The 72,089-nt window shown below is 40.1% G+C and overlaps 2 protein-coding genes across 3 annotated transcripts in view; one reads left to right on the top strand and one right to left on the bottom strand.

The window, feature by feature from the left end:
• Window positions 1–22,992: 22,992 nt before the first annotated feature.
• MAP3K7CL (MAP3K7 C-terminal like) lies at window positions 22,993–54,253 on the bottom strand. 2 transcript variants are annotated; one of them, XM_014938039.1, is made up of 6 exons: window positions 53,888–54,253; window positions 51,595–51,739; window positions 50,967–51,075; window positions 42,228–42,286; window positions 32,583–32,698; window positions 22,993–24,181 (listed from the first exon to the last, which is right to left on the bottom strand). In XM_014938039.1, exons 3-6 carry the CDS (start codon window positions 51,034–51,036, stop codon window positions 24,001–24,003), a joined length of 426 nt encoding a protein of 141 aa, XP_014793525.1. In that variant the 5' UTR covers window positions 51,037–51,075; window positions 51,595–51,739; window positions 53,888–54,253; the 3' UTR covers window positions 22,993–24,000. The 2 variants fall into 2 exon arrangements, with proteins under 2 accessions (XP_014793525.1, XP_014793526.1); XM_014938040.1 differs by lacking the exon at window positions 51,595–51,739 and having other exon boundaries at window positions 53,888–54,192.
• A 17,438-nt stretch (window positions 54,254–71,691) lies between these two features.
• The window catches only part of CCT8 (chaperonin containing TCP1, subunit 8 (theta)), a 17,891-nt gene continuing 17,493 nt past the window's right edge, over window positions 71,692–72,089 (top strand). The window contains exon 1 of the mRNA XM_014938234.1: window positions 71,692–71,818. Coding sequence (XP_014793720.1) covers window positions 71,759–71,818 — 60 coding nt within the window. The 5' untranslated portion in view covers window positions 71,692–71,758. The remainder of the gene's footprint in view (window positions 71,819–72,089) is intronic.

Raw genomic sequence — 72,089 nt, forward strand, 5'->3', positions numbered from 1 at the left:
GACTTGCATATTCTGAATCTAAGTTTCTACAGTTGCTCTTTATGTTTTCTGTGTCTTGTAGTTCGCATGCTCTTACGCGTGTTTGTAATTCCCAATCCCCTAGTACTTGGATATGAAGAAAGCAACTTTAAGACAACTGTGTAGATGGTAGAAATTGAGTTGCAGAAATACAGGATCTTCTCAATGTTTAAGCATAAGCAGAAGACTTAAAATACCTACCACTAGACCAAAAGGTTTTGTTTTTTTCTGGACTTAAGGTTTTTGTGGGGAAGAGAGAGGAACAGAAGAGAGAATAAATAAAAAGAAATAAATCAAAAGAAAAGAAGCTCTTACTTGGCTTGAAGATTGGCTACCAAATCTTGGACTGCGCCCACCAAGAAGGGATCTTCATCTCTTGTTCTCGATCCTAGGAATGACGCAATGCTACTTCCCACACAATAGGGAATGAAATTATGGCGTAATAGTTTTCTTCTCGCTCATAGTCAGACTGATGAACTGAAAAAGTACTTTTCTTATTGAAATCAGGCACAGCTAGAGAGAGGAAAAATAAAAAAGTCCATTTTTTTTCCTAAAAAGGAGAAGTAAAACCAGCGAAAAAGAGATCTGGGAGCTAAGCTGAAAAACAAGGAAGTACGTCTTCCTGCAGATGAATAATGAATGTTTTAAAGATAAAACAATATAAAAGCTGAGATGATAAATGCTCACAGAATTAGTGAGCATGATAACAAATGTAATTACAAGAAAAGAAAGAAAAAAGGTCCTTGGTTTTTGAAATAGAATTTTTTTTTTTTTTTGCTGATACATTGAAGACAATGGGATTTTAAGTCCTGTTGTGTCAAAAGCTGTTATTTCCCTACCAAGCCTGTCTATAGCTGTCTCTTTGCTAGTGTAGTTTACTGCTTCTGGCACGCTAGTTGCACCAGCCTCAGCCAGCACTGGTTTGTGGTTTGATTTTACTGAGCTCTGACTAGTCTATGTGTGTGTAATGACCCAGAGAGATGCGAGTGGTCTGATCTCTGGAGGTTAGTTATGTTGACTACAGAGCACAGCCTAAAATAAGGAATGTTTAGGCCATCTTTAATGTTGTGTGTGATCCTTTCTACCCTTGCCCTCTCTTCCTATGCTGAAGCTGGTTTCATACCATTGAAACCTGGCTAATAAATTCTCCAGAGGTAAATTGCAACATATCCCAACACTAAAGGTGAGATTCATCTCGCCTATCTTTATCCATCTAAAATTTAGCTGTCTGGTCTGAGCTACTTATCTGGGCTTCCGCGCAGTCAATGGAACTAGATAGGCATCTCCACGGGGTAATTTTTCCCTTCCTATGGTAGGTATCTGAGACAGGTGTGATGAAACTCCTTTTGGAGATGCCTGTCTCACGTCTTTGCCTGTGGTGGGAATGTGGATAGCTGGGTAAGGCTGGAGACATAACTCTCAGAGGACTGTGCATTAATTGAACCTGTGCCTCTGAACTTATTTCCTGCAAAATGCTGGGGTCAGAATCCTCTAGAGCAAAAGTGCCGTGGAGTCATTGAGAAAAATAGGTGCTAAAGGTCCATCTTCATCATGAAATGTCTTGGTTTTTTCTGGCTTACAGAAAAAAGACCAGGACACTTATCTGAGTATCAGAAGAAGGTTTCTGTCTGGGGCCCCTTACCTATGCTGCAGCAGACTGATTAGGCAAACATAACGAACCCAGAATTTCTGGTTGTAAGCCAAAGTAGTGTACAGATCATGGCAGTAAATCAGGCATAAAAGACCCACTTCTGTCCTAGATGCAGCAGGCTTCCATGCTTAGATTGAATGCACTGCATATGTGGAGTGGGTCCGATGCTTTCCTGGAAGCAGTGGCCAGTGTCACAAGCAGTAAATTACCTTCATGTACGTGCAGCAACTCCAGTGTTTCCCCGGAGCAGCAAATTTTCCGTACATACATACAACAGCTGTATTGCACATCTGCAAGGCGTGCATGCGGTGATGGCAAATGGAGCGGGGAAAGATCCCAACCCTGACTGGTCTGGTCTCTCTGGAACAACTCATTGAGCTCATGGCCCGCTTCTGGTGTGCAACTGAGCTCATTGACACCGTGAGCTGTGTCAGGAGTCACCTGCTGGAAACTGCCACCCTGGCTGCACGGGGCAGAGGCTGAAGACCCCACTGTACACACATTCACACCAAATGTGACTTCTGTAAGTGTCGTATAGAAGACTAGTCCATTTACAAACCAAACCACTCCCTTCTGTGAACTTGCAAACACAAAAGTTGTTTCTTTAATCTACACATAGATAACGTTTCCTAACTGTATATCGAGCTATCAAGGAGCTACTATAGTATGTGGTGTATTAAAGTGGCTGAAATCTCAGGGCTATGTCAATATGTACAAGCAGAAAATCTGACTCTTATTTTAAAATGGTTTTTAAAGTCTTCAAATGCATTCTTTTAGAATTTATTTCCATACTGTCTTTTGCTGTATGTGTGTGGTACTGTTTTAATTCTTAGCAACACGCATGCTTATTTTTCATGGTTTCTTGCTTACAAAAGTCTTTTGTTCATTCTGGGAAAGCATACTGTTAATCACAGGAAAAGTTTTAAATTCCCTGTTTATACAAAAAGAGGAAAAACCGATTTTCATGTAGAAGTAAATCCTGTTCTAGTAAACTGTCTTTTAAAGTGCCATTATAAAACTGATTATCTTAAATCTGAAGCTAGTTTGGTCAAAATTCTCATCAAAACGTCTTAAAATGAAAGCTGGCCTTTTAGTTAAAGCTGGGGTTTTTTGCCCAGGTATTATTTTTAAAACCAGCAACCTTAAATTCAACAGTGATATTTCATTGGGAAAAAGGTAAATTTTTTTCTCAAAATAGTGATAATTTCTTTTTCTTCTGTGAGAGGGGTTATAAACCATGTGTAAACAATGGCAAAGAGGTGGGAAACAGATTTAAAAGTCTCTAGCTGTGGAAAATAAGAGGTCTGCTTAGATAGGCTGAGGGGGGTGTATGAAAAGACCAAAGAATAAGAATTGCAGCAGGACAGCTAAAAAAGCCCCATCCAGGTACTTAGCTTAAAAGAGGAGAACAATTGATTTATTCATGAGAAATTGATTTGCTTTCCTGGAAACCTGGAGTAAAACTGGTAATGGCTGTAATTTTGTCAGATGGCAATGCCTGATCTGAGGGATCTGGGAAAAGACCAGCAATGTTGAGGAGGTGAGGTGAAATTACTGCAGTCAGACTGTCCAGACCAAGCAGTATCACACAGTGGCTCTTTTGAAGCCTGTATGTGGGAAAGCCAGCAAATGTCATCTGGGGATCGATGAGTGTTTGCAGTCTCAAGTAATGCTGTGGGATCGCAGCTGTGTGGGCTTTAGATGAATTAGCTCCCTGCAGCACAAAACCACTAAGCCTGAAACCAGCAGAAGCTTAGCTTTCAGCCAGCTGTAGATCTACAAGCGGATTCATGGAAGGACCGAGGTTTTGGGAAGATGGAGGAAGATCTGGTGAATCACCTCATGATTGGGAAGCAGAGGATGTGCATTCACAGAACCACAAACTAAATGCATAGCAAGCCCCTTCTCCTGTGAAAGGGTCATGCTGGGGAAGAGAAGTCATCTCTTCAGAAAATAGCCTTTGCTGTATTAGGGAAAGAAGAGAGCCCATTTGTTTTTTTTTAATTTATAGTATAGTCTGTTGACAGTCTTCTGAATTAGCAATTTAGGATGGCCCCTCTGCACACCCGTATTTAGGAGAACTAAGAGCTGATAGTGTGTTATTCCCATGTGCGTCTGGTTTGGGGCTCTTCTCTTGCTTTCACTCTAAACTACTCCAACTGAGGAGTCTGCTCGTTAGTGCTACATTATCAGGGCTATCTGGAGTACTGGTTTATTGCTTTTCTAATGAAATGCAAATCCTCCCCACCCCACCCTAGATGAAAACCCAGGGAATGTTCATTACATCTGTAGAAGGAGATATCCCAAGTTTTCTTAAATGACAAAAGTATTTGTGAGTGAGACCCTTGAAAGTAGGAAAGAAGTGGCTTCTCTCTCACACACATGCAGATTCATAAATCTCTGCAATACTTGAAACGTTGAAACTTTGGACCGATTCCCTAAGAGCTGTAGTCATACCCCTGAGAGGAGAAGGATGTTGAGTCATAGTGAAGAAAGGAAAGAAAAGCTGAATGTTTTTTCTATTACAATCATCCCAGAGGTCAGACGCAACCAAGACAGACAGATGAACAACAAAAACACTGGTTAAATGATTCAAAAGGCTAGGTTTTCTGGCATTAGACATAAACATTTCAAGCACTCTGAAAGAAAATATGGAAATGAATTGTAATTCCAATATATCTAAGCATATTTGCCTTTTGAGTCTAATGCCTGAAGAAGGATTAATTTTAAAATGTTTTGGTGGAAAGCTTCTGAAGGACTTACACTTAGGCTATACCAGGACCAGAATGGTGAACAATGAAATTGCACTGGCTTTTGGAGATGTCTTACAGTGGCATAAAGAAGAGACAACACATGATTTTTTTGCATCATGGTATAACATAATTTTTTAAAACTACCTAATCAAGCCACTGTTTTGCTTAAATAAGTTCCTCTTTTTATGATCACCCAGCTTGCTTTTGCTACGCAGGATGATTGCAAAAGGGAATGATGTATTTGAAGACCTGGCTAAGACTGGAAAGCATAGCAAAATTAGGAAATATTCAAATGCTCGGTTGGGTTTTGATTTCACAGCATAAGGTTCTTATTGTAACCTACTACTTCTGTGTTGGTCACACGATAACCTGCCAGGAAGACAGTTTGACTGTTCAACATATGAACTCTGCTCTTACAGCTTTCTGAAAAGGAGAATTATTTTTCTGAGGTTGCACATTTTCCCATTTGTCCTACCAGAGGGAAAAATTGATTCAGTGCCTGCTTCTGTTTAGAGCTGCACGTTAAATGCCCCAAACAGGAGCTGTTTGGTTTCTGGGACTCATTACCGAGTTGGAGTCTCAATTGAGAAACTGGAGCGATTGCTGGTTTGTTTGTCACTGCGGCGATCCAGTAAGAGGAGGGAGCCAATCTTCACCCATCTGCCGCGTCTATCTGGATTTCCTCCTGCTCTCAAGCAACTGGCCAGTCAGCTCATGGTGCGCCTGGGCGTGACTGCAAGCCCTGATGAGTCACGCTTTAAGTGCACAACTCATACCGAAAGGAAAATGAGGCCAATTTTAACTCTGCTTTTGATTTTATCTCTGGCTTAGTTCTGTGAAAGTCACAAAGAGCCCAAAACTGCTACACGCTGCAAAAGGGAACCCAGTGTAAATAAGACACAGGAGGAGGTACCATCATAAACATGCAAAAAAAAAAAAAAAAAGAAATATACCTGCAGTTCATTGTACTGGGTCTGACCGTGAGGGGGTCTCTTCTCAAAAAACAGGACATTAGGTGATGCAAAAACTTGGTCGTCTCTTGGCAGAGGATGAGAGTTGCTGAAAACAGCAAGTTGACAATTGGAAAGTGTACTTGCAAATCTGGAACTTGTTATAGAAATGATGGAACTGATTATATAGTGTCATTTCCTGATAACTTGGTTCTTTGTTAATTTTTTGTCTTATGAGGTGTTGGCTAGGATGCAACAGTCAGACAGTTTCCTACTGTTCCTGCTTTCCCTCTCCCTTCATTGGACAGCTGATAATCCACACCTGTGGAGACTAGTTCTGCCAGCATTGGAGGAGGCTCACAACCTTTTTTAGAAACGTTTTGGAGCTGGGTTTCTCATGGTGAAGGGTAGGAGCTTCTTGAAACCACTTTCAAAGTTTGTCTCGGGATCACACGTTTTTTTTCCCCCTTTACCTTCACAGAAAACACAGACTGGTTGAGGTTGGAAGGGAGCTCTGCAGGTTGTCTGGTCCAACCTCCCTGCTCAAGCAGGGCCACCTAGAGCCATTTGACCAGGACCATGTCTAGATGGCTTTTGAATATCTCCAAGGATGATGATTCCACAACCTCCCTGGGCAACCTGTGCCAGTGTTTGGTCACCCTCACAGTGAAAAACTGTTTCCTGATGTTCAGTTGGAGCCTCCCATGTTTCATTTTGTGCACATTGCCTGTCACTGGAAAGAACCTGTCTCCATCATCTTTATACCCTCCCCTCAGATATTTGTACCCATTGGTGAGATTCCCCCTCTTCCCTTAACAGGGATGAAATACTAAAGGAGGGTTGAAATAAGCCAAGTTGCCTAGTCAGGAACTAAGCTGACACATCTACTCAGCAAAAACCTTTGGTGCTGTTCTTGCTACTCTCGAATGATTACAACACTTTTTTGAGACTTGCTTTTTCTCAGGCAAGCGTGTAAATGTTGCACTTAATGACAGTGCAGGTCTTGGGTGTTTATTGGAGCCTGGATGCTGTTCCAGCCAGAGCTTGCCTGGCCTGGAAGCTTTTCAAAACACTCTGCAAAAACACATGAAGAAGTCCGTGAAGACTTATTTAGACATCCTGGGCCACACAGCAGCCTGCTGCTACCTTATGCCTTGTGCCAGATTCAACATCCAGACTGGACAAACCTATGTTAGGCTTGAGCATAGTCATCAAAACCAGCCTGTGAGTATGTTGGTGATAGTTTCTATTGCATATTTGTATCTTTCCTGAAATGAGCCCCTATTTCTTTTCTCACATAGGGTCTTCAGTCCCTGGGAGAGACCACTTGGGTTACATGTTGGCTGCTTTGCCTTTCAACAAGCATTCGGAGGGGTGAGGAAGAGGAGGGAAGGCAGAGGGAGTGAAGGCTGCCACTGTACCAGAAGGGTGGGAGAGAATCAAATTCTTGCGGGTACTTCTTTGCACACAAATTTAGTTCCTGATAAGGAGAATAGCAAACATGACCTTGAATTCCCTATAAGGTGTTTTCTGACTGCTGTTTAGCTTAGGAGATTGATTTTCTCATATTATTTCATATACCACTATGATCTCATTTCTCCTGCTGCTACTATTGGGGCTTCAAGCAGGAGCACTCAGCAGAGCAGTCTCCTATTGACTAACCTCTCAAAACATCCCAGGCCAGTTTAGGGTTTGTGAGTTGCTCACGGGGGTGATGTTCTCCAGGGTGTGTTGTACCTGTGCACAGTACCTACTTCTCCTCACTTCCCTCCACCTCAGAATGACTTGGGAAATTTTGAGATTCTGGGGTTCAGGTGGAGTTTTGCAAGTCACGGTCAACCTGTTTACGTCTCTGTGTGCAGCCACAGCAGAGCACAGTCATGTTTGGTCCTGATAAGATACAAACCTTGAGCTCTGAGTGCTCATTTGCACGGCTTCCCGCCATGTGAGAGCAAGTTACTGTCTAGGAAGATGCAAATGCCTTGTACGTTATGACAAGTGCTGTAAATCAGAAATTGTGGTCATGATCTCACACGAAGTCCCTCTAAGAAAGAACAAAATACCAATGTTGTAGATAAGTGCTTATGAATCACTGCCTGGTAAAAAGTGACACCACCTGTCACATTTCACGTACGGGCTCAGAAAATGGGGAGAACGTACTGAACTGAGGGAGCTAATGACTGTGTCGTACAGTGGTTATTATATGACATCAGGAGATACAATATACTGCACGTGCCTTTCAGGCTGAGAAATGTAGCTGAAACTGCACAGTTGAGAGTGCTGGGAGAAGAAATCTTGAAATGATAGTTTAAGTAACAAAAACATGCAATTTTTTGCATGCAGAGAGCAGAACACAGATATTTTTCTCTGTGAACTTAATAAATACATGCAGAAATTGCACATAGATACATGATAGTGACTATTGCTGTACTAATAGATTGTAAGGCGTAGGTAAGGATGAACATCTCAGGGGCGTTTTTAATAACGTTTCTGGAACAGAAGCATTCAGGAACGCAAATGAGCTGCCACTGCAGCTGGGAACGTAGGTTTGGGATTGGCATTTATAGCCTATGTAAGTAATGTTTATGCAAAATTACACAGCTCTAGGGTTGTGTGCTAAATACTGCAAAGAGAGCGTAAAAGGGAATATAGTATACGCTGAGTCTCTCATCTGCCAAGACATTTAATGGAGTACATGTCAGTAAGTGGAGGAGTAGTCCCACTAAGAATGAGCAAGCCTTTAGAAATCTATTCAAAACATACCCTGTTCTGTTGCATATCAGGAAATATCAGGGTGGGTTTTTTCTCCATCATTTTGATTTGTGTTATTTTAATACCACTTGGCAGTTTCATTGGTGGCACAGTATGATTTAGAAGACTGAAATAATGTAGCAGAATGGGAAGGAAACTTCCAAACACCTATCTTAAAAAAAAAAAAAAAAAAGTGTTATTTTAATACCACTTGGCAGTTTCATTGGTGGCACAGTATGATTTAGAAGACTGAAATAATGTAGCAGAATGGGAAGGAAACTTCCAAACACCTATCTAAAAAAAAAAAAAAAAAGGATATTTTGTATAAAAACAGTTTTGAGAAAATACTCTTGTGTATAATCAATTTTACTGGTTTTGGAAAATTACTTTTTTCCCCAGCTGGTCCCTGTAAGAGGCTTCTAAACCTGCTGTCAAAATGCATTCAGATCAGCTGAAATGTAAACTGGTACATAAATAAAACACAGTTTGAGGTTCTACCAGTTCTGTCTCTCATTGTGCAAATCTTGTCACTTTGAGAGAGGTCATGTGTCAGCACAGTCATGTTTATTCAGATTAGTGGCTGTTCTTCCACCAACGAGAAACTTATAACTGCTTTTATGTAGTTGGCAGTTGTATTTGTAAGGGCGCGATGACTAAGCTTCACATGTTTCTATTAATACAAAGTTGGCTGTCATTGATATCAATACCCGCTGTTGCATGAAGCAAGAAATGCTTTAGATAACCACTTAAAAGTTGGTAGAAACTTCTCAAATGCACGCTGCACTATAGATTTGGGTTTTAAAGTTCTCGGTTGTACAGTGCCAAGGAAGCCTTGCTTCTGTCGGAACATGAACAGCTTGTTTTTTCGTTGTTTGCCAATTGCAGTGGAAATGATGCAGCACAAAAAACTGCTGACTGAAGAGTCAGTTGTATTTTCTAGGTGCTTTCTGGTTGTGAAATAACAAATAATATAGATAATCACAAGTGGTGCAGTTGTTTGAAAACTTCTGCCAAGTTTTTATGCTGCTGATGCTGGTAATAATAGAGACACCTACCTTAGAAGCTACTTTTAAAGTCATATCTTGTTACTTTCAATATTAAATATAAAACTATGTTTAAATTAAAGGTCCCTTTTATCTTATTTGTCATGACATTCCTTAAATGACATTGTATCTTAACAGATATGTAAAGAATAATATTGTGTATTGTAGAGCATCTGTCCGCTGCTGCAGATGGCTGTGATTTACTAGAACAGGGGGACAACCAGAAGGATGTGAGTTAAGATGCACTGGTGCAAGGTGACACAACTCCACCAGTACTATAAGTCAGTGCACCCTGATGAACTATAACAAAGATGATGAGTCAGTCAAGAAAGACAGCATTTTCACCAGATGAGGCCTGTGATGGGGCTCTCCGGCAAGGAAACCACAATCCTACAGGCCCTTAGTCATAATCTGAAAGCCAGTGACCCCGTGAAGAGCTAAGCAGTCTCACACCCCAGGAACTTTCCAGTGGTTTGCACAGCCCAGCCTCGAGGGAATCTGTTGTGCCCGGTGTCTGTCCTTTGGGAGGGTCACTGTATTAGCTGGGGTCTGCACTTCTACCCAAGTTTACGTAGGACATTTAACTCCTGCCTAAATAATTTGCAAAGATGTTGACAAAAGCTGGCATTGAAAAATTAAAGAACAACTTTTTATTTGCAAGCATTGCTCTTTGGTGATGCTTCTGGGGAGCTAGAAGATGTAAAATACTAACTGGAGAAAAAGGGCAACATCACAAATCAAATAGCTACTGTGTTTTGAACACACTGCATTTGGTATAGCAGTTAAAACAGCAGTTGTGAGCTGGCGATAGAGTAGCACAACTGCAGATACTGGGCTGTGGAAGGAGTTTGGAAATACACCTAGGTATATCTGGGTATAAAAGTGCATCAGATAACCTAAAACTTTGTTCCACTTACATCCGAAATGTTAAAGCAAGCAGTATCTTCCTTGCTTCTCCTCCTGAACATGGCTCAGTTTGCTCCATCCTTCCCTGTTTGACCTGAGCATCCTCTCAGTGCCTCTGGTTATGCTTCTCAGCCATGCACAGGCTGGCTGACACCCGAGAAAGTGGGTGCCTCGTCCCTGCTTAAGTGCTCTGCTTGAATTCTGGGGTGCGGGAGTGCCAAGTGGCATTTCCAGTGTCCCCAGCCTGTGATCACAGTTCATCCGACGGCCACAGACAAGGCCTGGCCTCCTGCAAAATGGAGCACCTTGCCTTCTGACAGCCCCTTACCTTAGGGCTGCAAATTTTATCAAAAAATACAAACATAAAATTTGGGTGGGGAGCCCCAGTACCCCAATGTTAAGGCCCTGTTTCTGGTTTGCTCTCCCCCCCTGTTGCAAAATCTGCTGCACAGGGACCTACCTGCTTGCAACACGAGAGGATCAGCAGTCTGCCTCTGCATGTCTGCTTTGACCTATTCAACCTATTTTCTGGTGATGAGGACATTGTCTTTGAAGCTGACAAGGCTTTCCATGTCTTTCCTCTGAGCATTTTTTGAATGATTTTGGCAAAAATTACTAAGAAGTTACAGATAACAAAACTGCCATCACCAATTTTCATTAGTTCTTCTCATCCCCTTCTGTTCATTAGTTCTTCAGACATTAGCCTGTTTCTGTTAAACACCTACTCTCCTTAACAAATCACAAGGATTTTATTTTCATCCTTGTGCATTATTTTAAGCTTGTAATTGACAGGTTATAAAAATAGGCAGCAGGCCTTGAAAAATGTGAAAATTAGCTTGGATTAATCTGGGCTTGTTTGGATGCTGTCAAGGTTTCAAACAGCAGAATACAACATATCACCAACTATGCTAGCTGACTTCCAGATCCAAGATGTACTTAATTCATTGGCTTGGGTAGCCACCACAGTTGAGTAAGTATTGTAAAATACATACATTAAAAATTAAGTTTCCTCCAAAGGAAAAAAAAATGGTATTTGGGTAGATAGTGCCCTGGAAAATCCTTACAACAAAAGCATAAAATTTAACCACTGATGGAATGAAGCAGAATTAGTCAACCAAAATCTCCTCTGGAAAAGAATTTAGAAGTGCTGAGTAAAGCTGTATTTTTGGCTGTTGAATTTAAAGCCATGCTGCATAGAGGAACTGTTAGAGTACAAAATATGTTGCATTATCAGATAAAGGCAGGAAACAAACTTCTAGGAAAATGAGTTCCAGGCAGGAAAGGTGCCTCCAGACTATCAGTGCCAAAGCAGACTGACTAGAGATAGAGTCTTCTCACTGTCCTACGGGTGGTGAAAGAGAAATAAGTTTATCCTGGGAGAAAAGTTGTTGATGTTAAAAAAAAAAAAAAATTAGTAAAGAAGGGGCATAAAAGAGCATTGAGGAAAAAGAAATCAACTGGTCAGTACGAGGTTGGAAAGCAGAATAATTATAAAGAAGTAGTTTATTGCTAGAGACTCTTACAATCAGGGAAAAGCTGCCCATCAGGAAACTTAATTGACTGTTAATAAATTAAGACAGTTGTTATGTTGCTACTAATAACTTCAATTTTTTAATGTGGTTATTGAATTAATTTTTCTACAGAAACGGCCATTTGAAAGCAGGTTTAGGCAGTTCTAACAAAAGCCACAATGAAATGGTTGGATTCACAAAAGGAAATAAGGAACAAACGTTCTAGCAGAAAGAACTGGTAACAGAAAAGTTCAGTCCTGAAACTGTATATAAACAGCATTAAAATCAAACATTTTGGCTTCCTCAAAATGAACTGTTGGTTCATACCAATGATGCACGGCTAAACTGCTCACAGATTTTCCAGAAATAATTAGGCAGGAGGAAGCACAAAATTGGAGCTGACTTCACAGAGTGCGTAGCCCAGCTTTCAAGAAAATTAGTAACAAGATCCAGGAAGGAATCACCTGGAATAGCAACTGAAAAAAAAAATAGCAATCCAGATCAGCTTGTCAGCTGTTCAGAGTGAAGGATAAAGTGGGCTGCAGGTGGGGGCACGGCAAAGGATGCTGGAGAGCCCAGGCACTACCCCTGCTTGGAGTCCCCAGGAGTTCCTGCAGCAGTGGAGGTAAATCAGCAGATGTGTCCTGGGGTTTTAGGTGCTACAGACCGACTCTGGGAAAAAATGGAGTTAGAAATCACTGCATACTTTTCTTCCTGTCCACTGCACATGAAGGAAACAGTCCAAAACATCTTCCTAAGAAAGCCCCAAAACACCCACGTACATTGTCACAAGTTTTACAGTGCATATCTGTCTTCTTTCCAGATCTTTATTACTCTGCTAAGATAGAATAAAAAGTCTGTTCTTAAGTTGGGACATCATCAAAACCCTCTGAAGGTCGAAGAGTGCAGATGAGCAAACTTGTTTATAGAGTGTATTTCCCGTCTTTCTTAGCTCAAATCACCAAGTAATTTCTTTTTTCAGAATATTAAAAAAGCAGTGTCCTGTACTGGTCAGCTGTCTGTCTCCGGGATTTCCATTTAACAGGCTTCAGACCAGAAGCAGAGACAACATTTCTTTGGGATTTTTTAAACGTTTTTCTTTCACAGACTGCGTAAATACCAAATGAGCTTTTTCTACTTTGAAGAAGCTTCAGGCTGAACCCTGAAAAACTGAAGTTATTCTTGAATATAGTTGTCCATATAGTACAGACATTGTCCATTTGTATCTTGTACGTCTCCATTGAAGCACCACAGTAATATTTTTAAAAACTGTTTTTTTAACAGGAATGTTTCCGTTGTACTTTCTATCTCATTTTCCATTGTAATCTCCTCTTACTCTCAAGTACTCTAGAGCCTCTACGGAGCTGCAGGAGCATTTACTCTGCAGATTTGAAGTCTTTTTGGCTTCCTCATTGCCACCTGATGGTGCCTCTGGAGCCCTGGTGACAAACAGACATCTTTTGTGTCCTCTGAAGACCTCTCTGCCTTTTGCCAGTCACCTGAAAAGCATCAGGCAGGATGAGCCAGTCAAGGTGTGGAGCCATCCCTTTTGCTGCACTTTCCCCTGCAGAAGTTGGAGGTGGCTCCATAAGGAAGGGAAGCCACCCAAACCTGCTGCAGTGTGTGTGGCACACAGTGGGGCTTCATGGCAGACCCCTAAAATCAAGAGAGCAATGGCTGTAGCTGCCCAGACATACCATAGGGATCTCAAGTTCCCTTTCATGTATGCTCAGTTTGTTGCCATGCCATACCCACCTTCGTGTGTGTTGGCTGAATAGTTTGTTGAAGACAGAACAATTTCATGCTGATACTACTCGGAGTCTGAGTTTTAGGTACTTTTTGTGTCCGCGTAGCATGACTCAGAGCACCAGGAGTCTCAGTCTTAACTGAATTCCCAGAAAGCTAATACTTAGGTACAGAGAGCCAAGTTTTAAATGAATGAATGGTTCTTTTATACAGCTGTCGTATGCAGCAAAGAAGAGGCCCATGGAGAGCCAGCTGGTGGGTGACTGGACCTCAAGGTCCCTATACAGTCAGTGGAAGAGGAAAAGACCTCTATAGGAGGCACTTAGAGTCTAAACAAACACCTACTCCCTGCTGTTGACTTTGTTCCCAGAATGGCATCAGCCCCAGATAACGTGCAGTCTGAACTGGGGAACTTTCTGTGGTTATCCAAGTCCTTGTTAGATGTCTGAGGAGATCTTCATACAGTCTAAATTTTGAAAAGTGAAGTCTGGCTTGCTGTGATGTGTCAACTTTGATTTATTTCAAAAAATAAGATATTCAGAAAGCCCTATCACCCAGTCACTGAGTGTGAAGCCCTGAAAGACTACTGCGTGCTGCTTACCCAAACACTATTTAGTTTTGAAAACTTAAATTCTATAGTGAGCAACCTAAGCCCACTGTGGACTACTACTCTTCTTCTAACCTCATCCTTTAGCTGGCATTGACTCTTGTGACTAAAATGATACTTAGAAATATATTTAATTAATAATTAAATGGGTCTGGAAGTTTTTCTTTAGTTAAATAAAAGTCCTCAGTAATGCTCCAGTGAGGCTGAGACTAGCTGAAGATGATGTGTTTCATAAATCCTGTGCTTGCTTCAGACAGATATTAAGTAATTCTTACTCTACTCTTGAAATAGGAAACTGTGTCATCAGACAAAAAGCTCCAAATGCTTAAGATCATACTGAAATAATAATTTTGTTTGTTCAGCTGTACATATCATGATAGATCTGAGCTCACTGCCTATCTAACTCGGGAAGGGAAAGGGAAAGCTTTAGTTTTGATTGGTAGTGATTAGTGATAATAAAGCAAATCACAAAAGTAGCAATAAGTCCTAGCCAAATCTAAAGGCAAAGTCTTCTTGTGTCCTGGGTGCAGGTGTTTGATCATTTAGTACTTGAATATGACGTTTTCCTCCTTCACAATCTGCAATGACCAAAGGAAGGGTATTGAGAGCATGGGAGAATCAAATAGCGAGATAAGCAAAATAGTTTGTGGTCATATATGCCTTTCTGAAGTATGCATTTGCGGGGGAGAGCAGTCTGTGTGCTGAACAGTCACTGATGCACTGAAGCTCTTGGTTATGGAGTAAGTTCAGCTAGGAAATATTTCAGCTCTAAGTCTTTACTTACCACATGCAAACTGAGAACTTTGTATGCTTATTACACATCCAGATTTGAGCAGGCATTCATGTGGAGGGCAGAGAACACACCTCGAACCCAAGCACTCCTCCTCTGGTGAGTTCCTACATCAAAAGCAGTGGGGAGTCTCTCAGAGAAAAGAGGGCTGCAACCACAACTCTGAGAAGCATGTTATTTCTCTATCATCTCACCTTTGAAACAGCTGAGGGAGGGGTATGTGAAGGGAGAGGGAAAGAGGAATCAGACCAATCTGATGGAGACACCCATGACATTTTCATCCCAGTCCAATATTTCTGTTATATTTTTCCAAAGAAAAGTAAGCAAGAGGAATATTTCTAAAATTCTTTAACAGTACTATGCTGTTACCCATCTAGTTAAGAGCTATTTCTAGATGTGTTTTATAGTGCTTTGTAAATATTTGACATTTCTTCTGTGTTTGCTTGCTTTTTTTAAAAAAACACAACTTGTACAGTTCCATATAGTGACCCTACAGAGCCACTTCATAAGGGTTGGCATGGCTGCAGATATGCGAGTGGGAACAAATGTGCTTACCAGGAATGACAAAAGAGAATGTTTTCTTCCTTACTTTTGGCATCTTATGCCAGCATCTGGCTCGTTAGGCAGCTGCAACTGGACCTAGACCCAGCTCAAGGTGGCTGGAGCAAGATGCTTGAGTTTTGAACCTACCTCAGAGCACGAAGTGTGTCCTTGCTATGAGAAGTTGTGATGAAGCTCGATGACAGACAGCTCAACGGAAAGGCCCCGACGCAGCACGGTGTTTAAACACTCTTAAGCACATAATTAAATTGCAGCAAACTTTTAACGGTCAAGTTTCAAGCCGAGGTGCTGGTCTCTCTGGCCTCGATCCAGCAGAACACTTCAGTGCATGAATAAAACTTTACCACTGTGAATAGTCCTATTGGCAAATCAGTGGGAACTACTCGCTGCTTAAAGTTCAGTGTGTGTTCAGGAGATTTGTTTGATGTGGCCACTGTGCCCCACGGTAAGTGCCGTGTTGAACCAGGGCCTACATCCAGTTTACTATGTGCTGCCTTCTTGGCGTTGCTGATCACCTACCAGGCAGCCCTGCTCACTTAGATGTGGACACCCTCATTTCAGAAGCAATGCTAAGCACTTTTAAATGCCACTTTCTTATGATAGAAATTAATTCGGTGATGATTCCCTTTTGGACAATCATGTGGTGGTATATTTACATCGGAGCAGTCAAACTGTGAATTAAAAATCTCTTGAATAGAAATTACAGGATTAGGAGAGTATCATAAACATCTGAAAACACTGCACATACAGTCATACTCAGGAGATATTTGGCAAAATTTGGCAAACATTTGGCAAAAATGTTGTCCACTGCCTTTGGTAAAATCCTGCTTATGGGGTTTTTTTGTCTTCATGCCTCACCTTTAAATACAGTGTAGCTAGAATTTTGTCTCTTGCCAATTTTCCCCTAGTTAAAGGGGAATTCTGAAGCAGCCAAAGTAGAAACCCAAACTTATTTCTCCTATTTTTCCTTCCAAAACATTCTAAGAAGCCAAATTTTCCCAAAAGGTGGTTGTTCAAATAAACAAAGAGCCACCAGATTCATTGCTGGTAAAACAATCCTAATATTCCAGCACAACCACTTTGGGCTGTTGAAACTCGAACTGTGGCTGGAACATTGCCCATGCATTAGGGCACTCTTCCGAAGCCTAACACTTCCCCTGTTCAGATTACTTAACCTAAATACAAAGAGAAAAATAGGAAGATAACACTTGTGTTTTCTTTCAGAAATATATAACTCACAAATACCAGGCTGTATCAGATTTAAGGCATACTAAAATTTGCCAGCAAAAAGAGGTACTGTAGTCAGCTGTTCTGTAATGTGTTACTTAAAGCATATTTGATTTTTAGGTTTTGTACCATTAAATAAATACTTTTTACTTAAGGTGTCTGCAATTAGTTAGTACTGTCTAGTACTTTGAAAAAGTAAAGCCATATAGGCCAGATTTCCAGGCACATAAATCCAGCTGAACTCAACAAAAGTACTTTGGACAAATAAATGTATTATGATATAATTTGTAAGTATTATCAACTCTTTCAGCTTCTCTAGGATGCCAGAACTCATTTAATTGAAATGCTCGTGTTAGCTGTTGTCCAATGCGTTGTTGAATACTACACCTTTGTGCAAGTATCTCTAGTTAATCATAACAATATTGGATATCACTCTTTTGGTAGTTTCAGATACAATCAGATGGTGAGAAATTAGTATACCATCCTATACCTAGATATATAAAGGATTAGTAGCTATAAACACTTAAATAAACAAAACTCCACTTGGACAAACATAATTGTACATCCAAAACATTCATGAGGTATCTCTATTTGCTTCATAATAACTGTGATAGATGTCACATTACCCACCAGAGGGAGCTCATACAGTCTAATGTCAGGGTATCTTTCACAGACGTAAACTAATGAGAGCTATTTAAAAGGATATAAATAGATTTAAACACATTTTTAGCATAGCTGGATGTAATTTACATTAGTTGGGAACTGCGATGTGGAGGTTTTTTTCCTTGAAAGAATATGCCTTTTTTGAAATTATTTTAAAAATAAGTGCTCATATACTTCTTGGTGCAGATAACTTCACAAGGAGGTACTATTTTAAATGTGAGTAGTGGGCTTTTTTTTCCAATTAGACACACAACCAGGGAGTGAGGTTCCTAAATAATCCTAATATTTAGAACAGCATTGATAGGAGTATGTTTGAATGTGCCTCTGTCTTGCATGAATATTAACACTTGCCTCATATTTTCTTGTATTGACATCTAACCTATGATGTACTTGCAGAATAGGAATACAAAAGGGTCTGACCACAAGACAGTCAAGGTTTTTTAGCCAGTAATGTTTTTAAAGGATGCTTTTGCTTCTGACTACTCTTAAAAACTCAGAGTGGTTGACTTCTTTCAACCATCCAAGCACAGCAAAAGAGTGTAACAGGGACTAGATGATCTGAAAGGTCCCGTCCAACCTAGACAGTTCTATGATTCTATAAGAGTCAAAGGAACAAGCTGGGGAGAGAACTGTGATGAAATGGCTGTGGAGAAAGCCTGGAGGCACAGGGCAGTCTGGGTCGCGCACTGAGATGTGTCATACGCTTGTAGGAAAGTCACAAGACAGAAGTGGAAGTTTTTTGATCACTGAACGTCACATCGCTGTTCCCTCATGTGGGTAACTGGGGGTGCAGTTAATAAAAGCACCAGACTACTTCTGCAACAAAAGCAGCAAAAGCCCACTACTGGGGATGCATTTATTTCAGCATTAAAGCACTCTAGCTTCAGTGTAGCTTCAGTTTACTATACATAGACTATTTATCAAGACTATAATTTATTTATCTTTAATGCAAATACAGCAGTTGGCATGATATTGGGCTCAATGATCCTTATGGGTCCCTTCCAACTTGAGATATTCTAAGATTCTATGATTAGCAGGATAGAGTCATATACTGATACTGGTTATTCCTCTTTCTATAGAAGAACCATCTGCAACTCTGCAAGCATCTTTATCACAGTATAGCTCTGTTGATACTAGATGTATTCGACAAAAACATAACCTTAATGAAGTAAATATTCCAGTCTGAAGTGTTTCTGTAGACTAGGCTTGGAAAAGCCTTGGGAAACAACCAAACACAAGCTTTGTAACATTGAGCGGAGGACAACAGCCTATGCATCCCACTGGTGCAAGCCATAAAAAGCGAGAGAGCGAGCAGTTAAGGCCCACAGCTCGCTCGCCAGTTCCTCTTCCTAGCTGTAACTGCTTCATTTCTGTTACTCGCAGTTCTCATATCCCTTCGCTCATTCTGAGCACCCGAGGCACAGTACGGCATCTGGCTGCACACTTGTTACATCAGCACACACATCCTCCTTTCATTTCCCTAATTTCCCTACTAAAAACTTAATACAAAATTCCGAAAAGCAACTAAATCCGCCGACCACCTGCTCTCGTGTTTTCCTCAGCAGTTCCAAGAAAGCAAGCCCATCTCACAGCCCCCACCTGTGCCCGGCTGCCACCCACCAGCACCCAGTCACAAAACATTGTGGGGCTCTAAGGTTCGGCAACCATCTCAAGCAGATGGTGATCAGCAGCCCGCTTCACGGGATCACCACTCAGCTGGATCTGAGCTCTAGACCCATGTCGCTTACTGGGTAGAGGGTACAGATCCATGGGTTGTGGTCGGGGTGGGGGGAAGAAGAGGTGGGGGGTGGATTAAAGGAACTGAGGTTTAGAAGGAGGAACTGGTGATTGGTATGTAGAAAAGCTGAGTGACTCATATGCTAAATCTTGTGCTCCCTACAGTGTGAACCAGCAGACTGTGCAGTCTAGAAAGCCTGGGTCGAGGTTAACAGTAATTTTTGAATGATTGTCATCTTTCATTCACACGGGTTTGAGTAATGCATGACATTCCTTGTAAGGAGCGCTGAAGAACCTAGAGGTGACTGGCACTCTCCCAAGCAAGGTAGATTTTTTTTTTTTTCATTCTTATCAAATAATTGACAACTTTTGAATTTAAAATGTCAGCTGCACAGTTTTGGTGGGCATCTGAAGGACCGTCTCCATAACTCCCAGTGTAGCATTGCAAACCCAAGGGACTCAGTGCGGGGAGAGGGAAAGGCCGAGGTTGCCCATCCATCTCCACCTTGGTACCCTCCTTCACATGCACTGTGGGACAGCCGTGCAGTCCCAACGCCTGGCCTCGTCCCAGAGAAGCCCAGCAGGATGGACAACGGGGGGCCAGCTTCTCAGTACTTAATCCGTAACAGCCCTAGGCCTTCATTGCTGCACACCTTCCAGGCCTGTCGCGCAGACAGTCAACAGTTTCCCCGCAGGTTTTCCGAGGATGTTCATCACCACATTATCCGTGTGTCTCCATGCCAGGACACTCTGAACAGGCGGGAGGAGACCCCCCAGGGCTGTGGGTGCAGATGTCTGTTTGTGGGACTGGGTGGATGTGAGAGAAAAATCACGCCACCACCCAAGTTTTGTCAGCTCTCCTCACCACCCTGCCCCTCTTGCGACACCACCGCCTGGGTGGACCACGCTTCCTCTCCCTGCAACCTCCTCCTTTGAGCACCACGCGTCCTGACCCCTCCATGAGAAGAGAGGCAGGGCCCTGCGTGGAGCAAGCAAATAATTTCATGTGGGAAAAAACACCAAGTGACTCCATGAGTTAAGGCCGCGGCGAACTCGTTTCTGCAAGGTGGCCTGCGACTGGAGTTCAAGCAGCAAATGGCCACATGCCAGAGGTCCCCAACCACACAGCCCGAAGGAAGGCTGAAAAGACCCCCGTGTCCTACCCTTGCGTATTTGTACCCGTTCTGAACAACCTGCAACGCTCACAAAGGCCCCAGTGGCAACAAAGCCTCTGGAGGGAGGTGACACACTTCCAAAGATCATTAATTCACAAAACCAGTCAGAATAAAGATAATCCTGGAAGGGGAAACATTAAGAAAGAGCCACCAAACCCAAACCTGCAGGTCCTTATCTTCCAGGGCTTTCAAGTGTAAAATCACCCTGGCCTCTGGCTGTTTCAAGATGGCATGAGTCACATCCTTGCTAACTGGAATACTTAAATTGAGCTTGTTCAGCATTTGTTAGGATGGAAGGAAGTTACTTAGTAATCATAGGAAATGGAAAGCACAGGTTTTGTTTTTTTAAACCCATGTACTTCACTGTTTTCTTAAGTGTTCTGAAGCAAATGCATTTGTCATCGTAGTGGCATGCTTACTTGTGCTAACCCGAATAACCCGGGTAATAGCAAGAAATACACTTTATCAGTGTAACAGACTGTATCTACGTAGCTCTACGCGTTTGGCAACTTCTTCTGTCATCTGAGCCTTTCACATCTTTCCTTGCCTTCTGAGCAGTGGTGAATTGCCAGCAAGAGCCTCAGACCGCGCTGTTCTTCTGCTGAGTGCAACTGCAGTCATCACAGGTTATAGTCAGAGGTTTATAAAATCTAATGTTTTGTTGGCAGTTGAACGCAAAAGCTGAAACTGGCTTCTAAGTTCTTGGGTGAAATACGATGTAAAAACATCCTTGAAGTAATTGTATAAACCTCTTTTTTACAGCGCTATACTTAAAGTGGACCTAGCTAGCAGACCCATTTAAGGTCTTTCCTTAAATACCAGGAGGCAAATCACATTGTCTATTTGGAAAATAAAGCACAAATATGACAAACAAACATTTTCTTAAAAAACCTAATTTCAGCTATTAAGTTGGCAGAGCTATGCAGTTCAAACTAACATCTAGAGAAAAATTCAGCATGTCAAAATCACAAGTTTATTGAATATGAAAATGTTTATCATTATTTAAAAAAATCAAGAAATGGATGATAGATACAGCAGTTACCTCGCAGAAGGCTGTTCTAGACATTTTTACTCTTTGCAACACTTGAATAATTTTCTGGGTTCATAGACTCTTAGAACGGTTAGAGTTGGAAGGGACCTTAAAGATCGTCGAGTTCCAGCCCCCCTGCCATGGGCAGGGACACCTCCCACTAGACCAGGTTGCTCAAGGCCCCATCCAGCCTGGCCTTAAACACTTCCAGGGATGGGGCAGCCCACCTTCTCTGGGCAACCTGTTCCAGTGAAAAGAGTTATGTTGACTTTTCTGCATTTTAATTTCACTTGACTATGAATATTTTTGAAAAATTCCATTTCTCTACTCTTCTGTCTTTGAATCCCATTTCACCTGCTATTTTTTCTTTAAAATCTTGTTTTCATGAGGCACTTTAATTTTCCTTCCTTGGTGTTTCTGTATCATTTGGATTGTGATGCAATTTCTCTGAGTCACTATTCTCAGCCACATGAGCATCCATGCTGGCAGGCAAATGTAATGATAAAAAGCAGTTATTTTTTACTTTCACCATAACTAAAAGTAGGAGAAAAATTTGATTGCAAACAGCCACAGTCCAGATTAAATACAAATCTCTGACTTCAATTAATTTGGGATGCTTTAAGAGTTCCATCCAGGCCAGTAGCTGGACCACACCATGCATTTGTTATCTGTACACCTATAAACATGTTTTCTGAAGACTTCCACGCTGGTCAGTAACTTTAGGTTAGAAAAACCATATTCCCTGGGTACACTTAAATTGCTGTGTGTTATAAATGAGGCCCAGCTTTCCTTCTCCATATACTGTGGCTCTCCCTCATGTTTTTCTCCGAGAGTATGATCTGTTATTATTCTGACATCTAAAGCATAATGGCTGCACTTAAACGGAAAATTTCAAGGCAAACACAGTTATTTGTAAGTAAAGTTCTGCTGTCTGATCCATCTGCATCCAAAGCCAGTCTGTTAATGAATTAATTCTATGTACTTTTTACAGTTTTCAAAGGATTCACTGAAATCACCAGACTGGCTGATGTTTTCAAAGCTAGATGGAAAAGAATCACTGACTAGAATGACAAATTATTTTTGAAAATGAGAATCCTCCTGTTCAAAACACATAAATACAGACAAAAATAATACATCCTAGATTCTCTAGTGTCCTGTGCTCAAAGCAAAGCCCTGAAGCCTGCCCACGTCATGCTTCCCATCAGTGCAAAACTCAGGCAAGGCTTTTCCCGCATTCCCAGGCCTGACATCCCAAGTGTTCATTTTGCTCTTCAAGTCTCACAAGTGAAAACTGGACCCTCAGATAACAATGAAAGAGGAATAAATACAGTGTTACACTGCCCGCAGAGCATCCCAGCAGAAAGCACATGCTTCAGAGAGGTGATTTCCCTTCCCATCTCCACTCTGGCCGGGGTAAGGCAGTAAGCGGTGCCGGGCACGTGGGCTGCCTCTGCTCCGTTGGCTCAGGAGGAGAAGTGGAGACAAGGCTGTCCTCTCCCTTCACCTCCTTGTACTCTCCTGCTGCAATGCCAGGTGCTCGAAGTAACACGGAGTCTGTTTTCACGCCTGGGATGCAGGGAATGCTGTAGGTAGTTAGCACAGGGAAATAAAGGGCAGCTTGTATTTTACTGTCCCCTTTGCCGCGGGAATTACCGGGGAATGTTTTGGTGCCAAAAGACTTCCCCAGGAATTGTTCTGATTAACATAAAATCCCATTCGTGTAATAGATTAGTGATAATAATCAAAGCTAAAGTTCTGGTGAAATACTTAAGTTCATAGTTTTCAATTACTAAGAGACATTTCAGTTCTAATGACACATCGAGTTGAATTCCAGCCTCATGAAGATGTAACAAGCTGCGTCTGTCAAGCAGAGTTAACAACACAGGGTGATTTAAGAACATTCAGAACATAAAACGGCTTTTCTGTATCTGCTTTTAATGAAAAAAATACTGTATGAATAGAAATGGAAGTATAACAAAGAATTTTCAGTTGTTCTAGGAAAATACAGGGATAAATAGAGCAAGTAAAACTAACGTTTTACTTCCAAGTTATTTGTATATCGTGGAACTTCTGTCCCTACCTACAGCCACTTATGTTTCAAAACAGACCAGAAAATAAGAACATAATATCCTCACAGTGCTTTTACTGACATATTCATACCTTAATTTTTCATTTCTTGCATGCCAAAAAGTACAATTGAAAGGCTCTCAAGCTTATACTTGAGGAAGGAAAGTTTGATCTCACCTGTTTCCTTTTAATTTCATAACTTGCAAATTATTACTGGCAGTACACTCATCTGATAAGAAATAATTATGTTACTTCAACTTTTAATGTGCAATTTCTCAGATTTTATATAATAATGTAAAGTTTATATGAGATAATAAAATATAGTTTTTACCAGTGAGGAGATCTGTTTTAATATAACTTCCAAATACTTTAGGCATGAGGAAAATAATTTAAAAAATCTTCACCAAACTAAAATTAACGTACATGTATTCCATATATTAACATTGTCCCTGCTGTATGCCTTAGTATGGTCCAAATTCCCAACACAGAGACTATTTATATCATTTTCTAGTGTGTCCATATCTTCTTAAATTGGAAGAAATATGTTTAGAAAAGAAACCTGATCTACTAGAACATATAATGGGGATAGATTAACTTCAATTATGTTACTTGAAATAAAATATCCATTATATAATGGATGAAATATCCATTATATTAAGCTACTGGCTGGCAAGCATTAAATCAAATATAGACTTCTACATACTCTGTATCTGTAGTAAAGTATTATAACATATTAAACAGACCTTTATTTTAAAATCTCTTTCCAGCACAGGATCAATTCTGTATTAACTGCCTCACATAAGCTAGTTGAGAGTTATGAGGACCCCTGTCTTTTTTGGTACTGTATTCTGAGCTTTTCCAGTTGCTCTACACACTGTGTCTGGGCCAGCTTCAGTGTTCGGTTCTCCTCTGTCAGTTCTGCGTATTCCTTGGCCAGCTGAGCAGCATCCATGCTTTCTTTTTCCACTTGTTCCAACCTGGCAATCAGCTCCTTTCTGACAATTATGAACAAAAACCAAAAGATTAAAAATGGCAAAAATTTGTCATCGTGTGTTAGGTTCAAGCTGGACTATGGGTTGTTAACATGGTATTACTTGAGCTCTTGTGAAAAAAGAAACCTAGAAAATCAATTTGATAGAGTCCCCCTTTTCCCTTTAAAAGATGAAGCTGCCAAAATCTCTGATAGGTTTCCTGTTCAGCAACCACACCTGCAAAATGCTGAGGACCTTCAAATTAACTCTAACTTCAGTAAGAGTTGAATGTGCAGTTCATGGGGGAGAAGCAAGTTCCTGGAGAGAGCATGCTAATATTCTGCCTGGAAAATAACAATTTCTTTTTCTTTCAATGCCAAACATATCTGAAACAGAGTAAGGGGTGTTTGTGCGGTTGGTTAGCTTTACCAGTAAATTCTGCGAAGTACACCTGGTTTCCTTTTCTCTCCTACAAAGAAAAATGATTCTGGTAAATACTAGGCACGTTAATCTGAACTACATGTATGGTTTCTATAATGTGTTTATGCTCAGACCTTAGCCCCACAGTTGAGGAAGAGCGACAGAGCTGCAAAGCTGACCCCTCCTGGTCTTTTTAAGAGGAGACACCAGAGGAGTCAAACTGTTGCTTCTTCCTGGATGGAGTCACACAGTGCTCTGTATTCCCAGAGCTGGCCAGGAGCTGGAGTCCCCTGTGTAGTATCAACTGAAATTACCTCAGCACAAGTTAAGATAAAAGAGGTCTTAAAACAAAACACACTGAAGGCATGAGTAACTCACAGGGTATCTAATCGCTCTCCACTTAGTTACCCAGCGGGCTAGTCTGGCCTCTGCTTTTTTTTCCCCTTTAAGTCAAATCATTTATTCGCCCCTGCTGCAGGAAGTCTCTTCGAAAAGGTTCTTTTGATCATTCTATCTCAGAGATTAGTTAATCTTTAACTGTTCGTAGCCCTGTGACTTTAGTTTTCAGTCACGTCAAAACAATGCTCGTAGACCCTCAGTGGGAAGATGTAACGCCTTCAAAGTGGAGAGCTGTTGCTGCAGTCTTTAACGGAGCCCTCTTGTCAAGCTTTCAGACAGGAAATTCCTGCCGATCAGTAATTCTATCACCACGGGCCATGAAATGATAACATTTCAGTGTTTGCTGATCACTTCCATTACTTATATCTGCAAAACTGCCACTTACAGCAGCAAAACTGCAAGCACCCAGGTTTTGAAAAACACCTCTATCTGGCCGCCTTCTAGGATCAGTTTGATCATCCTCTATCTTTACCACAGCTTTCAGCGATAGCGCTTTGCCCATGGTTTATCTGACTGCTTCCAGTCACAGTTACTGCAGTTCAAGGAGTCAAAAGTTAGAAGAGAACCCAACTGTGTTTCCCCCCCCAAAAAAAAAAAAAAAAAAGGAAGATAGCAGCCATTACAGCAACTTTAAAACATCCAAAATTTGCAGTATATAGAAAACCTCTTGTAGCTAAATATGGGGGGGATGCCAAGAAAAGTTGGACCAGATGATCCTTGAGGACCCTTCCAAACTGGTATTCTATGATTCTATGTTGGCTTCTTTTTAAACCACTGAGTTAATGCATAGCAGCTGTGCTGCAGCAAAGCCTCTTCTCTTTCCTTTCACCAGGTGAAAGGTATATTCAATCAGGTCTTCGAGGGAAAATAACCAGAGTGTATTTTTGTTCAGCAGAATTGTATTAACATTTGGCACAATATAGTTTTAAAAAATTTAAAAGCAGTAAGCCACTAACAGATTCATTTCTCTTTGATTGGGCCATGCTAGATCAACTAATTTTCAGATTGGCCAAGATGAACTGATCTTACTAGACAGTTCGATATTCCAGCTCCTATTAATGGGACTGTAAGCCACAGAGGAGAAATTGTGTGTATGCTTTAGAGGGTGAGAAATGCATTTAGGGACGAGATTTTCCGAGTCCAGCAGCTTCAATCACTTCAGTCTCTTAGGTTTCCTTTAGAAGACTTTTGTCTCTTGGGATCAAAACAGAGCTTCAGCAATATTTCTTTGCAATTATTCTACTGGTGCAATGCTAGACTGAAGGATTAAATTAAGCTCTTTCAAATTACAGACTGTTGACTCAGAAGTGTTCCAAGCAAATTAATTCAGAATCATTCTTCCTGGCTTTTGTAAAACTTACGAGCTTCTTGAAGTGACATGCAGTGAGCACACTAGTAAGTAATCAGCATCTTAAAAGCAGGTACACTTTTTCCACAGGGACTTTTAGTACATGTAAAAGAAAGGTACTAACTACTCTATTTGGACTTGAGCCAGGAGTGGCACAGACAGTGTGCAAACTCAGACAGCTCTATTAATGAATGTCACTCCTGATTTGATAAGACGAGGCTATGTGCAGGCATGGCTTTTGTGCTGCTCTCGAGCAGTACTCAAGCAGCACAGATAACTTTGTTTGGGTTTGTTTTTTGTTTTTTGTTTTTTCCCTGGGATTTAGCTTTGTTATTAAAAAAAAATATAAATGCATTAAAATAAAAATATACTCATTGCTGTAGTCCACACTCTAGGGCCCCTCTTGCAGAAAGCAGCTTCCTTGCACTGAGGTAGTAAAATTGCCCACTTCTGAGTCAGCAGAACCTACTTATTCCCTTCCCATCAGGATCAACACCTGTTTACAGGGTAGGGTGATGTTTCAGGCAAATACTGCCAGCCTGCCACAGAGATCTAAAATTAGAGTACCAGGGAATTGCTAAATGTTATGAATGGTGTGGTTTACAAAGCTCACAAAAGGATGAGGACAGTAACTAACATTTGCTTCTGACCTAATCCAGGATTTGAACTTAGCTTCCAGAGGTTAAAGAACACCATACTAAGCTCTTGCACCATCTAGCCTTTGTTATGGATGCTTAATAAATAGATCTAGCACTGTGTAATCTGTGTTTTCTGTTAATGGTTACCCTGAGTTTAAATATTAACAGCATTGATAAGGTATTTTCTAAAATGGTGCTGAGGTACTTGAAGCTTTGAGTCAATCTGTAACGTACGCTTCAAGTGTTCTTTTTTGAGGAGGGGTTTGGGTGGGAAAGGAAGAAGATTTGCATCATGAACCAATAAACCACAAGCCATACCAGAGCAGGAGAAAAACCCAGCATGGTCTTAGGGAAGTTATTTCTCTTGTCCCGGCCTTAATGACTGACCATGCAGAGAGCAGAGTTCCTTTACAGTAATATTCACAATTAATAAACACCAAGAAAAGTGACAGCCGAAGCAGATAAATCTGTCTGGAGATAAACGTATTTGGAGATAGACTGGGCTCAAGGAAAACAGCTTCCACAGTGCAAAGAGGCAGACTTGTCTTTCTCCTGTGGTATTCAGGATCATGCATCTGTGGTACTACACATTCCTTCCCAGCTAACATCTGTCTCTGCGTTCTGGTAGCTGTAAGGTCATTTACTCTTCCCATATTTGACATGGCTTTCACGTCAGGAGGAATCACTACACCCTGTAAGGTAATTGCTGTCTGAGGAGGCTGCCCTTGCCTGTTCAAAGTCTACTAATTACTTTTTAAAACAATGAGACAGCCTGTTTTAATATAAATGAAAATATGTCTTGGATGCCAGCACATAAAAGGTCTGTAAGTATTCATCACTGCAACAGGGCAAGCTGAGTTTTCTCTTTGTATTAGAAAAGCTGTCTTTTCACTGCTTGGCAATTGACACATATTTTGGATACGTTTGAGACGATGAAAAATCAGGTCTGTAATAGGAAAAATTAAGATAAATGGTTGGCTTTATGTTTTACATCAATCTTTTTCCGCAGTACCTGGAAGTCTGAAGTCCTGTCTCAACAGTGTAGGGAAAGACACTCCAAAATAGTGTACCTGGGGAAACCAGCTGGACTTGAGACCTTAGAAACAGTCCTATGGTCACAAGATCATATGGAAGGATCCCACATAATTAAGCGGACATCTCCACTGCATGTCTACTGTAATATGTGTAAAAGAAGGAAAAGAAATCATATCTATGGCAAAGAAAAGGAGTGACCCTAAACCAGGTGGTGATCAAATGATATTTTCTGGAGAGTTATATTAGAATTGTCTGGGGAAGGAAAAAGAGAAAACCAGCCAGTGCTAAGAATATAAGATATAGCTAGCAACCATGGCAACTCTAATATTTAACTACATAATCCAGGGTCATTATCTAGTAATAGCAATATAACAAGTGCTCAAAATAACCAGCCATCCCATCCCTTTCACCCAAACTTAGATACCCAAAAACATCTGTTATGGAAATACATGTGTGTTTCTGGAACATAAATTAAATGACATTCTGTGACCTAAATGTGGTGTGTTCTCGCTTCCACACCCTTTTCTTTCTTTTCGATCATGTCTCCCATACCAGAGTGATTTTGTCCCTGTACTACATATTGCTGGCATAAATGGGAAGAGTTTGAATAAAGACAGTAAACAAAGCTATGACTGTTTATATTAGCAAAAAAATCTACCCAATGTTCTTTAAAACTCTTTCAATTTCTTGCTACCCTTTGCCTTTTTTTCCTGAGCAACTTCTTTTCCCCTTCTTACTTGCTTTGTCCTTTGATTTTCCCTTTTTTGAACCTGCAACTTTCCCTTCTCTCTCACATTACCCTTTTTCCTGTGAAATAGTTGTGGTCTTCTCTCCCACTCAAAGCTCATTATATTCTCTTGCCATCTAAATTGCATACAAGAGAAAATGAGAAATAAGCCTTGTTCTTGCCATGATGAAAAGCAACCCTTGCCATCTCACACCACTGCCTTTCTATACTTTGGCTGTACTTGATCCTCACACTACAGTGAGAGACAAGTCAAGCAGAGCAGTATTAAAAGCCTTTGAAAAGCTGCAAAAAAGTGAATGTTTTTGACTATTTTAAAATAATTTTATTCAACTTTCTATTTCTTAAAGATGCTTCCTTTAGAAATATACCTGCCTGTATTAATTCATGTATAAAACGTGACACTGAACTTTGCAGGTTGGAACAAAAAGTGTTTTAAGTAGAATGAATACTAATCCATTTTCTATTTTACTAAATGCTCCAATACTGTATGGACACTTATGTCAAGCTAACTTAACATTATTTCCTATTCCTAGCCAACAAATCAAAAATATTTGCTCAATCCATTTTCTGCTCTTTTCTTGACAATCATTGTCGGTATTCTGTGTGCACAGTGTACCACCAGTAGGCACTACAGGTGCAGACACTGTCAGGTGGATCTTCACATTTTAATTCCGCAGGTGAGTTGATGTGTGGAGAGGAAGTTTGGAGCACTGGCAGGGGGTACCATCCAACAGCACTTCTGGTTGCCTTTGGTAAAAATGGACGCTGAAGAACACTGCACAAATTGTTTGTTCCCATTACAAGGGATGAAATTCTATCTTTGTCCATTTTATCAAAATAATATTTAAAAGAAATAGACGATAGATAGCAGCTGTATTAGGCAATTGTGAATCTCTATTTTCATACATTCAATTTCAAATGTAGAAGAAGAAAAAGACATCTGCAACAGGGCCAAATTTCAGAAAGCTGCAAACACCACCTTTTCAATTTTATTATAACTGCTTTTGAGGCTTAAAGCTGTGCATCTCATCAGACTTTTTAGAAAAGTCAAAGCATCCTTCCCTTTTGAGAACGGAGTATTCAACATGCATGCCACTCCAGACATTGTAATGTCTTCTCCTCTTCGTTTAGCACATGCTAACCCATAAACTTCATTTAATTTTCAAACTGTAACTACTGAGGAGGCTTTTGATATAAATCACTGATCACTAGACCTAAACTCTCTTTGACTTCTTGCTTATTCCTTCATCTCCACACTTGTACTCCTTTTCTATCTAGTTTTATATAAATATCAAGGTTAATGTGTTCAGGTTGTGTATGCTTACATGTGTGTAAAGGTATATATATGTGTGTCCTAATTACTTTTTAATCCACCTTGAAACTTCATGTGGTGAAGAGGTCCCAGTTAATTTCTGGAGGGTTTTATAAAAACAGAGTGCCACAGAAAGGAAAGACCCCCCAAAGGGGAAAGGCATTATTGGCAGACCTCCTCCAAAATAGTACAAAATGGAGAATCTACCTGGAGGAATGAGTCATAAATAGTTCCCATCTGGAGGAAAAAAACCCCTTTCAGTTGACACTTGCAGCTTTTTAAACCTCAAAATCAAATAACCACAGTGCACCAACCTGTTGGAAATTAAGTGTCTTCAGTCCCAGTGCTTGTAGGACTACTTCTTCAGATTAAGAGATTTGGAAGGTGGTGAAAGGTGCTGCACTGATATTTGTCATGTTTAGGCATTTCACAGCTACACAGAATGCGAATATTTAGGCCACAAATATGTAATTAGAAGGGACAAAAGAATCACAATAATATAATTCTATTTGTAGCCTTATTCAACCACTCTTGTTTTAACATGTTTACTGGGGCATGAAATCTTCTATCCACAGAACAGGTTCAGCAAAGATAGTACTGGCAGATGCTTCCTCACATTGTTCCACTGTTGACATGGTGCAATGAAGGAAAATGTCAGCCTGAGTCCCCTTAATTCATGCAGAGAGGCTGATTCTGGGCTCAGAGGTTGGTTAGGATAGTTTTGAGCTCAGGGAAGTAATTTTGTGCATGTATCTGCCGTTTCCAAGAAACAAAATGCTTCTAGTTCAGCCAGTACCAGAGACTCCATAGATAAAGAAAAATGCATCCAAACAGTATTTTTCTTCATTCTAGTAAATGTAAATATATATATGTAAGTTTAGTTTTCATGGCCTCCAAGCTTACTTCATAAATGTGCGTCACTAATTCAGGGATGTGTCAGTAATAATAATGCATTTATATTAGTAGACTCTAAAACCCAAACAAACTAAGGCTACCTTTTGAGTTTATACGTTTAAAGTTAAGCACTTTAACAATTGTTTAATATTTTATATTCCAGCTGGATTTTCAGAGAAAACAAACACGTATGGTTTCCACTGAATTCACTTGGTTGCTAAATACATATGTAAGTATCTTATATTAGACAATCAAATTTGACAAATCATTGTAAAATTATTTGAATTAATTATCTGCTCTACATCTTTTTAAAAACACCCATTACTTTTGATTGGCCAAGTTTAATTAATGATGAATCAAATAGGACAATGTAGTGTTAATCTCTTTTGGTTATTTTTAATTCTTTCTTAATTTTTGTGCCAGTCTGTCAGCAACTCAGTGCACGTAGGTCCTACAGTGGACGGGAATTTGTAGTGGGAAATCTCAACTAGTTCGGACACTTTAGGCACCAAGTAACTCTATTGTCCCTGTAGCCATCAACCATGACAAAGCCAAGTCTCACTTTCTTACCCTGCATAGTCTGGATTCAAGGAGATCTTTGGCTGTCTTACATCTAAGACTACAAGTCTTACAGCTGGATTCCAACCAGTTTCCCTCCCATCAGCTTGCTTCTGCAGCTGAAGACTCCCATGGATACAAACTTGGCTGAACTGCATAACCAGCTGTGCAAAGATTGCTATGAAATGGATACTGGGGTCCACATTCTACTCAAAGCCCACCCTGCGAGAGAACTCTTTCAACCCCCATTGCTGTATTACAAATATTCCTGTTCAACCAGCATTTGGAAGAATGATGGTGCAGTCTTCATCTTCACAAGAAGTCTCAGAGATCGACACTGAGGTAACTCCCCCTGGGGAAAGCAACACTGCTTGAAGTCACCTTCAGTGTGAATGTAAAAATAAAAAAGCATTTGGAAGAGCAAGTTTGCTTAGCAGTAACTGTTATTTGTTGGGGTTGGCTGTCTGTAAAGAACTTTCACTACTCACCCTCCTTCTTCTCTCTGAATTTCTCTTTCAGGTTTCTTGTGGAAAGGGACTGAGAGTCATAGAGTGCACTTTGCCATTTAATAGTCATGCAAAGATGACAGCAGTATGAGTACAGGCCATAGACACAAAAAAAAGACTCCAGCTTATGCACTTTGGATATGAAAACCTAAAATATCAATGTACATAGAAACAACGCATCTCACAGAAAAATGTTTACTAATATTGTCAAGTACTCTAACCCTGAGGATCGATTATGTTCTTCATTAAAGTGCGTAGATTTAAGTTGAAAAATAATTCCTAGAACTAAAAAAGTTCGCACCAACTGAACTAGATTGTTATGTGACCTGGAGGCTGTCAATGAAGGCTTTAAGGGACATCTGTACAACTGGGGGCCCAGGACTACAACAACTCTGTGTCCTTAGTGGCCTCAGTTGATCTTATGGACCAGTGGTCTATCTGTTGGGCTGTAGTGTAACTGTCAGGCTGAGGTGTAAGGTCAGAAAATACCACGTGAAACCCTCATGTTTAAAACAGGATTTTACAAAGATAATATAAAACAGTCAATACTTTAGGAAAGTTACTCACTTTCTTTCTTCCAGTAGAGCAATTTCTTTCTTGACCTCATGGTATTCTTCTGCTATTTTGCAGTGCTGTTTGTACACCTGCATAGATTCCTTAGAGTCATGACAAGGAGGCAGCGGCTTTAAGAGAAGAAGAAGAAAAAAATATACTGCTTTCAAATGAAATATTGGGAAAAAACCCACATATTTTGAAAGATATAATATTTACCTTAGCTACTGTGAGAATACCTGAAGAACTTTTTTTTTTTCCCCTAACTGCAGGATATGGCAAAGTATTCCTAATGATGGCCTTTCATGGAAGAGAAAAAAGGAACACTTCCCTGCACAAGAATATGCATAAATGTTCAAACCTGGTAAGGATTTTCAGAACTTTCCTTGTCAACTTTGCAAAGTATCCCTAAAGACTGTTCAAAGAAAGATTTCTCCCTTACCTGCCTCTTTTTCATCTACAATAATATAAGAATGCTAAAGTTGATGCATTGGTCAGACCCATAAAATACATGAACCTGCTTTCACTGCAGAAACTGCAGCACTGAACAGAAGGGTAATTTGAGTGCAAACAAGCTCTTATTATCTAATTCTGCAAGGTGAGTAGAAAAGACACAAAAAGCTATTGACTAAATGCTCTTTTTTTTTTTTTCATAGATGCAATGCTTATTCCAGTTTATTACTAAATGGGACAGGACTGTGAATTGGGACACTGGGGCTGATTCTGCTGAAATCAACAGGACTTAAACTGCTGTTGCCAGCGCAGACAAGATTTCATGACGCGTTCTATCCCACCAGTGCCTCAAGCTGTCAGTAGTTTGCTCAGGTTCATACCCACTTTCCCTGCATCTCCATTTCCTGTAGAAGGGGATATACTTAGTTAGCAGAAATGTTATGAGAGTTACATCAGCTATATTTGCAAAATGTTTTAAATTTCTGAGAAGCACAGGTGAGATTGACTAGAAGGATGTCAGCGATTAGAAAAAAAAAAAAATCAGATTAAAAAGACAGAATGAAGGCAAAGGCACTGTACCTCCTAACCTAAATACTGACATTATTGCAGCAAGATTTTAAATTTTTTTCAATGCACACTGGAGGTAATAAATATGGCAAATAAAACTACTCTGTCTTGGGAGTCATATGAATTTCAACTAAGATTTGAAAATACAGTTTGATTATATGCCAGCGCTTTTTGTTCCTTAAAAAGAATGCAACCTAATTCAGGCTTCAGGCTTGCCTGTCACATTTTGGCTAGAACACTTTCAGGAAGTGTAGTATTTTAAGTTATTAGCCATGAATCAATTGACTGTAAATGAACTCCAAATAGCATGCTTGAGCCACCTGTTTGAAGCAAAAGGAAGCACTTAAAATAGTTCCTTTACTGTCCAGTTAAAGAACATCCAATTGCCCATCAAAATAAAAGTAGATTATTTTTTATTTCTTGTTGTCCTACTTCGACTCTTCTCTGTAGTATAATATTCCTTCAATGACATTGTTAGGAAAAGAAAAGCACAAGTCTCCAGGCTTTTTCTGTTCACGATCTTGTAAATCTTTATTTTAGCTAAAATGGAAATTTAAATTTTATTAAACATATTCAGAGACAAAGATTAAAAATACTTTTATCCAGGTGGCAGGGTAAGTTGGCTTCAGATGTATCCCAATGCACAGATGTAAATAATGTATGGGCCTTGCAGGTACTGGTAGATGGTATGCGGCTCCTCACTGAAATTTGAACAGACACTCATTTTCCATGTTCTAAATGAGAAAATGCTTTGACAGAATTGTCTCACAGCACATATTTCTTTCTCTCTGAGCTTGGAGAATTTGGGAACCCAGGGAAAGAGCAGTTCATTACTTGATGAATGTGGTCCTTAGGAAAGGGCTTTTAATTGCATTTCAATGTGGATGAGCAATAGCACCATTCATATAGCCACCCAAATAATGAGCATAAATTTAACAAGACAGAATATAGAAGTCTCAGTGCTCTAATCCAAGAATGCAAGGGTGAGCCAAAGTAGCATCTCTGGTATCTACCAGAGATCAGCAAACAACAAATGCGTCACAATGAAACAATTTTGATCACAATTTTGACCCAGGAGGAAAGTCCCCAAACAATGATACTTCAAAAGAAAAAGAAACACAACTTGCTTTTGCTTCCAACTTAGTTTCTGCATATCTAGCTGGTTTAAACCAGTTTAAAAATTAAAGCAGCATTCAGTTACTATATTCCAGCTTCCCACTCAAAAGTTATATATAGAGAGCTAAAAATTATCTAGTCATGCTGAGACTTAGTATCTAATTCCCACTTAGAACCAGTTGCTGACTTTCAAACCCCTTCCTATCATTGTTTCCTCTTCAGTGTCATTTTTTCTTATATCGATATGTTATCACTCAAAACAAACTGACAACAAAAGATACAATCAGTTTACTAATATTCTGTTCATACTATTCTTTTCAATCTTGTCTGATGCTGTTAAGCACTATAGCAAGACCTTTTAAATTTTGAGTGTATTTTCACTTTAAAATGTAAATTTTATTATGTTTTTAAATAAGTTGATGACTGGACAATTTGGTTTGTTCTTTTGTAATTTTGAAATTTCTAAGAAAGGTTTTGGAGATAGTACCTACAGTGTCCATGAGTAACGTCTGGCCAGCAGAACATGAAACAGACTTACACATTCATTATTTAACAAACACCTCGACTGCAAAATGGTGAGAAAAATATAATGAGATACAAGTATGCTTAGTTATTTGCTGCCCACCAGAAAATGCAAGCCAACAGAGAAATTATTTTACCCATGTCTAACAGCCTACTTTTTTGGACATAAATAAGAGAGCAAAGAATTAGTGACATATCTGTTCTCACCACGAGAAGAGTTTTCAGAAGGTGGCAGGGCAAACTTTTGAAAAAAAAATGCAGGAACAGAGGCAAAACTTGCTTGTTCCAAAGGAGTATCTTCAACTCGCCAGCAGACATTTACTGTATTAACATATTTCCACAGAAAAGAGAATAACAGACCAGTAACAGTTAATGGACTAGCCCATGCTCATCTGAAAGGGAATGGGAGGAACCTGCAAAATCAGCGAGTCAAGTCCCCTGTTATCAGAAGCAAACCCTGCAAATCACAGGCTTGTCCAGTTCTGTCACAGAAAAACTGAAGTCCCCAGCCTCAGTTTTAAGACTGGCCCAAAGCCTCAGCAAGGATTAGAAACACTTTTTCACTTCCAGTTTGGTTTTGTTGAAGACAGGTTGTATAGCCTTTTGCTGTGCCATCTTTATTCAAATGGCGGTTCTTTGTCCCACCTCTTTTACCCCTGAGATGTTCTTACAGAAGGTTTTCTATACTTTCCAAGACCTATGTCTTGGTAAAGCTGTATTTTCCTAAGGCATCCTAGATGAAATTTCCATTTTCCCTAGCTTATCCAAGCAGTCTTTCCCTGCTCTCCATTCCACCTGGAATGACTTTGTTGAATGCCTGTGGCCAGGCCATGGGAAGTGTTGCAGATGTTACCTTGAAGCCATTCCCATGGCAGCAGAAAGAACTGGAATTCCCAGTAGAAAGCACTTTTTATCCATTAAGTCTGTGTAGTATTTTTTTGGTAAGAGTTTGCTACTTTACCCAGGTGACTAATTACAAGGCCTTAATAAAGTTCAACTTGTAGTATATATTTTTTTTCATTCAGAAGCCAGCAGCCATACTTTAATTTCTCCTTAGAACAGCCCAAGCTTGTTACTTCATGAAGTATCTTGCCTGTCCATAAATTAATATATATAAAAGCATACCTGCTACATAAGCAAAAAACACCCCTGCCAAAGAAAGTTATATTTAATGGCAACAGTTGCTACTTTTAATCCTGCTTATTTCAGGCTTCAGTGTCATCCACCCTCATTTTCCTGTGCTGGCAAAATACGTGCACACAGCATCTCTGATTTTGTTCCCAAATCTAGTGCAAAAGCTACAGCTTTTATTCCTACTAGTGGTCTGTCCTGTTACGCCCAATTTTCAACAAAGTCTGATTTTTCCTTGTATTTTGTTGAAACTCACTGTGACGTTGACAAACTTTCTACAGAATCCAGCAAGTAGACACTAAGAGGTCCTGCTATAGACTATTCTGTAACTGCACCCAGGTATGTACATATTTATAAGACATATAACACTAGTTATTTAAATTTTTCTTTGGAATCCAAATATGAAAGAGGTTGGAAGATGATATACGATGGCAGTTCATGAAAAGACAAAAAGAGCCTGAGCATTTCTGCCTGTTTTTTAAGACAGGTTGAAGGAGCTGTTCTAATTAAAATCTTTGCTGGGGGACACAAAAAGACAGTTTTCAGTAATTTTTTTTTCTTCACTTACATGACAAAGGGCATTTTGCCTTGCCATATGAATATCAACATTCCATATCAACAAAAATTGTGTAGTTCATAGTGTCACCCAAGTGTTCAAAAACTTTAAAACAATTTAATTTTTAAATCACTTTTATTTGCATTTACTTTTTGGTTCTACTGTGAGGAAAAAATCAAAACTTTCTCCTGAAAAGTTTGATGTTTAAAAAAAAAATTGTTTCATGCAATTCTGGCAGCTAAGCATGTCTAGAAGGCAGTCTTTAGCACTGGTCTAATTAAAGAGTGGTGTCTCTCATTTCATAAATTTTCAACTAAACTATTCTGGAAAACCAGAAAGTTCAGTGCCAATATTTTTCATGTGGCCCATGTTCACTATATGACCTTGTGTACACTTCCACGATGGAAGAAACCACATTATTCCAAGCAAGAGTGATAGCTGCACATTGCAGCTACCCTTCTTGTTGCACAAGTAGAACTCTTCAACCAGTTTCAGATATCTAGTCTATGATATAGCTAGTCTAGTCTAGTTTTACTATGAAAGTAAGCACTTCACTTTCCTCCAAACAATTCAAGTCAACTGGATGAGAGCAATTGAGAGTTTCCTGAGAGATTTTCCATTCTTTTCTAACTTTAATATGATGCTCTGACTTTGTAAACACCCATATCTTACATAATCTAAGATAAGATCATAGTTATCACAGCAGCATTACAGGAGACTTATCAAGTTCATAAGCAATCAAATCTAATTATAGAGTACCACAGTACTCTCGGAATTATCTTGGAATTTAATACATATTAAAAAGATACAGCATACCCTTTTAAAAAAATGGTATACTTTTGAACTTTCTAATATAATTTGCATGTGTTCTAACAAGAGTCTTGGCAGTCAGCAGGAGCAATAGTTCCATTATTAAAGTTCCAGAGTAAACAAGCTTTCTGCTAAATGCTTGTATCACACACAACAAACTGTCCCTTTCATAATATTTTCGTTGTGTCTTTTGTATAGACATTTCCCACTAAAGCATGAAAACCTACCCCTTGACTTAAGAAACTGATATCATAAATAGCTGGTGCCTTTTCTCTGTTGCAGCAATTTTACAGTCATCCGACTCCATTGATCTCAACAGATTCGCAAGGCAAAATATGACATAAATGCATCTCCCAAGCTCACGATTTCATGAGAAGAGGTGATAAAAAAATTACAGAACAACCTATGCATCCGTATGTGACTTGTGTTCTTCCCTCTTCAGGATCAAACTCCCACCTGGAATAAAGACTTTGACGGAGAAGAGAGAGGGAGACGAACTGAGCAAGCCACAGGAAATGCTGGAACAGGACAGACAGCACACAGGGCATAGTAATGCGGGTACTTAACACTAGATACCTTCCTCTATACTCAGTGACCCAAACAACAAGGCCTTAGATGCTGATGTAGGTGTCTAAAAATAGCAGATAACCCGTAGTAGAGTGTCTGTCAGAGGGGCCACCACCCACTACGCAGCTAATCAAGGAAGCGCCTTCCAAGGCCGAGTCCAACTTTTACACCAGGCAAAGGTTAAGGTTTCCCAATAACAAACTGACAAATGTACCAAGCCTACCCTTGCTGCAGCACCCACCACATTGCTCACACAAGGAGGAGGGGGGGGGAGAGGGGGAAACGATACCAAAGCCCAAATAAGCCAGTGCTTTATCCTCATTCAAAGTGTTGCTCATCAGTGGGAAGCGAATAATTTCCAATACTGCAAACAAAAGGAATTGAAATCGAGAAGTTTGTTAATACGAGCTTTGTTTTGCTGGTAGCATATCAGGAACTTCTTCGTAGTTTTTTTTAATAATGAAGCTGCAAGAGACTAGGCTTTTCCTGCATATCACTTAAACTGCTCTGTTGTCAAATGTAGGGCTTTTGTGTCTCACTGACCACACACTAATTATTTTCTTAAGTTAAAAAAAAAAAACCACAAACAAAAACCAAGACTTTTGAGCTAGAAAATAATTGATATTATTTTCTTACAAATTGCTTCTTGGAATTTGTTCCTCTCAGAGTAGTAGAAAAATGTAATATCCAAAAGGGTAGTTGGAAAAAAAAAATTTGGGTCTGATCTCAGCTAGTAGATCAGAACATCAGCCTGATCATTTTTATTCATCAGAAAGAAGCCATAACTTCCAACTAGGATCATCCTCTAGCAAGAGTCCCGATAGAGAATTAGCTATTTGCAGTTAGTCTCCTAGAAATACCTTGTCTCCAGCCAATCCTACCTCTACTTCTGTAGAGTTGGCAGGGGTGCTTGGACAGCGGGGTTTATTACCCTGTCCGGGGGAGGCTGCACTGAACTTTGCCCTGCCATCGGATACCGGTGCCCAGTGAGTAGGTATGGTAGGATCGTGGTAGGAAAAGTGGGAACACTAGGTAATTCTGCTCAAACAGCCAAGTTGTCTGCCAAGGCCTAACATAGAAGGACAAGGGCTTGCAGCCTAAAACAGAGGTGCAAATTGCTTGGTACTCGGGCTGTGGTCTGCTGCCTGCATGCACAGAATTCTAAGGCTCTGATTTTCCAAGTCACTCAGTGAACTTACATAGCTTTCAAGCTGATTTCAAAATCCAACCTGAAGATCAGCTAATTCAGTCTTTTGTTTGTTTGTTTTTTAAAACAAGTTTCAGAATTTTCCTTTATATGTTTGAAACCTGGGAAGTTATTACTTTTTTTTTTTACATGCCTATTATTATATAGCCACCTACCCAGCATTTCTACTTTGCTTCTTTAAATAAAATACAAATTCTTTTGACTGTATTTATGGCATGGTGATGAAAATCTTGGGGCTCTAGATGTGATAGTCTTATTATGGAAATACGTACCAGCATTCTTACAAATTCAAGCATTGCAGGCTGCTATGTCACAGTTGATTATAGGGTTCATTTACACGACACTTCATGTGTGCTGCTTTATACTAGCTAACGTTGGGATAGAGAAAAGCATGGATGGAATGACAAGGGACACCACCATTTAGTCCTTCTGCAAGTCCTGGTGAAGCCCACGTTGCAGTTTGCTTCTGTAATACAGGAGCTCCCTGTTTCAAAGCTGGTAAGGTTATGTTAGTGTGAAGTGCAACCACATGCTACAAAGGGCTGACCTACCCTCAGCAGTTTGGATAACAGCAATTTGAAAAGTAATTAATAAGAAAATGTAACTAGGTAAATGATAACTTTATTGCAGTTATTGCTTGGTTGAAATTTTAAAGCAGTATAAACAACATGGTTACATTAAATAGTGATAACTTTAAACTGTGATCCAGATGGACAAAAGGAAGGAAATTCAAGTCTTCATTGCTAAAGCTAAATATGCTGTCACCTCTGCATCAGCTCAGAATCCTGTGTTGACTTAACTGCCTCTGGTTGAACATAAAGGCATCTAAATATAAATATGCACATAAGCTTGAAAAGGTAAAAGATGAAGCACTACCACTAACATTATACTTTTGAGTGGTTGAGTCAGCCAGATAGTCCTCATAAGTCTTCCTTTCAACTATCTCAATATTAACAAAAATGTTTCTGAAGGATAATAAAAAGAACATAATCTGAATCAAAGCCTTTGATTGTTTCTCTGAGTTTGTTATCATATTGAGATCATCAGAGTAAAGGAAGGTTCTCTTGAAAAAAATGTCAGGTACTTAACAGACCAAGAGGGTGTACTTAGTGGAATTACTCTAGTGAATACTTAAAAAACTTTTACTGAAGGGCTATAATATCAAGCAGACTTGAATGCTTCCAGAGGAGCAGTTTCAGTCTATCATGAAATTACACATTTAAAGTGCATTGTATGTTCCAGAAATGGGTCATAAAAGTCCTAATAAAAAAATCATCTCTCGGCCTGTAAAGTACCTACATCTAGCACTAGTAATTTTGTTTTTATGTACCAGCAGCAAAATGATAATCATACTTTGCTCTTTTACAGCAGTCTTCACCCACTGATCTCAATGCTCTTTAACAAAAAGGTAAAAATTATTAACCATATTTCAGAGATGAGCAGATGGATGAAGCAACTCCTCCAAGATCACACAATGTGTCACTGACAGAGTTGGAAACAGAATACAGGTTTTTTACCTTCAGTTCAGTGCTTCAGCCACAAAACAATATTGCTTTTCTCAAATTGAATTATTCTGAGGGAAAAAAATATCAATTGTGTGTGCTGTACCAGAAGACCGGTGGAATAAAAAGGCCAACATACTTTCAGTCCGAATCTTAGTTTGCTATTCATTCCTTTAATCTTTCGGAGTTGTGCTTAAGGAACCTGCCCCTATTCTCAGGATCAGAGGGATAGAGCAAAAAGGGTATCTGTCATCCCCCATTCCTTCCTCAGTCATCCTTCTGATGAGAGCAGCAGGAGAGAAAAGTCAGTCCTTTAAGTCAGCAGCCCTCTCACTAGTTGATGGGGACAGGAAGGATGACATCATTGGACAACACGGTCTGCTAATGCCTTTCTCAATTTACACTCAGGAAACAACTGCCTTCATATTGAAATATCAGAGGAAGTCTAAATGCTCCTGGGAAACAGATGATCTGAAGTAGTTTACAAAAGCCAACAAACACTCCAGAACCGCCACAGAGGAAAGGGAAATAATCCCTGGATACAGAGCTGGCTCTCTGCCTGGTGAACCATGGAGTTGCCATCAACTGCCGTCTGATTGTCCAGTATATCGGGGCTCTGTTGTGCTTTGCTGACAAATCGGACCAGTCACAAAAGGATTCACCACTTTTATCCCCTGCTGTCTGCAGACACTGCTAGGGTTGCTGCCTGTGCAGCATGAACTAGAGCAACTTTGTGGAGGCTCTCATCAATCCTGATGACTGGCTTTAGTTATCCAAGATTAGAGATAAAATGGCACTACAGAGTAACACCTTTGCATTCTCTTGCAATGCTTCAGAGAAAGCTGATCATACCGGTCTTAGGAGAGCCTGTAGGCATGAGAATACAATATACCTGTCTCATTCCTTCTCCCATCAAAACCGTAAGAACTCTTTCCATTGCAGAGCAGCACTACATGCTGTGTTTTGCACAGGAGCTATAAAAAATTTAAAAAGCAGCTGAGATCATTAAAATAGTAATTTCCCTGCAATTGGATTAAAAATGTCAAATCAATTTTTCTGCATATCTTGAAAAGACAATATTTTCTTCTATGGAAATATACTCTCATTAAATGTTAATAGGTTAGAGAAGCACCACTGAAAAATTTCACCTTAGTTTAACAACAAGAGGTTTTTTGTCATAACAGATACAGTGAATGTGAAGCAGAATTGTAGTTAAAAATAAAGTTTACCTGCAGCTGCTGATCTAGTTCTGGAAATGCCAAAGGGAAGTTTTCAGAGGAAGCATCATCTAAAAGGTAAATATGATGTTAAATGTCAATGTCTACCAAAACGGGTATTTCACATGATCTGTTTAATGTAGTTCTACATAGCATATATTCACAATAATATTGGGATCCTGCAATCACGTCCACATCTGCTTATCTTCCTCCTCTTGAGATACCTTAACAGACTCCTTGAAAACAGTAATGTGTTGGCAATGAGAAAATGTTTAGGTGCTGGAAAGATAGAAAGCCTATTTCATACTGCAGTGATTAAGAAACAAAACAAAGCCAGTTAGCACAATAGAACATGTGATAATTTAATAAAAACAATAAATCTAAACAGTCTTTCTTCCTGAGCTCTCCATTATGCTGCGAAGTAAAGAACTTTCCAAGGACAGCATTCTCACTACCAAAGAGTTCATCATTTGAATGAAGAGAAAGATATCTTCCCCATCGTAATACAGTGACTTATCAGGGCTAAACCAACAATAACAGAAACCTTTTGTCCCACCACAAAAACATACAAACCAGCCTGGCAACCCTGGAACTAGAAGACTGTTACCTACACAGATGTGATTAGAACAGGGAAGGCATCAGAAATTTCTCCATACTGCAAAGAAATGTCTTTAATCTGTACGTAACAATCTTTATGGGCTAGAGTTAGCTCATTCATGACGACAAGCCAAACTGTGTTTTTATTTATTTATTTATTTTTAGTATGGGCATCCAGCAAAGGTGGGACAGGCTGTGCCAGTTACGTCAGTGTTGTGATGTGGACACCTGCCCACTAGTAGTTGGACCGAGATCAGAAATATGAATCATACTTGGTAGCATCACAGCTAGCCACTGCAATATTTCTTTCTCAGTGACTTTCACACTATCTGTTTTGCATTGGATTGTGATGACTGTTTATGCATCTTACTACAGGTTACGAGAGGTGAAGGGAAGGTTACTATTAGCTAGCTTACAGAGTCACTTATTTGTAATGTGTCAAAATTAAACAAGGATGGCTCTCGTAGGAGAAAATTACTAACATAGGTCAGATCCTGCAACCTGCTCTATGCTGGCCAGCTTGTACCCGACAATAAAACCCCAACAAAATTAAGAGGACCACATATCAAAGCAGGATTCTGAATATACTTAAAGAGCACAGGATTTAAATTATTTGTCAAATATTTATCATCTATTTATCCTGCTCTTGGTGGTCGTACAGCAAAGTAGGTTAGGGGGAAAAAGTAAAATAAGTTCCCTTGTGCTATGAAGAATATGAAGAATAAATATACCGTCTAACATACAATCAGAGCCTTACTTTAACTAACATAGTTAGAGTTGGGCATCTCTAAGATGTGATGCCCAGAGAAGGAAAAAAAATTATATAAAAGTAATACAGAGGGCAAAAGCAAAAGCTTTTGAACTTCCTCGGAAAACAAAGTCCTGTATTTTCATGGGGGAGGGGTCTTGCTAGTATTATCAAAAGACCATACCTGCCCACTGCCCCCTTCATTATTTCACACTATGTCACAAACATGTCCATTCTGAAAAATACTTTAATTGTATAGAACTGTATCACACTGCTATGCAAGTGTTTACCTTTGATTTGCTGTTGCTTTCTTGTACAATATTTAAAAATAGATTAACATTCTAAAAGAAGAAAGATGAATCATATGGCAAGGCTAAAAGGAAGGACGGAATAGGACTCAGTCCGCCCAGGGGTACAGCTGCTCTGCAAATATTTGGCTGAATAGCTGTTAAATATTCTGACAGAGATATTGGACCAGAGTCGTGGACAGCAGTTAAGCTGCTATTTGTTTTGACAATTCCACCAGCACAATCTTTGGTGCAGTAGCTTTAAGGAGGGATCTCAAACATTTTTAACTTAAGAAAAGCAAAGCGAAAGGAACCCCAAGAATTTTAAGGAAACATCAGACAATAATTGCTTTTTCAATGCATTGGCTAGTAACAAGCAAACAAAACTAATGCAGTCAGAATATCAGAAAATACACTGGATTGTTTTCAGAAAAGAACCACTAAAAAAAGTGTTTGGAAATACTTTAAAAATGATGGACTAGAGAGAGAAATTACTATAGAGGAAATCCTTTCAATAAACAGATGTTCCATGCTTATTTTTTGAACTCAAGTGACTGAGTCAATGGTACTAAAAATAGAACATATTGGTATCCTAACCATTATGGCATACCATAGTACATTTTATAATGGGCCTGCCCTAGCATCTATTGAACAGCTGCTAGGGTTTTTTTTAGTTATGCTAGTTTAAGGCCTGTTTAAATCATCATCTGATGTGCAGAACATCATCAAGAAAAGTCAGAGACTTCAGTGGTTTGAAATTTTTCTGAGTTCTTAATTCTCTTATGCTCCTTTGAAATTTTCAGCTGAAGCATCCAGTTTACAAAAAATAACAGAAATCCTCAAATCTACCTGCAATCTTTCTTCCCACAAAAAGAACAACAAAAAACTTTCCCCACAGCTTCCAGTGAAATAAATTACTGCATCAAGTCAGTCTGTATTTTATTGTTGTCAAAGTAACAACCACAACAGCAACAACAAAAATCACTGTGTAAAAATGGAGCATGTTTAGATTTCACACAACGGGAAAGCAAATGACAGCAGTTATTTGGCTCGTAAAATGTTTTTGAGAATATTTTCAGAAAGTCAAGCAGAATGATAAACTCTTTCATTTTCTTCCAAAAGAATCACTATTGCCCTTACAAGCTTGAACACTGGGTGTTAGGCAGGAGATCAGACAAAATCACATTGGCTTCTAGTCTTAAAAATCTATGACTCTGAAAATCAGAAACATTGAAAATGCCTGAAATGTCAAAGAAAAAGTTCTGAAGATCAAAACACTCTCTCAACTATCTCCTTATCTGTCTGTATATGTTCTTTTATATTCTACATCTCCTTAAGTAGACAATAGAATTCAGAAATTTCTCTTTTTCTCTTTTTACCAATTTATTATCAGTATTTAATGAGTTCTTAGATTGTTATAAGGAATCACTGATATAATCAAAGACACCCCCCTTCATAAAAAAGTTAGTGGCTTTTCTGTACCACAAAACCCTGAAAATAACTAGGCTGATTAATCACCAGATAAAAACAGCATCTCATCCCTGTGGTCACTATTTTTCTGTTCCCTTCCCAGTCACTTGTAAAGCAAAGGATGTATAATTCAGGATGGTTGTTGAAAATATATTTTGTTTAAAAATAAAATATATAAAAAAATCAGAGACTGCAGCTTGCTGCACCTGAAAATGAGTCAAGATTCTGGTCAAAACAGAACAAGAAATGAGGAAAAACATACATGTAATTGTTATGGCCATCCCAGAAAACTCAATAGCATGAACCTGTGATGTGAAAGAGTCAGATCAGGGACTTAATCACAGCCACCTAAGTTAAAGTATCTGTTGCATGATGACCCTATTTAAAAGTGCACTAAAGGTAAAGACCTGTACCCTGATTACAAGATACACACACATGCAGTTGATGTTTTTTTAACCAAAAACTTGGTTCATGTGTATGGAATAGTTTGACTTTCATGTTTGTTTCATCAGGGTCATACATTTGCTTTGCTTGTTACTAAAAACCCATTATAACAGAGAGTATCTGAGGGAGGGTCCCTGGGGAAATCACTTCCTCCTTTTGCTTTCCATCAACTGAGCTGAGACAAAGTACCCTTCTATGTCAGAGCCAGCTCTCTGACCATTCCTACAGAAAAACTAACAGCGTAACAAAAGAACAAGCTCCCTAAGTATGCTGCGCAGCCAACGCACCTTTGGGCTGAAATGCTGAAAAGGGCAGCTTTGTGTAAGAAGAGCAAGGCTAAGCTGCTCAGCCTTCACTGTCCAGATGAGCTCTTGTCTATCTGCTGACAGCACCTACTAATACAAATGTATTGTGCGATAGAGATCCACACAAGCCATCTGATTTAGAAGGCTGAACTGTATTAAGACTGCTTGTCTCCATACAAAAGGTTTACTACTTATCAGTGATGTCCTCATACATTCAGTCCCCTGCTATATATTAGTGTTGCACATTTGAGAATGAGTCATGCCTTCTGGAAGGCTTTAATTATTTAATCATGTTCCAGCTTTCTGGAGATTCCAATAGCCCAGACCTCCATCGTGTAGATGAACAAGCAAAATCCCTCACTCTCGGCTGTCTGACTGACACGATGTCTGGGACAATGAACACCCCAGTCTCTTCCTATATGGCTGCTCCACTTAGCTGAGCTGTGGGCTATGGGTGATAGTTAATGAATAAATACTTTAAGAACAACATCTGATTTACTTGCAGTACAAACTCACAAATTACAGTTTCTCTAGGATCTTCGCAAAGATAGACAGAAATAGAACATAAAAATTTAAATGTGTTGAAAGCACATTAAGGTTGCTAAATCAAGCACTCAAAATTTAGGAAATGCCAATCACGGCTCTGCTTCCTTGAGTAACTGAGTTATGATCCAGTCTTTAATTATACAATCAGGTACTATTTTTTTCTCCTACGTGCGTGGGCAAGTGTGTTCAGATCTCTTCCTCCTAAATTAAAGAATTAAATTGGTAACATAAGTAGGCTGTTATCCTGTAAGTGGATCAGCCCTCGCACAGGAAAAGTGCTCAAACCCAACTGCAAGCACTGCAATTCGGAGCTGGACAACAATGGAAAACGGTGTACCGGGTCCAGTCTTGGTCCTAGGAGGGTGGTGAGATCCAGCAGCTCCAGCCCTGGTTACTGACAGATAAGCATAGACTCATCGAGTTTGTCCTGGAAGGCTGTGTGGCTAAGTGACTGAGACTTGGCACTGCCGCCTGAAGCTCCCGGGCTTCTATTCACAGCCCTGCCTGACATGACCTCACACAACCTCGCAGTTACCTCACTTGTAAAATAGTGGGGAATGGTCACTGCCTCGCCCAGGAATAGGCTATGAAGGCTTGCTCAATAATAAGAGTTGTGGGCCTCCCCAAAATAGAAATGGCCCAAAACAGAAATCATAAGAGCAAAACTCTCCTACTCCATATACCTTCATTTAAGACTGAGGAATGCACAGACACTATTGTTCTGAGAGTATCTCACCTAAGTTCCTGTCTAATTTCCCAAAGATCAAGCCACTTACTTGAAGTTGGGTGTAGTTTTAGGAAACTAGCTTTGTAAATTTTAGCCATATATTTTAGCAACCCTCACTGGTTTTCAATCAATACATTATCTGCTGAAAAGCCTCTGTTGCCATTGCAGCAAAAATGAGGATGGATTAGGGATTTGAAGGTTGCTATTGAAGAAGCAACCATTGCAAAAGAGTCTTGCATGATCAACTATGAATGAAAAAAATTTCTTCATGGCCACTAGGATAACAAAGGTGTTAAAGGAGTAAAATAAGCAATTTGCTATGCTTGCAGAAATATTACGTTGTTCCACTGTCTGTCAGTTTTATTAGAAGATTTATGGTTTGCCTTTGTTATCAGTGATTCTTCTGAAGAGTGCTATCAGAGGTAGACTAATTTCAAACAAAAGAAATTACTTACAATTTCAAACCCAGTCATTTATCATCACATGTCACTGGCAGAACCTTTCAGCTAGATTCAAGCTTTTATTCTAGGAGGGAAGGCGAAGAGATGTTTACCTGTAAACCTTCCCCTAGAACTATTATACAAAACAGATCCACTTGTCTAAATTTAATACAATTCCTCTTATAATCATTGTATCTTAATATGTTCGGTAAATAAGAGTTAGCAATATGAATTAGGACAAATTGAATTCATTGGTTTAATTAAAATGATGTTGATAAACTACAACAAACTTTCTATTTTGGAACACTAAATTTTGGAACACCATATTCACTTTAATTTGCATTAGTTTCAAGTGATATAAAAGAGGCTGAATAATATGATAATACGTTTCAAATTCATTAATTTAAAATGGTAGCTTAAGTCAAACTGGTGCATTATGGTGTGCAGACACACCCTGGGAAACCTATGTTTGATGCCAGCTTAGTGAACTTGAGTAAAAGAGCCAAACATAGCAATCTATATATACAGGAATAAGAGATACACAATAAAACTGTCTTCTTATATAGCACCCGCTGATGGGCTGCTCCTGAGACTTTTAAGGAACTGGTTAGCTTACTTTCACATTAAAAATACTGCAGAAAGCTGGCCAGGATTTCAGTCATCAGGTGTTGACTGACAAATAATATTAACACAATTAAATTATTTCTTGTACACTCAGGCAAAGCCAACTCCAATCTTGTAGGTCAGTTAACACAAAGTAATCTCTTCTTATGAGTTGAGAGTAGTTTCTCCTTTCGCTGCTCCTCACACCCACTGCTTGGTTACAATCCTAGCCAGTGAGATAATCACCACCCAGAAGAAACATTCCAATTCCCCTTTTTATATCTAGTTATGCTGCCAGTTCCTCCTAGTAAGCAGTTGTACAGCCTACGGAAGGAGAATGCAGCCTTTCTTGGTGAAATCTGTCACTGTGCCTTTTAAGTGAGGTAAAATGGAAGGAAAAGCTTAAGTCAGACAGATTCCCTCACCACTTAGCCCTGGTGAAGAACTTTTTGAATACACCCTTGCACTACATGAGCCTCACCTGATGCTTTACTATCACACTTACATCAGCTAACTCCTGTTTGAACTGAAAACAAATATCCTTGCCAAGGAGAAAAAAAGACTAAAGAAATATTAAAAAAATAAGGAGGGAAAAAAAAGCCAAGTATGGAATACCTAAAGGTCTATCTGCTAAAAGCTTTTGCTACTCATCTTAAAAAAAAAAGTGTTAAACACTTACTTGTACTCTTGATTTTCAAACCTGATAAAAGTTTATTTCCTTTGCCTTCTTAAAATATATCAAATATAATAACCATGTTCAGGCTTATCACTAAGAGCAAGAGCGGAATTCTTGTGACGTGGTAAAACACTCTGTGGGTTTAGACCTCCTGGTAGCCCCCAAGGGGATGTGCTATTTGCTATTTGCTATTTAGTTTTATCAGTATAGGTTCACTTTGCTATTTGCTATTTAGTTTTATCAGTATTCAGAGAGATCCTGGATTGCATAGTGTAGGAACACTTTTATATATACAATAAAGGACTCAAAATCATGGAAAAGTTTAACAAAATGTAGCAGAAAAAGACTACCTTTCTGTAATTGAGTTTATTTCTCTAAATGTTAAGAGAGAGGCTGAAATTATTACCAGGATAGAAAAGTAAAAAATAAAGTATGATGCAATGTTAAGGAAGCTGGGCTTCCTGCCTTTCATGTCCTCTTCTTCCAAGCTATTCACAACCTTGTCATTTCCTACTGCCGTCTCTTGTCACAAACCACTCTACCCTCTTTGATTTTCCCATGGTCTCAGCTTTCCCTGACGTGTTTTCAATGTCTCACATAAGCATTTTTTTCCATAATTTGTAAGAGCAGTCCCCTTTCTTTTACATTTCTCTTCAAAACCTATCTTTGCCATAATTCCTGTAAGAAATTTGCCATGTTACTATATCTTGAGAGATGAGAATGATTCCTTATTACTTTTTATATTAAAAATGTAATTACCAGATTATTTTGTTTTATGAAAAAGGGTACATAGATAGCAACATGTGCCACTTTATATTCCTTGTCCCAGTATTTCTGTGCCACTCATCTTTAGGAGCTGAAAGTTATGTGCAATAACATATGAAGATGTTTGTTTTTAAATTCACTTAGAGAATGAGATTCTATTTCAGTCTTGTAGCTGCAAATTAATGTTAAACTACAGTCAGCTAGGAAAGATAATGCATATTCTAAAATATTTTTAAAATGAGAAAGTTGTATTTAAGGTGAGACTCTATTCACACAGAGCTCAGGAAGTGGCCTCACACGTTATGCTGCAATGCATACCATCCCATAAAGCACTCATCAACAGTGAGTTTCAGTTATCATTACCAGAGATTCTTATATTTCATGCCATAAACACATCTCAACCCTGAGTTGAGGTGCTCACCTTTAGCAACGGCACAGTCAACCTTTTTTGGGATGCTTCCCAGCTTCCAATTTACTTTACTTCATTCTGTCTTTTGCCATTTGGCAACAGCTCTCTAGACCTTAATAATATTTAAGGTGCAAACTAAGAATATCCATCTGTTCAAAAGGCCAGAGGGTCCATGTATTACAGGGCATGTTTGGAGAAATTAATGCTCCATCAGCACTAGCTGACAGGATAAGCCTCAATGAAATTTCTGCTGCTTTCTCAGGGAACATGCCATGTGGGGCATCCGTTTCCTGAAACCTTTCACCAAGCTGGGCACGTGTGGCACTTTCCAACCTTCCTGCTGAAGGGAAAGTCTCTTCCTGCTCTAGCCTCATCCTGCCTCATCCTCAGTACAAAATGTCCTTTTACTTTCCTTGTTGTAAAATTCCTTAAATCAGACATACTGCATATGCAGATAAATGTGACAGTTAATTACAGTCCTAAGTATATTCCATAAACCACTAAAAGAAAGCTAAGATCTAAACTGTCAGTCTAGTGGCTTTAGTCTAATGAAATCGTTAATGGAAACATTAAAAGTTATCAGACAGGAAAAATGATCACATGCTACCACTCAGGAAAAAAACCCACCCATACATAATACTGGACTCCATTTGATATTGTAAACACTGGTTAAGAACATGTAAAATTTAAAAGCAATTACTTCATTGTGGTTTACTCCATAAATTGAACTGTACCTGGGGAGTCATTCAGGCTGAAGGCAATTCGTACTGGCTTATCAGCAGGTACCCTGGCGGTGGTGATCATGTGGGCACTTGAGTCAATGTTTTTACTTGTTTGTTCCAGCTGCAACAATACAAACAATATATTCATTATAGACCATGTGACACCATTCAATAAATGAGTTTTAATGCTTCTTATGCATTCACATGAGAAGCATTCTCATTCTAGCTAAGCAGCGTTTAGAATCAAAGTCAAGGGAGCGCCATCTCATTTTTCCATTTAAAAAGGATTTAAGTGAAATTCAGTGCAGAGACTGCCTTTCTTTTGCTATTTACAGGTTAGAAAGAACGATGGCAAAGGAAGCTTCCCCTCTCCTCACCTGCTTGCTCCCCGCCATTGCCCCTTCAGCAAGCCTTGACTCGTGGCAATGCTGCCGGGTTCTGAAGGTGAAGAAGGAAGAAGGGGTGGGGAGTTGAGAGTAACACGACCCCAAGCCTGCCATGTGATTGGAAACGTGCACACCACTCCACAGGGTGTCAATGGGGAGGTACCCATCCTCCTACCTTCCACCCATACTCCCCCAGTCAAACTCTGCCTCACAGTCACACACTTAGTGGTCAGAAAGTTACGGGGTCTCCAAACCTTGGTGGTGATTCTTCACTGGAACTCTGGGCAGGTGTAGGGCTCTATCTGCATGGGTTTGACTCCTGGATCGGGACCTTGCTCAGTCCTCGGGCTTTCTTCTGAGACCACCAATTCCAGAAAGTGCTTTTACTGAGATGAAACCCTGTCCATTAAGAAAACTGCTAGTTCATTTCAAGCAGGGCACTAAACAATTGTTTAGCAACAAAAGAATTAGCTACTACTGATCCCTAATGGTACAATTAAAGCATCTCTGAACACTCAAAAGTTGTACTCAGAGCTCTACATGTATATTTAACATTTTGAATCAACGGTTTTGGTTAAACTCTATTAAATAGCTGAACACAAACTTAATCTCTTTGTATATCTAGCATAAAGCTGCTAAAATTCACAGATAGTAATCTTCTGATTAGCTCCATGTGTGGAGAACGTGAAGTCAGTGGGACTTCATGCACGCAAAAGATCTGCCCATAAAGAAATTATTTTAGGACTGAAGACTATGCTATCCAGAGTGCATTGTATCCATACCAACTATGTGGACAATTACAAGAGTAGCTTTTAAATTACCATAAAAAATCCTCAGTCAATTAGAAAACAGATTCCTCAGGAAAATACAATGAATTTAGTAAAAGTTGTACCACACGTCAGTAGACAACAGAGCATTTAGCTAGTTTCTAAAAACCATTTTCCAAAGGCAATAGTCTTGCAGTTTTTCAGTAAAGTAGCTATTGTATTGTATGGAAAGCCCAGCAATTCATTCTAATTTACACTTAATTATTTGGCAGTCTCATAAAGTCAATAGAACAGAACAATATTTCAGGATTATAATCTTCCTTGGTGATGCACAAGTGAATCAAACACTTCCCTGGCATCACCACCTTGTAAACAGTGGAAGAGTATCAAATTTGCATTTGGCCCATTAATTTCAGCATCTATTTTTTATTTGTTTTATTTGTCTTAATATTTAGCTAGCAGAGTGATACCATTACTCTATAGCAATGCTGCACAAGAATTTATTAGTTGAAGTGCATAATCTTTTCTTAAAATGACAACAAATAATCTAAAATAATTTCTTTGAATAAATTTTATTCAGAGCCGAGTGTGTCTCTCTCTAGTAACACATGAAAGATATCAGGGATTGTTCTTTATTCCCCATGATTAATAATCAAGACATACAAAAATTGAAGTTATATCTATTGGGCAAAGACAAAGAAAAGTCTACTAAACTGCCGCAATGTGTATTTTTGGACTCAGGAAAGGATCTTTGGAGTCAACTGAAATATTCTATTTTGAAGTCCATTGCATCAGACTAAATAACTTTTACCTTCTGAGCATTATTGATATTTTTCCCCTCCAGACCTTCACTTTATAAGAAACATCTGAGACATCTCATTGTTTTTAAAAAACAACAGAACTACAGATCCAAAATTCTTTATCATATTTCCCTTCCATACCTCCCAATACAAGGTAAAGAAAAAAAAAAAAAAAAAAAAGATATTTCAAGTGATAAGCACACTGTTGAAAGAAGGCTGTTCATCATTCTGTTTTGGTGGTACACATCCCCCTGACATCTGCTTACTGTCTCAGGTGGTCTCCCACACAAGAATATACCTAACATTTCATATCATAGCCTAAGAAGCTAAAATGATGCATTCTGCTAGAGTTTTTAAAGTTGCCATAACAATATTGCTAGGAGTAAATATGTTGTCTTATCCCAGCCACATACTCTGTGGTCTGCAATGTCTTTAAATTACCTCTTTTAACCGCCTACTATGTGAGAGCAAAAATCAATACCCCTTCAATAAGCAATGGTGAATTCTATCATAACACAAAAGAGAGTTTTCATTTTATTCCAATCCACAAAATAAAAAACCCTCATCCTCATACACAGCAATTACCCTGCTATCAATTTTTTTTTTTATATTGCATTTATGCCTTCACTCCTTTTTGTCCAGAATCCTCAAGCTCTTCATCACAAAAAGCAATCACAGAGAACGGAGAGGGATGGAAGCAGCCTGTGTGCGAACGAGATGATACAGGAAACACGCAGACAGACTGCCCCCAATTCCACACCTGCTTTCTCCATGCATGAAGAACAATTTCTCTGTAGACAGAGATGAGGGTGAGTGGGCAACCTGGAACCTGATGAGATTTAATGAGCAGCTCTCTTCTTCACAACAATTGCCTATAGAACTGGCTGCTGTTTCTCCATAAAAAAATCTGCAGCAGAACTCAGATTAAGTGCTGTTAGAGCTCTATCAATTTAGTTCAGTTTTCACACCTGTTGCCTTACCTCACTTAGCGGAGTGTCTGCACTTGTATAATCCAGGGCCAGCCACTGCCTTGGCTTGTCGTTGCCTTTATGGAGTAAAGCTTCAATAAAAGAAAAGGCTGCACCTGCTGCATAGCAACAAACTGACAAGGTCTGAGAAGCTGAGACAGCTGTCAGGGCAACATGCTGCTACCTGCACTTCCCATAGGCTTTGCCGTCCCAAAAGATCACCCTTTTCCGCTTTTCTCCACAATTCCGCTTTTCCTTCCTCTCCTTGCCAGTGACGAGGGATTATGATGCTGTCACGCTTCAGGGAGGAAAAAATCCTTCTGTCACAGGCATTATTAAGCAGCAAACTGTGGCGAGCCCAAGATTTTTAATTCATTAGTCCTGGCAAACCTAAAATACAAACAGACTTGCTTCATAGGACAGGAATGTTTTCAGCATGACCCAATCAGTGTCTGTGTCTATTCCAGCAAACTGGCAAAGATAGCATGACTCCAGTCAGCAAAAATGTCTGCAGCTCCAATCAGCTCGGGCTGACACTGCCAACTTGGACCGGCTACAAGCGAACTATCAAGTGATAGCAGCGACTATCAAAGCTAACAACAAGGGATGGGCTTGGCGCGTTAGGCTGGGTTCATGTTGGCTCTGGTCAAGCCGGGCTTGTCTCATAGCAGAAGGTACAGCCCTGCTCTTGGGAGGAGGCAACGGGCAAGTTTCAGAATGTGTACGCTGTGAAAGCAGATGTATTTATAGATGAGCTGGCGATGGCACTGATAGCCCAGGCTGACTAAATCAGACGGTTGACTGAAGGCGGAGGATTTTCTAGTGCGATTTCGGATAGCTTTTCTCGGGTCTGAAACCACAGGCAAGCAATTAATAGGTAAATCTCGAAGTATCACAAGAGAGATCAATTTCTTCGGGTTAAACTTTTGTTTTCTGTAGCTGTATCATGCACATGCACTGCCTACATGACTTCTTTGATTGACTGCTATCACAGCCATTAGAACAAATGGAGAAAAATGGAGAACAATTATGGAATGATTATACAGAATATCTGTATATCTGTTGTTCTGTGCTTGAAAAGAGGTCCCCCTTTTATATTTCAAAATTTATTTTGAAGGTATATTTGAAATTTTAAAATTCCAAATGGAAAATGTTTATCTAACCCAGATCTCCTGTGCAGGCACATCACTAGATTCTCTTGGCTCAGCTGACATATAGAGAGGTTGCAGGACAAATAGAGATGTGAAGGTCTGAAGTTAAATTTTCATCCTTCCTCACCCTCTCACCTTCTGGCCCTAGCCCAGGATTGATCTAATCAGTGCAAATCTCAGGAATATTTTAAAATTCCAAATGGAAAAGGTTTATCTAACCCAGATCTCCTGTACGGACACATCACTAGATCTCTTGGCTCAGCTGACATATAGAGAGGTTGCAGGACAAATAGAGATGTGAAGGTCTGAAGTTAAATTTTCATCCTTCCTCACCCTCTCACCTTCTGGCCCTAGCCCAGGATTGATCTAATCAGTGCAAATCTCAGGAAGCCAGCAGTTGCCCTTGTGGCCTCAAAAGACCTTTTTCATACTTTGAAATGACTGAACTGCAAAGATATTCTACCCACACTGCCTTTCCCCAGCAACGACCCAGGAGGGTATCAGACAGCTACACCATTAGTGAAGTATCTGGTGAGGCCGTCATTTTAACTGCAGTGTGATTTCAGAGCAGACTATGGGCTCTGACCCAAAGAGTTAGCGAGAAGCGGGACTGCACCTCTGACTATGCTGACCATTTTCTCTTTTCTCGATGTGTTCCTGAAAAGATTGAGGGTTCCTCCCTGTATGTCTTCTTTGGAAGGGGAGGGAGAGAGATTTGTCTCTGATCACAACCACTATTGCAAATAACATTCTACAGCTCAATACCATCAGCAGTTGATATTGATCTCCAGCTCCATGCCCAATTACTGTGAAGGTACTTGTTTGAAGATGCAGAAAATCCTGGCTCCAATGAAATCACTAAAAATGTTCTGCTTCAGCTTCAATGGAGCCAGAGTTTCCCCCAAATCAAAAGATCCTCTTCTGCTTTGTACGGACAGATAGTATTTAGGTGGCAGGAGTGCCTTCATTACGTGTCGTTGCAGTAAAGCCTAAAAAAGCCTCTCTATGTAAAGTCTTAAGACATAGAAAATCTTCAATAGCCATGACAGCAAGGGTGTTGGACTGAAATGATGGCTGAATAGCCTATGGGTGGTTTTACCAGATGGCTCTGACACTCCACGTTTCCAGACCGACAATTTACTTGTACTCAGCTTAAATGGTATGTGCATTCAAAAATTGAGTTCATAATCATTTTATCATAGAATCATAGAATGGTTAGAGCTGGAAGGGACCTTAAGGATCATCTAATTCTAAACCCCATGCCGTGGGCAGGGACACCTCCCACTAGACCAGGTTGCTCAAAGCCCCATCCAGCCTGGTCTTGAATACCTCCAGGGATGGGGCAGCCACAATTTCTCTGTGCCTGTTCCAGGGTTTCATCACCCTCATAGTGAAAAATTTCTTCCTGATATCCTAATATCCTAAATCTACCCTCCTTCAGATTTAAAACCATTACCCCTTGTCCTATCACTACACTCCCCATCTTTGCTGTTGGCCCCCTTCAGGTACTTGAAGGCTGCTGTAAGGTGTCTCCGGAGCCTTCTCTTCTCCAGGCTGAACAACCCCAACTCTCTCAGCCTGTCTTCAAGGAGAGGTGCTCCAGCCCTCTGAGCATCTTCGTGGCCCTCCTCTGGACTCATTCCAACAGGTCCATGTCCTTCTTATGTTGGGGGCTCCAGAGCTGGATGCAATACTCCAGGTGGGATTGCCAGAGAGTGGAGTAGAGGGGGAGAATCACCTCCCTTAACCTGCTGGCCACGCTTCTTTTGATGCAGCTTGGGATGCAGTCAGCTTTGTGGGCTGTCAGCGCACATTGTCAGCTCATGTTGAACTTCTCATCCACCAACACCCCCAAGTTCTTCTCCTCAGGGCTTTTCTCAATCCATTCTCCACCCAGCCTGTATTTGTGCTTGGAATTGCCATGACCCAAGGACCTTGCACTTTGCCTTGTTGAACTTCATGAGGTTCACATGGGTCCATTTCTCAAGCCTGTCCAGGTCCCTCTGGATGGCATGCCTTTCTTCCAGCATGTCAACCGCACCACACAGCTTGGTGGTGTTGGCAAACTTGCTGAGAGTGCACTCAATCCCACTGTCCATGTTGCCAACAAAGATGTTAAATAGTACCGACCCCTGAGGAGGGCCACTCACCACTGGTCACCATCTGGGCATCACGCTGTTGACTGCAACTCTTTGAGTGTGGCCATCCAGCCAATTCCTTATCCATTGGTCCATCTTTCAAATCCATGCCTCTCTAATTTAGAGACAAAGATGTCATGCGGGACAGTGTCAAATGCCGTGTACAAGTCCAGGTAGATGATGTCAGTTGCTCTTCCCTTGTCCACCAATGCTATAATGCTCTCACAGAAGGTCATTAAATTTGTCAGACGCAATTTGCCCTTAGTGAAGCCACGTTGGCTGTCACTAATTCCCCCCAATCCTTTTGCATGTGCCTTAGCATAGTTCCAGGAGGATCTGCTCCATAATCTTGTCAGGCACAGAGGTGAGACTAACTGGCCTGTAGTTCCCTGGGTCTTCCTTTTTTCCCTTTTTAAAAATGGGGGTTATGTTTCCCCTTTTCCAGTTGGTGGGAAATTCACTGGACTGCCATGACTTCTCAAATAGGATGGATAGTGGCATGGCAGTTTAAGCCACCTGTTCTTAGGACCCGCAGATGAATCTCATCAGGTCCCATGGACTTGTGCACCTTCAGGTTCCTCAGGTGGTCTTGAACATGGTCTTCTCCTACAGTGGGCTGTTCCTCATTCTTCCAGTCTCTTTGCCTTCTGCAACTCTGGTGATGTGGCTAGAGCCCGTGCCAGTGAAGACCAAGGCAAAATGTTATGTTTTGTATCCATTGTATACATGTATTCATGTTTTTTAAATGTCAGCGTTTCTAGTTAAATCTGTATTACTATGCATACTTTACAAAAGAAAGTGGAATCATCTGTATTTCACTTAATATGCTTGTAAGGGATGTGCTGCTCCCGAAAGCTAGGGATCATGTGCTAAGATACCAAAATTCCACAAACCAAAAGGCCGCTAATTTGCATTTATATATCAGTTCCGTGCTTTATACAATGATTAGTCACCTGAAACTACTACTTTACGGAAGGCAGGATATTTTTAAAATGTGAGAATATTAGAGCATTCTGTGTACAGAATATTAAATTTCAAGCATCAGGATGAACGAATTGACAGTAACTGTTTTATCATCTGTTTATTACTGGGGCTATGGTGCTAAACCCCTCAACAATTTGTATTCAAACAGCACATTTTAAAAAGTTCTCTGAATTACTTTATAACAATAAACTAGGGAAGATATCAATTTTAAACAACAGGGTGCTTTACTTCCATGACGTGCCCATATTAATAGTCAAAGGCATTTTAACTCTGGGGTAGGGATAAATCCCACTTCTCTTATTCACTAAGTGACTAAAATCTGCACATCTAAGAAAATTTCTCTCCTATTTATTGCAACACAAAAAATGCTTCTTTATAACAGGTTGCACGTATACCTTACAGTCAACTTTCTGAAAATTACAGAATGCTGATAATTCCAGGTTTGGGGTTTTTTTGTGGGAGAGCAGCCTGCCCTGTTTCCTTTCCAACATACTCGTAGTCATCAGATGTCTGGTACCCAAGCAAAATTCTTTCAATCCTGTATCACATTATGAAACTGGTGATATGCTAGAAGAGGATATAATGTTTTATTCATCTAAAACACCTTAAAGAAACACTCTAAATTAGGAACACTAGGACTTACTGATATTCAGTAGTAGAAATATGCAAATTTGTAACAATTTTTAGGGTGAAGTATCAGTTATTCTACAGATGTAAAAAAAGCCAATATCTGCTATCTAATAAAACACCTGCTGTGTTCCCTTTTTTAGCTGTGCTACTTTCAATTCATCTCAGTTTCCTAGTATAAGTAGTATTTTAGTACCATATGACCTCATTCATGCTAAAATGGTGTTTCACAGATTGCTAGTCACTATTTAAAAATACACTTTAAATATTGTAGCATATGGAAGATGTTCCAAGAAGAAATTAAAAAAAAATAATGAAAATGCTTTGCCAAAAACTGCACACAGAGCAAAATCTTCATTTTATAGATTCCCCTCAGTTCAAACAGAATCCCATTTTTAACAATTTCTGATTAACTTATTTCTGCAGCAAAATTTGTTAAAAATCCCACTGTGAGAGAGATTTGGTACCCTTTACCGACATTGGGGCTGGTCAGGGTGAAGCTGCTCCATACTACAGAGAATTGATTTTGAAAGCACAAACATTGAAGTTCTTTATTTCTATATTTCCAATACCACTTGGGTTGCAGGGCTCAGAATTTGCCAAATATTAAAAGCTGGATGGTATATTCCACTTGTCTGCCATGGTAATTGAGTAAGTGTCCTCACACCAGCCACAAAACAAGAATTTCTTTATTGGCCTGATCTCTTCTTGCAGTCCCTAGGGATAACCATTTCCACTCTGCATGGAAATGGCTAGAGAAGTGGTTTTCACTACAGCAGCAGTTACCCTAGGTGAGATCTGAACATCCAATATGACATAATCAAATCACAATTTTCCCACCCAAAAATCCAGAACCAGAGAAGAATACTTCTTTCTTGTCTTTCGGATAATGGAAAAGTATAGATGAAGTATACATTATTTAGTCCTGTTGAACCTCACTCACAACCTAACATGGTCTACCTCCCGTCTCCTTGCCTAGGTAGTATTTTAACACAGGTAAAATAATGTACTTTCCTCCAAGCTCTCCACTCATAAATGGCTGAGCTGGACCCTATCAGATTAAATTAACTCATTAAACCATACCTGGAGCACTGACTTAAAAAATAGCATATAAGAAACTTTATAATGAATGGCAAATTGATATGTAATAGATTAATCCACTCATATAGGATCATACACACCTAATGAAGGAGGGTGTTGCAGAGAAATTAAAAAAATGGCTCAGTCAAGGTAATGTGGATTTACAGGAATTGACTCAACAGTTTTTACACCTGCCTTAAAACCATCTGGAAATAATTGCATCTTTAATCATTTGAAAACCTGGCTGGTGAAAAACTATCGCTTCCACAGCAAACTCTAGACAAAAATTGTGGGAGACTAATTCTGCTGAGAGGAAGAAAACCGAAGCCTTTGAGGTATGATGCTGCCAAAGATCCTTGCATATCTCTTGCATGGAATATAAGATGAAAGCTGAAGTTAGAAATATTACTGGAAAAGCCTCACTATTGTCAGAAATCAACAGGTGCAAACTTATACACTTCACTCACATCAGCACATGAGAGACAGAAATAACTTTTAAAAACTAATTACGGGACGAATGATGGTGGGTCATCTCAAGAGGGAATGATGAAGGCATATATGGTTAGACAGAGTACAGTAATTCACTGGAAGATCAGCAGGCAAATGTTCAAAGCTAGCATTGGCTAGCACTGGCTAATTGAAAACACCAGCACTTTTCTTGCAAGCCATTAAACACAAATGCATCTATTTTGCTTACCAATTGTGCCACTAAACCACATCCAACTCTCCTAGGATAGAAAGATAATTCTCTCATACAGTCTTTAATGATGGGTGGTCATGCCATTTTCCCCCATGAACCCAAATTCCGCCAAAACTCCTTGTTCCAATGAAAGATATTATATTTTTTATAAAACAAAATATACTATCTTTTTATAAAGGCACACTGGGAAAAAAAAAAAACCAAACAAAAACCAACACAAAACCAACAGACTTTTCTCTGGCAGATAAATCATACAAGACAACTTCAAAGGCCACCTTACCCAGGGACAGGTCCTGCTCAGAAACCAAGACTCTACCAATTTTCTACTGGGAGGACACTGACAAGACAAAGTAGGGAAAGGACAGTAAACTACTTCTGTTTTCAGAGTGGTGAGAGAGCACTTGAACTTTGTTCTTCCTAAATGGTTACCCATTGAAGGACCAAGCACTACCATTTTGTCTCTATTAATGTCACTCTCTTCCTCTTGTCACAGGACTTTAATAAGGAAGAAGCAGATAGTCATGTGATCTAATGTGCAGGACTAAGTGATAATACTCCAGCATATTCCCTTATTAAGTCACCCACACAGTACTGTTTAAGTGCAATACTGACAGGAAAGACTTGACGTTACCTAATTAGCATTAGTCAAGATGACATATTGCTTCTAAAAACGACATAATATTGATATATCTCACAAGACAGACATGCAAATAGGCTCTGCCATCAGTTTCACACTAAAAAATATAACGAACCACCCAACTTTTTTGTATGATTTTTAATACTCCACAGGGGAGGATTCCAATGGTTTTATCACTTATGTGATGCTGCAGGTGTTTGGAGAGATTGGCAGCAATGACTCCCAAACACATTGATTACCTTTGAAAACCCGTCATTCCAGACAACAGAGAATAAGCACTGATTTGTTAGTCATTTACACCTACTCCGTATTATGACTAGAAATTGCCGTTTACAGGGAGACCTGCTCTTCAATGCTGCCCCTTAGAGGACACATTCGAGAAATTCATCCATCTCACGTCGAAGACCCTTCGAAGACATTACAAGGAGAACTGGATTAGGACGGTATAATGTGGCACCATTTGAAACCTATTGACTATTTTGATACTGACTGTTCAGTGGTATGGCATATTAATGTAAAACTCCTTAATTTAAGAAATAGCCTTTGCTGCAGCAATTTTTGTCAAAAAACAACCTTGATTTCCCATACCACATTCACGTAAGCCCCTAATGACATCCTGGTTTTGATTTTATGATTTTCTTCATGCGGTCATCTGCAATAATCAATAACAAAATGAAATCTCCATTTTTAGTTTCTTTTTTATTTCATTTTTTTAAAGCTCTGTTGGCAACGCCGCTAATTATTTTAACACCGTGAACTATATGCAGGTTGCTATAGCTCCTGCTTGAGCTCTCTAAATCCTGATTCTCACGGGAGAGTGACAGAAATGCCATCTTCACAGGGAGGAAGTAGGGAATACTGATCTCTAAATTATCTGAATTACAGGCTCCTGATAAAAATGCTTAAGATTCTCATCTTGCAAAATGCATCCCTATCTACGTGGGAAGCTTGCCCATAGCTTGAATGCCTTTCCTTTAGATGAGCAGTTAGATCTTAATGTCTGGTAACTGTTCATTTCAAATGAAACTTTATGAAACACAAGACTCAGTCTGAAGTAGCCGTCAATGGCATCATACGAAAAACCGTAAGATACGCGGGGAAGCACATAAATTTTTGGGGGCGAAAATTGTATGTTCCAGGTTACAGTTTAGATCATCCACTTGTCAGCCACTTGAGTATTACAAGTCTTCAAGCACAGGGCAAAATCAGAAAATTACTGTTGAAATACCTAAAATGAAAATTACTCCCATTCCATTCACTTACTTTCTACAATTTTACAGCCATAAATAAAATGACAGTGGTTTAAAATGAACAAAACTAGCTATTAATAAAGCCCACAATTCTTGAAACGTTAAATCCAGTAACAAAGTGCTGTTTACAAGAACTGGATAGTTTGTATTACCACAGCTTAGCAGTTGATGACATTTCTATTTTATAGCATTACTTTCAAAAGTTACAAAAAACATAGCATATAGACATGACAGGCTGCTTTTGAATTTAAAAATGAAAAAAAGTAAGAAAAAGGAAACTGTTTCAAATGTTTGTTCTCTTAAAACCATTTTTACAAGCCATAATTTGCCATGATTACAAAATAATGAAAATTGAGAAAATTGTCTAATTTAATTTGCTGATGAAACTCCTTTTTTTCAAGTTCAGAATACCCAAGTATAACAAGGTTTTTTGCTATTCATCTTCACACTACCACTCACAGATTTCACCATAACCTCACTTAAGCCTCAAAAAACCAAGAAATAGACACAAAAAGTTAAAGCAGTAGATTTCTATGAGACTGTTACGCGGTGGACTCATTCTTTTCTCCAAGATTTCAAGGAGAAACATTGAAAGCACATACCTGGAATCCTTTAACACAGGCAACTAGAGATAGATGCACAACTAGAGATAGATGCTCAACTGAAAGCAACCTCTTCTTTAGAGCTGCTGAGAAGTCTGCAGGAGGACTCCTGAGGTATTTGGAACTTTTGGAACCATATCACAGGTACGGTACAGGAAAACACCTGTAATCACACTTGTTCTAAAAGTTCCCTTATTTCACCCTATTGATGATCCTGGGAAAATTTATTATAACTACTGAGTCTGACCATAGATCAACTGAATAAGCCACACCATTACTAGTAACTACATCATCAGTGGGTAAAATCATAAGATTTTTTTTTTAACAGTAAAAATACTGTACATGGCACCCTTAAAAGCACACACTCTATATCTCACTGTTTCAGCTTGTACTGTGATTCTAGTATGTAAAATCAATTATTAGCTCTCAAATTCATAATCCTTTATAAGTTTCATCAGAACAGAGCATTTTCTTTTGTGTTGTCCTGTATGTGCCAGCGGTAACAGAAATTTGAGTCTGAAGATAAATTGCTGGTTAGACTATATCGTAGAGGATTGACAGCAGGGAGGCTTGATGAAGTACCCCACTAGCTGTGAGAGGTCAAACTTCAGGGACTCTGAAGGCTTGAAAAGCAGGCATCAAACTGCTGAGGAGAGCAAAGAGAGCTACACTTGTGTTTCCAAAAGCATCATAAATGTAATCACACTCTGCTGAATGACCGCTTTGGGTTTCCCCATCTTTCCCAAAGATATCTTTCTGAATCCTACTCCACCGTATTTTCCTGAGTTCATGCACAAAGCAAGTCTAATTGCCAAATGTCTTCTTCTATTGATAAAGCAAATTAAATTTAAATGAAGCAAAAACATAGCAGCATGGTTTGGAATCCTGCACACTCTGCCTTCCACCACTCTTTTCTGTGAAGGTGGTGTCTTCTGGGCCAGCCTATCCAAAGCCTTTGTAAGCGATCAAACAAGACAATTGCTCTCTCAGAGTTTCTGCAGGTGTGGGGAACACAGGTGACTCCCTCCTAAACCTGTGACTTGCTAATGTTCAAAGTAAGAGACTGGTGGTGTGGCTTGCTGCCACATATTGTCCCACTTCAAGCGCTGGTTTAATGTCTTCTGCTGTCTGTTAGCCAGCTGGCTGGCAACAAGGACATCTGTTAGTGGATCAAAATAACTGATGCGATGCTGTAGTATATGTTTTGGACCATTTTCATGCAAGAGAATGATTAGTAGAGAATCTGTTGTGAATCACATACCTGGCTTACTGATGCCCATGTTTTAATCAACAGAACGCAGAACCTGGACCATAAAGATGCATAACAAAAATTTATATATTCACTTCACTGTACTATGTTAAAAAAAAAAAAAAAGCTCAAATGTGTCACAGATAAAATCTATTCTTTGCTAAGCAATGAACACCTAGCCTGCAGAACTGGTAAGATAAGCAATACTGACAGTGAAAAACAGTTGGAACAATTATCCTTCAAAGAGATTTCTTTACTGCTTGATTACTGCTTCAAGAATCTTAACCCCAATACAGGGTTCAGAATTAAATGTGTCTGATAGCCACCAAGGAAAGCTATTGACACTGCTGAGTCAGGGATGTGGTGTTGCCACCTTCACCTTAGAACTTCGGTACCTGGTAACATCCCTTTTGCTTTTGCTTACCTCAGCCTAGTTCTCTCGTTCACATTTTGCCCACTCATTGTGTAGTATGCGAGGTGTCTGGAGATAAATACTTAGCAAATACAAATAAATCTGAGTGAACAAAGTAATGCAGTATTTCTGTAGCTTTACATATCATCATAGCACAGTACAAACATTAGTTCCTGATGATTAGATGTACATTAGGGTGATTATCTTAATAAATAAACCTCCAGAACATTAGATTTTCCTTTGTTGTACATATTACAACATCAGTACATTCACAATTACCTGTTTTGAAGTTGTTTATTAGAAAATGTTCTCTGTTTATTCTTTGTATGTAAACTGTGTTACACTTACAATAACTGTAATTATTTTTTTCATGTATATGTTACTTTATTTTTCTGTACTGTGGAACTTAAATATCAATGTATAGCCTTCAATATAATAGGTTTTTTAGGCAGTAGGCAATGTGTCTACTGTTCAAACACGATATCACACTTTGGGGATTTAGCGTGCAATACTGGGAACAAGTCCTGTGCAATAGTCTGAGCTTTTGGCATGAATCCATTCCGTGGCCTTTGGCCCTTGCTGCACTATGGCATGATTCCCTATTTGTACTATGTGGCATAGTATCTCCTGCTTTTCAGAAGAGCACAACATTTACTCTTTAACATTTTTTCAAACATTTCAGGAATCATGTAGGAAAGACTATGCATTACTGTGCATTCCTACCTACAGCTGGGAAGGCTATGCAGTGCAGAAATGAGAAAGGTGTCTTTGGAATTCTTTTGATTCACAACCAAGCACAGATTCAGGCCAATTTCCAAGCTGCTGGCAGATATACAGGGCTGACAAAGTAGCCAGGAAATAATGGGACACACAGAAGTTCCATAGGTGATGCTGGTGGGTCACAGTTATGCTGGCAGCAAGGAGGAGAGTGCTCTGCAGACCCTGGGCCCAATACAGACAGAGATGGGCCAGGAGACACCCACTGACCTGAGTTCTGCAGAATTGATGGATTTCTCAACAGGTATATTCAGATGACATGCAATTAAGAACCCTAAAATTAATCTCCAAATAAGAATGAGGACAATATGAGAAACAAAATTTATAATTACTTTGACAAGGTCTTCAAACTTATTTGGGTAGAGAAACAAAGTATTAAAAAACTGGGAAAACCCCTGTCTTTGTCCTGAGAATCTAGTACTGTTTTAGGCTAGCCTTAGAAAGTTCCAGATTGGGCATCCAAGTGAAGGCATGACACAATGAAGAAGACCACATATCTCAGTGGCCTGGGTGCCAACCAACATAAGTTGAAGTCTTGATCTCAGAATCCTAGCTTTTAGCTACATTTTTTTCTGCTTAGTGTCAGCTGCAGAGCTGAAAGAAATGCAAATGGGGTGTGGTAGTAGCTTGTTTCTAGGAGTCTGCAGTTGTTATTTATTTACTCTTCATGACTTCATTTGGGTGCTATTTCTGCAGAAGTCTTTATCTATTCAATGCCAAGCCTGCCAGCCTCTTCCATTATTTCCTATCTTTTCTAATTACAGGCTAAAATTCCTATTTCCCTCTCACTCCTCAGTTTGATGTTCTTCAAGTTCCCACATCCACATACTAATAAATTCTTCCCACCCCAACAAGACCAGCTGAACTTTCAATAGCAGTTGGCTTGTATTTCCAGGTATTTCCAGGTTCCTGTGCACGCCACTGGAAAAAAGTTCCCATATGACCACTTTGAAAACTGAAGAGAGGTGTTTCTCTAGCTCTTATCTGATCCTGGCTGTGACCTCCTCATGCAAAACAGAATTCACCATCTAGACCATCTAGAAGACGTAATTATTGCCCAATTATGTCTTCTGTCTTATGACACCAACATCAGAAAAACCTCAACATTTTTGCTTTTTCTCATGAAGTAGAAGCTCTTGAATTGTATTTTGGTGTGTACTGTACTAGTGTCACAGCACGATTTTATACTTTGATTGTACCTGCAATACAAAATCAGCACAAACAGCATTGATTCCTTTCTGAGACTATCACCCTTCCCAATCTTATTTGTTTAGAGGCATCTCTGAATTCTCACCACTTGTGCAGGTAGAATCAAATATACTGGATCCTTAACTCAGCTGGTGACTGTCATCATTATTTTAATATGTCAACATTTTCAAACAAATTAATCTACTGATCCCATGCAAAGGCAATACTCCTCTAAAATCCCCAGAAGTGCTTTCCCATGACTCAAGCTAGCTGGATTAGCTCTAGCAGAAAGCACATACACTGAGGTAAGAATACACAAATGGTCAGGAAATATCGCTTTCCTGTCTAGCTTGCAATCCTCTGTACCAACAAGCAAGATAAATCCAGGAAGAGGATGGCATTTAACCCAGGAGCTGTGGACAAAATGACCTAAGCAGTCCTGAGTTGATTAAAAGTACTCTAGTTGATTAGAGTGCTCCTTCTCATTATGTCACAAGTGTGATAAGCACAATCTGGGAAAAGCTGATGTAACTACTGTTGCTGTTACTAAGAGAATTGTGTTCACCCTGAATGTTCGGCCCTATGTTGTTCACAATTATTTGTTTCAGGTATAAGCATGATTCTCTGCAAACTAGGTATGGTCCTCAGGCTTCCCTCAACATGCCACTCACATTTTTCCACTGGCCAAACGTCAGTGTTGTTGGACAAACACAGTCAGATGTTATACTCTCAGCTTCAGCAGATACTCTTCTATCCGTTGGTTTCCAAATGCTCAGGTTCCCACTGCTGAGTAAGCAAACAGAAATCAACATTCTGTCCTTTTTATGAACTTCCCAAGATCTTGTTAAAATTTTACCATCCTAGAATTTGAAAAACATGTGCCTACAGATAAGCTGGGGATTTCCACGTGTACAGTAATAGATTTTGGCTGGTGAAAGGGCAGCCAACTGCCAATAGCCAACCCTCTGACCTTTGGATGGTCTTTTAGCATGGCAATGTCTGTGCAGAATATAAATGGTGTAGACGAGTAGCTAAAAAAAGATCAAGGCCAAGTCAAAGTCGTGATTAGACAGTGAGTCCCAAATAACTCCTGATTGTAACAGAAAGAGATGTTTTAGTGATAGTTTAATACAGATGAATATATATCTATATTGTATATATTCATAATCACAAATACACATATATATTTTAGTTTTAGTGGTATTCTGATTTTAGAAAACGTAGCTAGCGTAAGCTTCAATAAAAGCATTGTACCAACAGGGCAGTTCCTGAAATATTTGGAGATACCATAAGGCAGCACTGCCACAGAGAGACTGCTGCTCTGTCTCCCTTCGTCTCTCCTTGTGCCAGCTCAAGGCTTTGCACAGCCATGTAGTGAGCAGGGAAGCTGAAAGCTGGCCAGGCTTCTTTCTGGTTAGTCTTAATGCAGATCAGTGCCCTAATCTGGTTCATCGCACGGGTGCACAAATGTTTGGCAAGAGAGGATTTGAGAGAAGGGAAAGGAGAATGCAGAGGTAAAACAAGCACCCAGAGATGGGACTGCCTTTGAGGCCACTGTCCTGGCTTAAAATACTGGACCTGGAGTGTGGAATCATTGAGCAACACTGACTTCATGGGTCTGCACTAGTATAAGTAGAAACAAACATGGGTAAATTTACTTCTCCAAGCAAAAGCAACACTTAGGAAGAAGCCTAAACTGGAGCAAACTGGACAGCTGAAGTGCTGAATAAGAACAGTTGAGTCTTCACCCCCAAGTTGCTTAATTTACTCAAGTAGAGTTGACTCAACAAGAAGCGCCATGCAATGCTGTGATGGTTACTGTTGGCCTGCGTGAGCTGAATTTGCTTTTTGCTGTAGTTCCAACATTATGGAAACTACATTTCCTGTATATAACCACATGAGAGACTAATTAAATAACAGCATTTTAATTATTGAAGACTCAGAAAGGGAATGTCACCTTCTTAGTAGGATGAATGCTCACAAGGTTAACATGCCACATTGCCAGGCAATAATAACCCTTGATTTAATTTCTAAGCTAACGTTTTACTAAGGTTCTGATGAAGTGAGTGCTTTGGAGAGGCCACCCCTGAAAAATCAGAGAACAGAGTTCAGAAGTTATGAGAAGATAAATATTCAGCCTTTCTTGTTATGGAAAGGTTACAATGAGCATAAATTTGAGAAGTATTTTTAATGGTAAAATCCTGATTCTTTACCATCCTACATACTATTGCCTTGATTCTTCTGTTATTTGTCTTGGTGAAAATCAAGGAAGGAGAAGAATACCAATGTATATCAATGAGTTCAGAAATATTTTTTGATACAAGTCAATACTGTCAAGTCAATAATTTAAGCCCAGGGTGGCAATACACCTTGGCAAGTGATAGGATCCTACAGGAAAAGAGCCATGGACTTCCTGGCTGAAGACTGCAAAATTTCCAGGAAGCCTTTTCATCATTGAACCATTCTATTTCCCATCTGGAAAAAAAAGTACTAATGTTAAGCCCTGCAACAATGAGGTAGCTACATCCAGGTGATGACATTGAGAATGTAAAATGTATGGTAAAAAAAAATACAAAACTTTTAAGTACTGATTAATCACTAGAGACTTGTCTGAGGTCATACAGGCTATTAGTCACATAGAGCTAAAACACACCCTGCAGTTACTTATCTGCAGTCTAACCACTTGAATCGTCTTTCCTCTCTGCCCTAAAATGAATGCATCTGAATAGAACGCATTCAACTATTGATATAATGCCCATGACTTCATGCTCATGGCTATGAAAAGTCTTCTGCATTGACTTAGGAGTAAGTACCTCCTCTGATCTCTGTGGCTAACAATAGATTACAGAAGTTGCTTTATAAAATAGGGTTTCTGGTATCTTGGCTGTAGAACAGGACAGACATTTCCTTCTTTCCTAGCTGCACTGTGGTGGAAGAGAGATGAGAGGGACAAATGGGGTTATGCCTTTTATGCCAAACCCCAGGACTTCCTTTTGGAGGTCCTTAGCCATGATAGTCAGGGCTGAATAGGTTCCCTCTTCTGCTTCAAGTGGCATTTGCCTCTAAACACTTCTAGCAAAATTGCATACAGAAATTGCAATTGCAGAAATTGCATACAAAAAATTGCAGATTTTTTGATGTTCATTCATGGGTTGCCTTACATAGTTTTGCTGTCTATGACCACTCTTTTTTACGCAGCCATGATCGAATTTTAAGAATTATAAGATGGTAAAACTAAACCTCCCTCCCCTCAAGGCTGGGGAGAGCTTGTTTACAAAGGCCTGCAGTGACAGGACGAGGGGCAATGGCTTTAAGCTGGAGGGGAGCAGATTTAGATTGGAGATTAGGAGAAAGTTCTTTACTGTGAGGGTGGTGGAGCACTGGAACAGGTTGCCCAGGGAGGTGGTTGAGGCCCCATCCCTGGAGATATTCAAGATGAGGCTCGACGAGGCCCTGGGCAACCTGGTCTAGTTGGGGGTGTCCCTGCTGACTGCGGGGGGGTCGGACTAGATGACCTTTGGAGGTCCCTTCCGGCCTGGACAATTCTATGATTCTATACTTAAGCAACACATATCGAGTGATTTAATTAACCTTGCAAGCGAGTATCTGTGCTGCAGAGATGGAGCGACTCAGTCTCTGCTGGGTTACAGGCTCAGATACTGCATGGCCTAAACACAGATATATTATTTCTAAGGCCTTGAAGTTCTCGTCTTGAAACAGTGTGTTTGATTTTGTGTGGCACAGAAGCAAAATTAATAAAACTTATCAAACCTAAAGCAGCTCCATATAGGAGCAGATCCATTGTCTCCTGGCTGGACCTCAGCTACTTGTAGAGATGTAGAGCTACTTGCAGAGATGTCAAGGTGAGCCTCCAAAGTACTCTTCAGTGTGTCCATAGCACACACATTACTTGGGATTACCCTGCATAATGAAGACTTGACTGTACTCAGTCTTCTTACCAGTAGATTTCGCTTCCATTTGAACAAGTCAGGTTTGTACTAAGCAAAATACTTGACTGAAGCCTGCAAAGTTTGGATATTATGAAAAATTTTTACAGTGAAAAGGTTATAAAGCATTGGAACGGGCTGCCCAGGGGAAGTGGTTCAGTCACCGACCTTGGAGGTATTTAAAAGACAGTTAGATGTAGTGCAGAGGGACATGGTTTAGTGATGGGTTTTGTCAGTGTTAGGCTGATGGCTGCATTAGATGATCCCAAGAGCTGGGACTCTTTAGTCTGGAGAAGAGAAGGCTGAGGGGAGACCTTATTAATGCTTACAAGTATCTCAAGGGCGGGCTGAGGGAGGAGGGAACCAGACTCTTTTCAGTAGTTGCCAGTGAGAGGACAAGGGGCAATGGGCACAAGGTGGAACATAAACGGTTCCACTTGAATATGAGGAAGAACTTTTTCACGGTGAGGGTGACGGAGCCCTGGAACAGGCTGCCCAGGGAGGTTGTGGAGTCCCCTTCTTTGGAGATTTTCAAGACCCGCCTGGATGCAGTCCTGAGCAACATGCTCTGACAAGCTCTGGGTGGTCCTGCTTCGGCAGGGGAGTTGGACTAGATGATCTCTATGGTCCCTTCCGACTCTAAAAATTCAGTGAAATCCAGTGAAACCTAGGCAATTCTATGATTCTAGGTGAGATGAACCATTGGCTTCACCTAAAACAAAACGCACTGCTGCCGGACACACCAGCCATCCCTCAAGTTAGCAGTCTCTAAACGCTACCCGCCCTAAATCAGTCCTCATTCTCTCCTCGAAAAAGCCCAGATGCCTTTACCCGGCGGGTCAGGCCTTCGGCTGGGGGAGCTTCTGGCCGCCCCAGCCGGCGCTGCCAGGCGAGCAAAGACGGACAGGCGACCCCGACGCGGCTCCCTCAGGCAACCCTTCCGACACGGGGCTGAAAGCCGAAGCCTGAGCGCCACCCACCGCCGGTTCTGAGGAGAAGCGGGAACCAGGCCCCACTTCCCCGCTCCGCAGCGCCTGAGGCCGCCGAAGGCCTCTCCCCGCCCCGCCATCCTCCCTCAGCGCGCCTGCGCGCCCCGTCCCTCCCGTCATCCCCGGCGCTGTCTGGAAGGAGCGGAGGGAAGATGGCGCTGCACGTTCCTAAGGCCCCGGGCTTCGCCCAGATGCTCAAAGAAGGGGCGAAGGTGAGAGTTCCGCGGGGCGGGTGGGGGAAACCCTTCGCCCCCCGCCCCGCCCCGGGCGGCGGGGGGGGCGCAGAGGGCTCGGCCGGGGCCGCCATCCTGTCTGCCCGCCTCGGCCTCTCCCCGCCTCAGGGGTCTCGGTGGGGCGGCAGCCGGCCGGCGGCGGTGGGGGCCCAGCCGTTGTTGCAGGGGCTCAGGCCTTCGGTGTGAAAGAGGGTGGCGGGAAGGGGTGAGGTGTGGAGGCGGCGGTGGGCCAGAGTGCCCCGGGTGGTGT

This window comes from Calidris pugnax, unplaced genomic scaffold (assembly GCF_001431845.1).
Source record: "Calidris pugnax isolate Ruff unplaced genomic scaffold, ASM143184v1 scaffold25, whole genome shotgun sequence".
Taxonomy (NCBI): domain Eukaryota; kingdom Metazoa; phylum Chordata; class Aves; order Charadriiformes; family Scolopacidae; genus Calidris; species Calidris pugnax.

Excerpts from the sequence above, each read along its gene's own strand:
- MAP3K7CL (XM_014938039.1), bottom strand. The coding sequence starts at position 51,036 with ATGATCACCACCGCCAGGGTACCTGCTGATAAGCCAGTACGAATTGCC. Across the intron at positions 42,287-50,966 it reads CAGCCTGAATGACTCCCCAG|ATGATGCTTCCTCTGAAAAC; the intron begins GTACAGTTCAAT and ends TTTACCTTTTAG. Across the intron at positions 32,699-42,227 it reads AACTAGATCAGCAGCTGCAG|CCGCTGCCTCCTTGTCATGA; the intron begins GTAAACTTTATT and ends CTTCTCTTAAAG.